The 72089-nt window shown below is 36.3% G+C and overlaps 3 protein-coding genes across 6 annotated transcripts; 2 read left to right on the forward strand and 1 right to left on the reverse strand.

Moving 5' to 3' along the window:
• The first annotated feature begins 1161 nt into the window (after positions 1-1161).
• On the forward strand, positions 1162-28197 carry LOC127797963 (uncharacterized). Of its 2 annotated transcripts, XM_052331209.1 has the most exons (5): positions 1162-1551; positions 2138-2241; positions 2638-2751; positions 24365-24448; positions 24607-24943. In XM_052331209.1, the coding sequence occupies exons 1-5, from the start codon at positions 1272-1274 to the stop codon at positions 24661-24663; spliced, it is 639 nt and encodes a 212-aa protein (XP_052187169.1). In that variant the 5' UTR covers positions 1162-1271; the 3' UTR covers positions 24664-24943. The 2 variants fall into 2 exon arrangements, with proteins under 2 accessions (XP_052187169.1, XP_052187168.1); XM_052331208.1 differs by lacking the exons at positions 1162-1551; positions 2138-2241; positions 2638-2751; positions 24607-24943 and adding exons at positions 26533-26620; positions 26727-26822; positions 26999-28197 and having other exon boundaries at positions 24402-24448.
• A 721-nt stretch (positions 28198-28918) lies between these two features.
• LOC127796342 (non-specific lipid transfer protein GPI-anchored 1-like) lies at positions 28919-30728 on the forward strand. 3 transcript variants are annotated; one of them, XM_052328430.1, is made up of 3 exons: positions 28919-29682; positions 29832-30116; positions 30376-30728. In XM_052328430.1, exons 1-2 carry the CDS (start codon positions 29331-29333, stop codon positions 30071-30073), a joined length of 594 nt encoding a protein of 197 aa, XP_052184390.1. In that variant the 5' UTR covers positions 28919-29330; the 3' UTR covers positions 30074-30116; positions 30376-30728. The 3 variants fall into 3 exon arrangements, with proteins under 3 accessions (XP_052184390.1, XP_052184391.1, XP_052184389.1); XM_052328431.1 differs by having other exon boundaries at positions 30461-30728; XM_052328429.1 differs by lacking the exon at positions 30376-30728 and having other exon boundaries at positions 28921-29682; positions 29832-30288.
• A 32361-nt stretch (positions 30729-63089) lies between these two features.
• Positions 63090-65720, reverse strand: LOC127796200 (uncharacterized). The gene is made up of 4 exons (XM_052328222.1): positions 65154-65720; positions 64838-64955; positions 64568-64720; positions 63090-63680 (listed from the first exon to the last, which is right to left on the reverse strand). Exons 1-4 carry the CDS (start codon positions 65159-65161, stop codon positions 63528-63530), a joined length of 432 nt encoding a protein of 143 aa, XP_052184182.1. The 5' UTR covers positions 65162-65720; the 3' UTR covers positions 63090-63527.
• Positions 65721-72089: the final 6369 nt, after the last annotated feature.

Here is a 72089-nt window from a genome sequence, read left to right on the forward strand (position 1 = left end):
ATGTTGGACCCATGCAAGGCTAAATCTTAAACATGTTATGTATTTTTATATGGTGATACTACTATATCATGATGATCTATAAAACAAACAATTACAACAACATATTCTAATCCTTTGGAGACACTTGCAATTCATGAAGCTAGTGAGAATTAGTTTGGTTAAGGTCCATGATACAACATATATACTCAAGAAAAGTATGGCCTAGACACAATAAAAGAATTATCGAATGTGCTTTACGAAGATAATGTTGCATGCATTACACAAATAAGGGAGGCCCCATAAAAGGTGATAGAACTAACTACATTTCTCTGAGAATTCTTTTAGACACGATTTGTAGAAAAATGGTGACATTAATATTTAACTAATATAATTTAATGATAATTTAGCAGACTTATTTACAAAGACATTGTCAATTGCAACATTTATGAAGTTAATACACAAGATCGAGATGCGTTAGGTCAAGGGTACTTTATACATAATCATTAAAGACATTATTAAATCTTTTTGAGAAGGAGTTATCAATGACATGAGAATAGTGTACTCTTTTTTCTTTATTAAGATTTTTTTTCCTACTTAACTTTTATTTTGATACGTATTTTAATGATATCTATATATCATGGAGTAATTATCTAAGGAAAAATGTTGTGAATAATTATCTTCTCACTTAATTTGAATATGACCTTAAGACCATTATTGATCTTGATCATCCATTGAGAATGTGAATAATATAAATAGTCATTCTTTTACTCATTTTGTATTATTTTAGAGATTAAAAAAAATTATTTATAAAGAATTTCTCTTTCAACATTCATTACCTTGCTTTACTTTTTTTGAGTTTTATAACATAACCAACTTATTTATAAAGTCATCATCATTTAACTATAAAAGCTAGCCATTCCTAGTAGTATTTTATGATTATAATAAATTTATAAATTAGACAAGGAGTAAAATGTAAAAATTAAAAGTTTAATAAATTTTTGTCATTTATCATTTTTCAAATTATAACTGAAACCAACCACTTATTTATTTAATATAATATATTATGATTTGATGGTTTGAATCATTTTGGTGTAAACAATTTGAGTAATTTGATTTGGTCTTAATTCAAAAGAGAAAAGAAGAAAAACATTGCTTTGGTCTTCAATCTTTCCTTCATCCCTTCCGCTTCCACAGGTGAACAAAATGACTGTTATAGGCTCCTGTCTCTGTATCCATATATTCAGAGCAGAGCAGCATTGCGATTCGTTTGACAAATCAAAATAGTATCAGAAATGGCGTGCAGGTCCTCTGTATTCAGAACCGTCTTCTTAACCGAACTATGTCGACCTTTGCCTCGCAATCCTCCCCCCTTCGCCGCCGCCGTTTCATTCATCTCCCGCCACAAATCCTCAATCTGTGGCTGCAAAATCGTCGCGGCTCGAGATTTCCATCATGCGCGACGAACAACCCGTCTGCCGCTCAATTGCTCTCACAACCAATCCCCACAATCATCTCCTCCAGAAGACCAGGACCAAGGCCCCCCTCAAGAAGCTGTTCTCAAGGCCATTTCGGGTCTGCTCTTTTTGTTTTGTTTTGTTTTTGTTTTTTTTGGTAAATCATTAAATTTCTGATATGGGTTTATGCAAAGATGTTGCTACTTGTATTATGAATTTTTCATCTCATCTGCCCAATTTCTGTCTAGTATTTATTTGCGTATCTGTTTGTTTGCTGAAAGAAGTTTATGTTGTTTATGCATGGAGTACATAAAAAGCTAATTGGACCAAAAAGTTGCATCTTGGTGTTAAATGATAGGCTACTTGATTCACTTCTTAACCATCCGTGTTTTCATATGATATTACGAATTTGGTAGCTCTGGAAGCGGAACAATGTTTAAGTAACAATGGCTTTAGAGACTTGCTTGTGCACAGGGCTTTTTCTGTTTTTTGTGATGAGGGCACATGGAATTTAAGACTGTTTATGTTTATATGCGCATAATTCTTTAGAACTGTTTATTTGTATATTGTTGTCTGAAGAGGAGTGGAGAATAATTTATTCGTACCATTTTGGTGTCGTGATTTAATTTTAATGATTATGCTCTGTAATTTTTATTGCTGAGTACTCGTTTATCAATTTAGACTTATTATTGATGCGCATTCAGAGGTGTCGAAGACGGAGGGACGGGTTGGACAAACCACAAATGTGGTTATTGGAGGTACTGTCACAGATGATTCTACGAATGAGTGGCTTGTTTTGGATCAGAAGGTGCGGTTTAGTTGCATTACTCATTTCCACTGCCTTATCTGTAATTGCTTAAGTGCCCTTTTTAGCTTTTGAATTGCACTTTCTCCTTTATAGATTCCAACACGATATACTCAATTGCATTGAGGAGTTCATAAATATAAACATCATAGATAGACAAAGAACAGGCAGAAAGTACAACGTTTGGCATCCACTCTAGAAATGATAATTGAACGATTTGTATTCTGCTTCACAATCAAATTTAGGTTCAGATTTTGGATTAAAGGTGGTATCTGTTAAAATTTGGAGCACAGTGTGAAATCAGTTCATAGTTTGTTTGCTGAAATCTGCTCATACCTTGAGCATGGTGTCAAATTTCTATAATGCTTTGAAGGTAACGCCATATTTTTGCCTTTACAGGTGAACTCTTACCCAACAATTAGAGGATTTACAGCAATTGGAACGGGGGGTGATGATTTTGTTCAATCTATGGTTGTTGCTGTTGAATCTGTACTTCAGCAACCGATTCCAGAGGTAATATCTGTTCTTGTTTGCTCAAATCAGTCCATTGATTTAGGAATGGTCTATACAAAATGATTGCCAATAATGACTGCAGACATTATATGGTTCTCAAATTTGTAAATTTACTCCCATGGATGTTCAATTGGGTTGGCGCTTCTTTATTTGCAGTGGCTGAAACCCTCAAAAAAGGGCAAGCTGGATGGATTAGACTGATATTTTGATATTTTATATCTTATAGGTTACTTTGTTATCTCCCATTTCAAATAATAGGGATTACAAAACAGAAGTTTAAAAAGGGACAGGTGAATAATAATCAAACTAGATTTTTTCACCTCTCTATCTCAGAATCTCCTGAGAGGAATTGTTCAAAATATTATCATCTGCATGGTTCTGTATGTCAAAGATAGAGCAAAGGGTCACATAACTGCCCGAGATTTATGAGGTTGGATAAGGCATGCTAAGGTTACGTCTTAAGGTGGATTAGATAGGACAGCACATTCCCTGCAAATGAAATTGAAGATCTTCACAAGTTTACTTGTTTGAACAATTAACTCAATTGGTGCCTGATATACCTACCAGTGATGATATTAAACTTTTGTAGATGCAAAACCAGTGGGGTACAGTACAACATTGAAGGTTAGTGAAAACTACCAACTACAACAACAATGACAATCACTAGCCTTAATCCCATGTGGTGGGTAGACTACATGAATTATAGACCTCCAATTGTCTCTTTTCATGGCCATCTTCTTTGTAAGGTTTATTACTGAAAATTGAAGCAAGAACTTAAAATGAGAGTTTTCTTCAAGTTATTGACTTTGTATTATCAACTATCCTTCTTAAGAATATGTGGACTATTTGCAGATAAGGCAAACTACATGTTTTCCTGTTCGAGTTTCCAGACTTTGTAAGCATCATTTTAGTGGCTATGAGCATGTAGATAAATGTTGACAAGCAGGCTTAATGGTTGCTCACACTACATTTTTAGCCTATTAATGTTATGTGCTACCATATGGTCTTGTTTTGAGACTTAAAAGGCATGTGGAATTAGAATAAAAAAATGCTGCTTTAGAATATCATAACTCAGAAAACGTAAGAACAAAAATCTTAATAAAGATATATAAGGGGTGTTGTGTGGGATTTACCCTAAAAAATAAATAGATGTAATTAAAGTGCTATGGAAAAATATGGCAATATCTTTCATTGAACTAGTAGACACACATATATATACATAGGATGCTTACCTAATTATGAAAACAAATCTCCTAATTGAGTAATTTTCTATTTACAATAACATAGATATAATCATATCCTAATTACAACTTCAAATCTACAGAATATTGATTAGTCACTTATAATCAAATCCTTGATTTGTCTGCCTTGATTCATGACACTCCCTCTCAAGTTGGTGAATAGATATTGTCCATTCCCATCTTAATTATAAGTTTGTGAAAGATCGGACTTTTGAGTCCCTTGGTCAAAACATCAGTTAGCTGTGATTCATTTTGTATATAAGGTATGCATATAAGACCACTGTCTAATTTCTCTTTAATAAAATGTTGATCAACCTTAATGTGTTTTGTTCGGTTATGCTGCATAGGATTGTGTGCAATATTTATAGTCGACTTATTGTCACAATAAAGTTTCATAGGGCCATCCCACTTGAAATTTAGATTTTCCAAAATAATCTTCAACCATAACAGTTCACATATACCTTGTGTCATTGCCCGGAATTCTGATTCTGCACTCGACCTTGCCACGGCATGTTGTTTTTTGCTCCGCCAACTAACCAAGTTCCCCCCAAGAAAGTACAATATCCCATGGTAGACCTTCTATCAACTACCCAGCTTGCATAATTAGCATCAGTGTAGGCCTCTAGGGTGAATTTGCCCCCCTTTTTTGTATAAAATTCCCTTTCCTAGAGTACCCTTGAGGTATTGCGAAATTCTGTAGATTGCATGCTGGTAAAGTTCCTTGGGTTTGTGCATATGAATTAACTTATCATGCTAATGGCATAAGCTATATCTAGTCGTGTGTGAGATAGGTAAATTAGCCTACCGACCAACATTTGATATGCCTCTTTGTCTGTCTTTACCTCCCAGCTTCACCAAGTTTGTGATTTGGGTTAATTGGGATGTTGGATGGTTTGCAAGCCATTTTCCATATATCTCGCAAAAGATCAAGAACATACTTGTGTTGGGATATAAATATCCCCTGTCTGGATTGTGCCACTTCAATACCTAGGAAATATTTCAAATTCCCTAACTCCTTGATCTCAAACTCCTTAGCTAAATATCTGCCCAAGTTTTGCCTTTTTTTTTAATCATTTCTTGTCACTATAATGCCATCAACATAAATAATAAGAGCTGTGATAGAACTTGAACCTGAGTGTTTTATAAATAGGGTGTGGTCCCCTTGGTTTAGTTTGTAATCCATGGCTTGCATTACTTTGGAAAATCTCTCGAACCAAGCTCTAGGTGACTATTTTAGGCCATATAGTGTCATGACCCAAGGGTTTCAACAAAGAACTAGGGCCAATTTAGGAAGAATTCGGGCAAAATTTGAGAAAGAGAGGGGGAAAACAGAAAGAGGCGGAAGAAACAGGGAGATCGAGAGAGAATAAAGGGAGAATCAGAAAGGGGAAAGATAGGAAGAGAAGCTGAGGGGGAGAAGAGACAGGTCCAAGAGGGAGAGAGAGTTTGGGAGAGAGGAGAACAAATGTTTCAATTGATAATTTTCTGGAAATCCCTATTGCAACAACCTAGTAACTTTATATAGCTACTACAACAGCTTAACAGAAAATATAAGATAACTACCCTAATATCACGACCCTTGGCTATGGGATGGCTAATTGTGTAAATTGGGGGGTTGTTGTTGTTGTTGTAGATTGGTTAGAACGGTTAGGGTTGCCTCATTTGTTGTAAGACAGTTAGAAGCAATGGCTGTTAGGAGGTTGTCGGGGTTGTTACAGGGTTGTTGGGGTCAGTTATTGCAACTGAAGGGTGGTTGATGGTCCCTATAAAAGGATGGATGTAAGAGAAAGGAGGCATGCAACTGAAGATTCAATTTTTCTTCCTTTCGGATTCTCTCATTTCTCTGTCAACTCTCTCTCAATTCTCCCTCTTACTTCTAATTTCATAGAATTAACCCTTGTCAGATCCTTGGATCTAACAAAGTGGTATCAGAGCTGGTAGTCTTGGCAGTTGGACAGAAACAGGTTAAGTAGGTGAGCACGATGAAAGCAGACCTCGGGGTTCGCGATGGGTGCGATTGATTTCTTGCACCCTTGGGTGTTAATTGCATTTGACTAGTGCGATTGATTTCCAACGCTCCTTGGGTGTCAATTACATTTAACATCCAAGCAAATTTCGACGATCTTGGGTTGGAAATTGAAGGCAAAGTTGGCAAGTTCAACGATGGTGGATACGAAGGTGGGAGGTGGGTCTGTTGATTCGATTAAATTGAACGAACAAGAGCGACCAGTGCGGGAGTCCGACGATGGCGGATACGAAGGTGGCAGGTGGGTTCGTCAATTTGATTGAATAGAGTGAACAGGAGAGTAGCCTTGTCAATCGAAGATAGCAGACGGTGGAGACATGACAGAAGAAACAAGAATGAAACAATTGGAAGCCCGGTTGGATGCGATGGAGAAGGGCCTTCGCCAAACTCAGGAGCAACTAGAGGGTCGGTTTGAGATGATGGAACTCGGGGTTCGCCAGGCGTAGGAGAAGGTGAGCCGTGGTAGGGCTGAGAACGTTGCAACCAAAGATATGATGATGTCGGTGGAGAAGAATGTGAAGGCTGAGATTACTGGCATTCATGGGGATGTTTCTAGTCTTCAAGAGGAGTTTTTCAGGTTTAGGTAGTAGTTGAGGACTGTTATGAGTTTTTCAAGGTTTGCCAATGCAAGTTTGCCAGCGGATTTTACCCCAAGAATGGTCACAACGTCGATCTTGGAAGGAGCAGGGATTCATAGTCGTACTCCAAATTCTCTGGAAACAGAGGATCAACCAGACTTCGTTGTAGGGGCTTCCAATCGTGGGGGGTATACGAGCTAGATCCATACCCTGATGCCGAGGCTGGAAATACCAGCCTTTAATGGGGGCAAGCTGCGTTGGTGGATTCGACGCAGTGCAAGGTTCTTTCACTATTTCCGAGTGGTTGAAAGTCAGAAGGTAAATTTGGTAGCGGCTTAACTTAATGATGTGGCGGATGCGTGGTTTTAGGGGTGGAGCAGCCGACGTTCAGAATTGAGTTGGCAAGAATTTGCGAGAGAATTTTGTGCTCGCTTCGGTGAAAAAGCAATGACAAATGTGGTAGAAGAGTTTAACAAATTGAAATAGGAAGGTACAGTGGATGATTATTTAATTAGGTTTGAAGAACTAAAATCATTGTTAACCTTTTCTTACCCAACCCTGGATGAACCCTACTTTGTGTCAAGTTTTATCAACAGTTTGAAAGATGAGCTAATGCTGACGGTGAAGATGATGCAACCTGTTACTGTCAAGCATGATGCAGAAAAAGCCAGGCTCCAAGAACTTGCATTGGGAATGATTGTCAAGAAGTACACGTTCTCCATGAGAGTCTAACCTTTGTTCAGTCAACAAACAGAAGGAAACCAAAGGAACTTCCAAGACTATCCTAACTATGATACAGCTAAATCTTCTGCCATGGAACAACGAAGGAAGTTAGGGTTATGCTTTAAATGTGGAGACAAATTCAATCATGATCACCAATGTCGGAGGCTACTACTGCACATGGAAGGATTAGAAGAAGCAAAGGAAGAAGGTGAAAAAAAGGTTGTTCTCCAAGAAGAAACAGAGATTTTGGAGGCTCAGCTACACTCAATTTAGGTTGTCGAGTTAAAAGACGGAACTAAGAAGGAGGAAGAACATTCAACGGCTGCAAACACTACTACTCTTTGTTTGCCCCATGAAGAAGCATAGAGGGGAAAGAAAGAAAGGGGGATAAATAAGGCAGTAAAGGTTGGTATCGATTGACTCGCCGATCTGTAGCTAGCTTCGATACTTCTTGGGGACAAGAAGTGGTTCAAGAAGGGGGGATTTGTCACCTATGTTGCACGGAAACGGAAACGGGAAACGTTTCTGATAGGAAACGGAAACGTGGAAACGAACATTTTTCTAAAAAAATAGGCATAAATAGGGTCCGAAACGGGAATAGGAAATGTTTCGGAAACGGGGAAACAACTCCTATGAGGTGTTTCCGTGCAACATAGTTTGTCACGGCCCTAGACTATGGGATGGCTAAATGTGTAAATTGGGGGGTTCTTGTTGTTGTAGATTAGTTAGAACAGTTAGGGTTGCCTCGTTTGTTGTAAAAAAGTTAGAAGCAATGGCGGCTGTTGGGGTCAGTTACTGCAACTGAAGGGGAGTTGATGACCCCTATAAAAGGGTGGATGTAAGAGAAAGGCATGCAATTGAAGATTCAATTTTTCTTCCTTCCCAATTCTCTGATTTCTCTCTCGACTCTCTCTCAATTCTTCCTCTTAGTTCTAATTTCACAGAATTAACCCTTGTCAGATCCAAGGATCTGACACCTAACAACTCAACATATTACAAGATAACTACCCTAACAACACAACAGAATTAACTACTATTACTGAGGGATAATTTGCTATACTCAACCCTATCTTAAGCTCTTATGCATCCTACGGTCTTGACATTTCGCCCGGCTTTGGAATATTTATTGTCCTCAAGAAATGCAAGACTTGACAAGACAACTCTTATGAAGATGGAGTAATAGTGCGGAAAACAGCTTCAGGACACTACAGTCTTCCAATCTTAGCTCTTTTCCTTCTCTTCCACAGCTTGATTGGAGCAAGCTCGAAAAACTTCTGTAAGCCCAATAAATTGTCAATAGCTCTCTTGTACTCATCGGTTGGAACAAAACTAGAAGCAACCACTCTCTGGTTGTCGTAGTTAGTACCTGAAACCGACCAACTGCTGTTCACTCAAAATTTCCACATCATCGTCCCTTCAATGTTGGTTGTTTCATGAACTTCTTTTTCAAAGGAATCAAATTGTTTCTTTGTACCTGCTGTCCAAACAATATGATCATTATAGTTTGACTCTGGATAATGCTTTTCACCGCCAATATCATTTCTGATATTGCAATCACCCTTCTTGTCAATACTGCCAAAATCAAAACACTTATTCTGCTCAAAATCTAAAGTAGTGAATCATTTTCCCCCTAATCTTGACTTCTCCTTAGGCTGCTTCATTTTAAGGAACTCTTGAGGCTGTAATGCTTCATTAGCAACATCCTTCTTATTACCATTTTCTTCCTTAGACATTCCAAAGTCCTTTTTCATTAGTATAGTTTCACATCTTTGAGTTGAACTTTGAGATTTGACAATGGAGTTCTGACCCATGGACTGTTCTTGGAATTTTGATTCCATGAACGAGTAAGTTATGAAGCTCCAACAGAAACAAGATCTGATCCATTTCTTTGGGGAGAGTAAGGATTTCCATTCCTTATACTAATTGGATCTACATTTTCTCTAGAAAGCAAGCAAGCTGGTGGTCTAACCTGATTCCACCCCATGAACAATAGCATGAATCTCTGCAATCTCTCGTATTTGGCTTGTCATCTCCTTGCTCATGTGAGAGAAAGCACAATCCAGCTTCCGATCTATCACCTCCTCAATAACTCCAATTTGCATCTGCACATTCGACATGGCTGCAATCACCTGTTGAAGTTGCACCTCCATCTGCTTCATTTGTGATCCATCCACCATCATTTCTTGTGTTCGATTAATCGTCGAAGGCCAAGGCCTGAAGCTAGAGATGTCAAAAGGGCCAGGCCGCCTGTGGGCGGCCCGGCCCGGCCCGGCCCGTGGCCCAATGGGCCCGGCCCGTTGGGACCTTATGTTATTCCCAATGTTCCTTATTTATTTGTTTAACTATGTTATTTTTTATTGATTATTGATATTGGATGCTAAAAAATTTACATTTCACAATATATATAAATAATAACCATCATACTTAAAATTTTTAAGCTAAATTTTTTATATATTTAAATTATAAATAAACATTCTCCTTTTTATATGTGCATTATTTTTCATATCAATTCACAAGAAAATTTGCAAGGCATATAAAATTTTGAAATATAAAATGATGAAATAATATTTAAAACATAAGATAGAAAATTGTTTAAAAAGAAAAAAATTAATTTTTATATATGCATTATTTTGATATTTATATATGTATTATTTTTCAAAAAAAATTATTTAAAAAAAAGGAGTCAGGCTCGATGGCCCTAGCTTACTAGGGCTTGTGGGCCAGGCCCACCAAGCCCGACCCACTAGGCCCTGTGGGCTAAGGCCCACGAGCCTGTTAGGCCCATGGGCTGGCCTGGCCCTACAAGGGGGTTGTGGGCCGGGCCAGGCCCTACCCATAGAAAAAAGAGCCGGGCTGGGCTCGACCCTTTTAGCAAATGGGCCGGGCTGGCCTATTTAAAAAGCCCATGGGCCGACACGGGTTGGACCGGGCTGGCCCTTTTGACATCTCTATCTGAAGCTCCAATTCGTTTCAATTCCAAACCGAGTATTGTTGTGCTCTGCTTCTTGGTACCTGATCTATCTCCAACAACTAAACCAAGAGTTCTATACAATTTAGCGAACTTATCAGCCTTCAAGAATCACCTTGATTGCCTGGCCTTGCTTCACTATCTAATTCATCGGAATTCCACTTGCTCTGATTTTCTTTTCAATTCTAGACATTGAATAATTGGATTGGCAATGGACCTCAATTGACTAGCACGATGATGGAAATTAACAATTGATGGTCAACCTCCTCGTTCGATCAACGCTAATCTGACTCACCTTCCTTGATCGTCTGTAAGAATGTTTGGAATTGTCATCGAAGCCAACTGCAATTTCTGATCCGAGAGTTGCTGCTCCCTTTTAGTTATGATCAGTCTTGATTCCTCCCAACCCGAATCGGAAAGGATCACCTATCAATAGCCAAGAGTCAACTGTGGACTTTGCCTTCAAGACTCGAACCGAGAATTACTTGCTTGCTCGAATTTGTCGGAATCACTGAAATTCACAGCTCAACCATTTTCTAGTGAGAGTTGTCAAAATGTTGCTCAACCAAGCTTGCTATCGAGAGTGCTAGAGAACTTACAGGAATCATAGTCAAGGATGTGGCTTTGTTCACCTTCAAATCAAATCAAAATCACAACCAAGGATTAACCACTCTAATACCAAATTGTCATGACCCTAGGGTTTCAACAAAGAATTAGGGCCAATTTAGGAAGAATTAGGGCAGGATTTGAGAAAATGAGGAGAAAACAGAAAGAGGCAAAAGAAACAGGAAGATCGAGAGAGAATAGAGGGAGAATTAGAAAGGGGAAAGATAGGAAGGGAAGTTGAGGGGGAGAAGAGATGGGTCCGAGAGGCAGATAGAGTTTGGGAGAGAGAACAGATGTTTCAATTGATATTTTCTGGATATCCCCACTATAACGGCCTAGTAGCTTTATCTAGCTACTACAATAGCTTAACAGAAAATACAAGATAACTACCCTAATAACACAACGAAATTAACTACTACTTCTAAGGGTTAATCTGCTATACTCAACCCTATCGTAAGCTCTTATACATCTTAAGGTCTTGACATATAGTGCCTTTTGAGTTTGCAAACTTTAGTCTCAGTTCTGTTTCTGTTGAATTTTGGGTCTATGTCCGTGTAAATTTCCTCCTCAAGGTCTTCGAGTAATAAAGCATTATTCACATCAAACTGTAGTAAAGGCTAGTCAAAGTTAGCTGCTAGGGACAAGAGAATTCTTACTGTTTTCATCTTGGCTACCAAGACAAACGTTTCTTCGTGGTCTATTCCATATGTTTGGGTGTATCCTTTAATTACCAACCTAGCTTTGTATCTTTCAAGTGTCCCATCTACTCTATACTTGATTGTGAAGACCCATTTGCACCCAACTGGTTTCTTTCCTTGTAGTAAATCCACAATCTCCCACGTATTATTCTTCTCCAGGGCTTACATTTCAACATTAATAGCATTCCTCCAATTTTCACAGTTTAAGGCCTCTGATAATGTGGTAGGAAAGGATGTTGTATGTATGTTGGTAAGGAAGCTTCTATGAGATGGAGAACATCTTTTAAATGAAATAAAGTGAGAGAGTGGATATAAGAGATATTTTGTGCACTCTCTGCTTCCTTTTCTTAGTGCTATAGGCAGGTCAATATCAGTCATGAAATCAACATTAGAAGGTGAGCCAAGAGATATTACCTCAGTTCTAGAAGTTGGATTTGATGATAGGTGCAACCTTGGTTTAGGTTCTAGATTAGTCCTCCTTAAGTAAATATGGGAAAACTGTTTGTCAGTAGTGGCCTTTCCCCCTTCAGTTTGGACACCCGATTGTAGGGATGATTCAGATTCATGGGTTTGTGGAGTAGATTCAAGTGCAAGTTCAGGCAGTGGGTTAAAGTAGGTTAAAATGCAAGTTTGGTAGGTTCATATGCAGGTGTGAGCGGGAGGGTTAGGAGCTGATGGTAAGTTAGGAAGAACCTACTTATCCTTATCTTACATACTTGAGATCTCCCTTTGAAGGTAAGGGTGAGTAAAATAAGGTTCATTCTCAACAAAGGTAACATCCACAGAAATCAAAAAAATTTTAGTCGAGGGATGATAGCATGTGTACCCTTTTTGTGTGGAAGAATAGGCCACAAAGACACACTTAAGAGCTCTAGGATCTAATTTCCCTCGATTAGGGTTGTGAACATGAACAAATGAAACATACTTGGATACCTTAGGGCTAAGATAATTTGTGGTAGGAAGATCAAGATAGAACCATGATAAAATTGCCATGGGAGTCTGAAAATGTAATACTGTAAAGGGTAACCGGTTGATGACATAAGTGGCTGTGAGGACCGTTTCCCCCCAAAATTGTTTAGGTACATTTTTGTGAAATAACAATACCCTAGTAGTATAAAGAAGATGGCTATTCTTTCGTTCTACAACCCCATTTTGTTGGGGGGTGGAAACACATGAGGAGTCATGGATAACTCCCCGTTGAAGGAAATTTGTGGAAAGGTTTTGGTTGAAATAATCCCTTGCATTACTTGACCTAAATCGTTTGATTTGTGTGCCAATTTGATTTTGAATCATAGAAAGAAATTGAGAAGAATGTCACTCACGTCAGATTTAGATTTAAGAAGAGGTAACCCTTGTGTAATCATCAATAAATGAAACAAAGCAACATGCCTCAAAAACATTTGGAATGGTTGATGGACCCTATATATCACTATGAATTAATTCAAAAGGAAGATGGAATCTATTATTTCTAGTAGGAAAAACAACACATCTATGTTTGGCTAATTTACAGACTTCATAATGAAATTGCCTAATATCTAGGTCTTTAAACAAAAAAAGGAAATAGAAGTTTAAGAGTGGAAAAAATTGGATGTCCCAGCTTATAATGATGCAGCTAAATGGTGTCCTTGGAGGTTATATGTGGTTCATAAAGGCTTGTTAAGGGCTAGTTCCACTTGTCAACCAGTAATTTTTCAGATTTCTCAAGATAGTATAAGCCATCCCATTCCTTAGCACGTCCAATCATTAGTCCCGAATCCTGGTCCGGAAACAAATAGCAAGAAGGGAGAAAAATCACTTTACAATTGACATCATAGGATAGTTTAGATACGGAGAGTAGGTTGGTGGACAGTTTAGACGCATAAAGGACATTTTTGAGTGTAAGGGTAAGACTGATTTTAATCTCTCATATTCTAGCTACTGTGATCAAAGAATCATCAACCGTAGCAATTTTTCGATTGTTGGAACAGGGTGAGTATGAGTGAAAAAAATTGGGAGGAATGGGTCATATCATCAATAGTTGCAGAGTCAATAATCCATAAGTCTTTAAAGGATGTATCCAAAGCATTGAACGCATGAGAAATTGAGGGTTTACCTGACTGTAGCAATGATTAGTTACCTGAAGATGATGGTTTGTCAAGAGTACTTAGGAAGTACCGCAACTTTGCAATCTCTTTCTTGTTGAATTCCTTTGGTTTATGGGGTTGTTCTTCCCCTTGTGGTGTTGCCAGATTGGCTTACCCCTAGTTTCGATGTTGTTGTCCATCTCTATTTCCCCATTCCTTACTTGGTGGCTTTCCATTCAACTTCCAACACATCTCCCTAGTATGCCCTGGCTTCTTGCAAAAAGTATACCACATATTCTCTCGGTTGTTATTGCCTATGGATTTGGGAACTGTCTTTGCATTCTCTCCAATTAGTTGGTCCTTCTTAAATCCGCGTCTTCCTCCATTTGCCACCATTGCTGAGGCCTCAATTGTTTTAGGGTCCAACATGACACCATGCCTACTTTCTCCTGTTAGAATAATTGAAATCACTTCATTAAGTGAAGGGAAGTCATCTTTGCTTAGGTTTTGAATCGTCACCTAATCATACTCCATGTTGAGACCTGCAAGGAAGTCTTAGGTGCTATCTTTTTCTATGAAAGCTTTCAAGGTGGGAGCATCATCACTGTTCTTCATCTCAATGACCCAATAGTGATCAATCTCTTGCCAGAGTCCCTTTAGGAAATTGGCATACTCGGTGACAGTCTTGTTCCCTTGTTTTGTTGAAGCTATCTGGTCTTCAATTCCTAGATTTTGGTTGCATCTTTAACCTTCAAGTTGGTATGTTGGATAGACTCCCAAACCTCCTTGGCAGTTGATAAGAACATGCAGGTGTCATTGATTTTGGGTGCCATGGAACTCCAAAGCCATGCAATTATCATGGAATCTTTTTCTTCCCATGCTGCATAGGCTGAATCATCATTCTTTGGTCTGGTCCCTATGATATGACTAATCTTCCCTTTCCCTTTCAAAATGGTTCGAATCAATTGGGACCATTTCTGATAATTCTTCGCATCCAACCTGTAGGCAGCATTGATTTGTTGCAATTCTCCCGACGACTAAAGCAACGACGGTCTTGGTGTTTTTCTTGTGTCATGGGAACTTACTTTGCTAGTGGTAGCTGACATCTCTAGTTAATGGAAAAGGCTGAGAGAAGAGTGATAAATAGGTTCCTATTACAGTAATGAAGACTGCTAGTAATGGTTGTGGTAGCAAGGCTAGGCAACAATGAAAGCTGCTGGTGGTAGGTTGTCGGTAGCAGCAAGAGGGCAGTCGGCGATGAAGGCTCAAAAAGAGTCCTAGGTCTTTTTAAGCTCTGATACCATGTGGAAAAATATGGCAATATCTTTCGTTGAACTAGTAGACACACACACACACACATATATATATATATATAGGATGCTACCTAATTATGGAAACAAATCTCCTAATTGAGTAATCTTCTATTTATAGCAACATAGATATAATCATATCCTAATTATAGCTTCAAATCTACAGAATATTGACTAATCACATATAATCAAATCCTTGATTTGTTTGCCTTGATTCACGATAGTGCAACCATATGGATGGTGTGACAAAGGTGGGTTTTGTAGTCTGTAACATTCTGCATCGAGTGATAAGAAGGACCAGATCAACTTACCCTGATGGGCCTACGCGAACTTCCCAGGGGTTACCTATCCTTGAGCTACCCTAGCTTAAGCACGCTTAATCCAAGAGTTCTTTATTCACATTCAGCCCAAAAAGTATCTAGCTGGTGTTGTTTTCTTCTTTACTATCATCGATATATATACTAGCTTCTCTAGAGTCCTTTCTTGGACCTGACCTTGGGCTTTCGGGGTATTACATTCTCCCCCCCTTGAGCACATGACATTCTCGTCATGTGACCTTACAACTGGTCCTACATCTTCTCCCCTTTGGGGGCTGCCATCCTAGAAACTTGCTAGGAGTCGCTCCTTATTTAGCCCCTCGTGCCCCGGCGCCACTCCCACCCTCATCGGACCGCTTTCTCCAAGGGTTGGCTTTGATACCACCTGTAACATTCCGTATCAAGCGATAGGAAGGGCCAGATCAACTTACTTTGATGGACCTATGCGAACTTCTCAGGGGTCACCCATCCTTGAGCTACCCTAATTCAAGCATGCTTAACTCAGGAGTTCTTTATCCACATTCAGCCCAAAAGGTATCCAACTGGTCTTGTTTCCTTCTTTACTATCCTTGATATATATACTAGCTTCTCTAAAGTCTCTTCTTGGACTTGACATTGGGCTCTCGGGATATTACAGATCATGTACTGTTGAGAGTGATGCCTGTAAAGGGGGTGCGTAGATTTGGCATTTCGGGGAAACTCAGTCCCCGGTACATTGGCCGATTTGAGATATTAGAACGGGTAGGGTCCTTGGCCTATCGCCTAGCCTTACCTCCCCAATTAACCGATGTTCATGATGTTTTTCATGTGTCGATGCTAAGGAAATATGTGTCGTACCCTTAGCATATTATTGATTATCAAATTATTGAGGTTGGGGAGGATGTATCCTATGAGGAATTACCCATTTGTGTTGTGGAACGAAAAGAGAAAGTGCTGAGAAATAGAACGATCCCTCTGGTGAAAGTTTAATGGCAACGTCATTCGTCGGATGAGGCTACATGGGAACGAGAGAAAGAAATGAGGCACTTGTACCGCCAGCTATTGGATTAGCCAGGTATGAATTTGGAGGACCAAATTCTTTTAAAGGGGGGAGAAATTGTAACGACCAGATAATGGGTGTAGATTATTTTGCCATTTTGGTATTATTAATTCTATGTGCGCTTATTTTGGGCATGAATTGATTTAGATGATTAAAGCGATGCATGTGTTGTGCAAGTTTAAAATTAAATGAAAGTTGGGTGTATTGAATATTCTATGTCAAAATTAGTGAGCTTGAGATTAGAAGAGAATGGGATTACAGATTGGGATCCTTGTGTGTGTAAATATATGTGTGTCTTGCATTTAATTAAATAAATAAAAAATGGAAGAAAGGATGTATGGGGAATTTACTTATTTGTGTGAGGGCAAAATGTGAAGGAAGAGAAGTATATAAGGGTGCCTTAGTGTGAGTTCTCTTCATTTTCTTCTTCTCCCGTTCTTCTCTTCTCCTTGTTATTTTCAATCCCTAGTTTCTTCTTCTTCAAATTGGTGCTTCACTAGGGGTTTCAGTGGTTGATTTTAGAGGGCTTTCGGTTGGAATTGGAGGCTTGGTTCGTGGCTTCCTTCCTTCTCTTAAATCATCCATTAATCAAGGCAAGTTCCTTCTTCTTTTCCTTCTTTGTTTGTGCAAGATCCACTTTCTTCTTTCCTTATTTCTTTGTAAATCTATCTCCTCTTCCTTGGAGATTAAACCAGAATCTTTTGGTGGCCTTGGATCATGTATTTTCCAAGTCTTGTGTTCTTGTAATTTTAATTTTCTGATCTCTTAACTTTTGGTCAGATCTGCGCATGCTATACTCTTAAGGGTATAACTTTCTGTGGTTATATCCGATTCGAGATCCATTTGTTTCTGTGTAAACTAAACTCGATAAGCTTCGTTTTGATATATATATTGAATCATTTGGCTTAGCATTGAACCTGAAGTGGCCTTGTTAAACTCTGCCAAAATAATTCCGTATATCACTGTAGCATGCAGTCTACCATGTTTCAGTTTTCGGGATATAACTTTCTGTGGTTATATTCGATTTGCAATCCGTTTGTTGCTATAGAAACTAGACATCATAGGCTTCGATTTGGTATATGAATTGACTTAATTGGATATGATTTCAGCCACTTATGGCCTCATTAATTTCGGTCTAAAATCTGGAATTTTCTGTTATGAGGGAGATGATAATTTTTGCCTATGTGGTCATGTTTAATCTTGTTGGTTTCCAAAAGCCTCAATAGGGTTTTGATTCATCCTATATTTCCTAAGGAATGATGCATTTCTTAATTAGGGTGTAGTTTATGCAAGATATTGGTGTTGTCTTGCTTATAACTTAGATTGTCTTAATGTGGAAATACCGAAGTGTTGTATGATATATATACATATATATTGGCATACCTATTATTTTGCACTACGACTTTACTGTGTGGGGAAAAGGATATCCAAAAGCAAGTTCGGAAGGCATTTGCTTGTCCGTGGGAGCCTTGGCTCACAATGCTCGTCTGGTTTAAAGCCAGAGTGAGGTCGGACAATGGTTCACATTATACTTGTTTATATATGGATAATATGGTTGTGACACAAAAAATTCATAATTATTTAATGTTGCATAGAATGATACGAAGTATTATGAGATGGTGAATGATGAACAGGAAATTATGTGTTCATCTCAGGGAATTTATTTCCTTCCATATTTGATGCTCATATTTCTATTTTATATTTGATCAGCTATTCTTTTTGTATATATTTGTTGGGCCTTGTGGCTCACTTTGTTTACTCCGCATCATTCCAGATAAATGTAAAGCTAAAGAGGGAGTCGGGCCTAGTGGTGTATGAGTTCATGGGATAGGTTGTCTATAGAGTCGTTTTAGCCAAAAGATCTCTGGGAGTTGGTTTCGAGGGCTTGCGGAATGAAGTTGTTTTGTTGTTACATATTTATGTTGTCGTTTTTATTTTGTTATATGGGCAGTTAAGCCCTAACTAGATTTATGTAGTGAGTATTGTGGTATGTATGTACCATGTGACCTTGGTTAAAATAAATGAGATGTGCATGGTTGTTTATGTTTTAGTTGTTCTATATCATTCATTTCATGACCTTCTCACGGATCTCCTATGCTAGCGGGTGCTCTGGGTGGTGGGCTGTGACAGTTTTGGTATTAGAGCATAGGTTGGGATGAAGGGAGACTTTGTACACATAAGATAGTTTTGGTATCAGAGCATAGGCCGGCTTCTTATTGTTTCAAGGAAGGATTTGTGTACCAGCAGATGAGGGCATAAGGTAGGAGATTTTGTCAGAGGCTTACAAAGCACGATACACTATTCATTCGGGCATAATAGAGATGTATCAAGATCTTCGCCATCAATTTTGGTGGGAAGGTATGAAGAGAGATGTGGCAAAATATGTTTCTCGATGTATAGTGTTCCAACAAGTAAAAACAGAACATCAAAAACCAGCTAGTCTGTTACAACCATTGCCAATCCTAGAATGGAAGTGGGATCACATCTCTATGGATTTTGTGACGAGTTTGCCTAAAATGGTGAGGGGGCATGATGCTATATGGTGATTGTAGATAGGTTGACGAAATCAGCCCATTTCTTACCTATTAAGAATTCTCCTCCTTTGAACTGATTATCGAAGCTGTATATTGAAGAAATTATGTAGTTGCACGGTGTTCTGACTAGTATTGTATCAGATTGAGACCCTAGGTTTACGTCACATTTTTGGGGAGCTTTACAAGATGCCCTAGGATCTAAATTGAAGTTCAGTACTGATACCAAAACTGTCCCAACCTATGCCCTGATATCAAAACTGTCACGGCCCACCACCCGGAGCACCCACTAGCATAGGAGATCCGTGAGGAGGTCATGAAATGAATGATATAGAACAACTAAAACATAAACAACCATGCACGTTTTATTTATTTTAACCAGGCTTACATGGTACATACATACCACAATACTCACTACATAAATCTGGTTAGGGCTTAACTACCCATACAGCGAAATAAAAACGACAACATAAATATGTAACAACAAAACAACTCCACTCCGCAAGCCCTCAAAACCAACTCCCAGAGATCTTCTGACTGGAACGACTCCATACACAACCTATCCCATGAACTCATACACCACTAGGCCTGGCTCCCTCTTTAGCTTTACCTTTATCTGGAATGATGGGGAGTAAACAAAGTGAGCCACAAGGCCCAACAAATATATACAAAAGGAATAGCTGATCAAATATAAAATAGAAATATGAGTATCAAATATGGAAGGAAATAATTCCCTGAGATGAACACGTAATTTCCTGTTCATCATTCACCATCTTATAATACTTAGTATCATTCTATGCAATATTAAACAATTATGATTTTTTTGTGTCATAACCATATTATCCATATATAAACAAGTATGATGTGAACTATTGTCCACCTTCACTCTAGTTTTAAACCAGACGAGTATTGTGAGCCAAGGCTCCCATGAACAGGCAAATGCCTTCCGAGCTTGCTTTTGGATATCCTTTTCCCCACACAGTAAAGTCGTAGTGCAAAATAATAGGTACGCCAATATATATGTGTATATGTCATGCAACACTTCGGTATTTCCACACTAAGACAATCCAAGTTATAAGCAAGACAACACTAATATCTTGCATAAACTACACCCTAATCAAGAAATGCATCTTTCCTTAGGAAATTTAGGATGAATCAAAACCTTATTGAGGCTTTTGGATAAAATACATCAAGTATTTAAGGACACCAGCAAGATTAAACATGACAACATAAGCAAGAATTATCATCTCCATCATAACAGAAAATTCCAGATTTTAGACCAAAATTAATGAGGCTATAACTGGTTGAAATCATATCCAATTAAGTATAATATACTGAATCAAAGCCTATGATGTCTAGTTTCTATAACAATAAACAGATTGCAAATCGGATATAACTATAGAAAGTTACACCCTAAAAATTGAAACATGGTAGACCGCATGCTACAGTGACTTACGTAATTATTTTGGCAGAGTTTAACAAGGCCACTTCAGGTTCAATTCGAAGCCAAATGATTCAATATATATATCAAAACGAAGCTTATCGAGTCTAGTTTACATAGAAACAAACGGATCTCAAATCGGATATAACCACAGAAAGATATACTCTTAAGAGTATAGCATGTGCAGATATGGCCGAAAATTAAAATTACATGAACACAAGACTTAGAAAATACATGATCCAAGGCCACCAAAAGATTCTGGTTTACATCTCCAAGGAATAGGAGATAGATTTACAAAGAAAGTGGATCTTGCACAAACAAAGAAGGAGAAGAAGAAGGAACTTGCCTTGATTGATGAATGATTTGAGAGAAGGAAGGAAGCCACGAACCAAGCCTGCAATTCCAACCGAAAGCCCTCTAAAATCAGCCATCAAAACCCCTCGTGAAGCACCAATTTGAAGAAGAAGAAACTAGGGATTGAAGAGAACAAGGAGAAGAGAAGAATGGAAGAAAATGAAGAAAACTCACACTAAGGCACCCTTATATACTTCTCTTCCTTCACATTTTGCCCTCACACAAATAAGTAAATTCCCCATACATCCTTTCTTCCATTTTTAATTTATTTAATTAAATGCAAGATACACATATATTTACACACACAAGGATCCCAATCTGTAATCCCATTCTCTTCTAATCTCAAGCTCACAAATTTTGGCTTAGAATATTCAATACACCCAACTTTCATTTAATTTTTAACTTGCACAACACATGCATCTCTTTAATCATCTAAATCAATTCATGCCCAAAATATAGCGCACATAGAAATAAGGTCACATGACAGCCACCAAATAGGAGAAGATTTAAGACTAGTTGTAAGGTCACATGACGAGGACGTCATGTGCTCAAAGTGGGAAGAATGTAATACCCCGAGAGCCCAAAGTCAAGTCCAAGAAGGGACTCTAGAGAAGCTAGTATATATATCGAGGATAGTAAGGAAGGAAACAACACCAGTTGGATACATTTTGAGCTGAATGTGGATAAAGAACTCCAGGGTTAAGCGTGCTTGAGTTAGGGTAGCTCAAGGATGGGTAACCCCTAGAAAGTTCGCGTAAATCCATCAGGGTAAGTTGATTCGATCCTTTCTATCGCTCGATGTGGGATATTACATAGTCAGTCTGCATTTAGATATCAAGGCATAAGATCTTCTTGTTACTATTCAGAAAATGATATAACTGATAAGATATGTGTATTCTTAAGATGGGCTTGATGTTAAATAAACTGGGTATCTTGGACTTGGGTTAGGAGTCAATCCAGTTTTTTAACACACAAGATGTAATGTATCCTTATTTGTATGTGAAGTGTGGAACTTAATGGTTAGAAGATTACACCTGTATTATACTGAGAAGTAGTCATGCATTATTAAATTGTGTAGAAAAGAGAGCTCCTTTTCCCCATGAATTAGACAGATAGATCAACCCCCCAACTACCTCCACCTCTATAAGAAAATAAAAGGTTAGAAAAATCACTTAAAGAGGCATTTTATTTCTTTTTCTAGGTCAGATAATTGAAGAAAATAACTCATGGCCTAGCAAAAAATAAATTAACTCATGATGTTTCATCCACTACATATGTTAAATGGTAATTAATGATATGAATTGCTTCCATCCCCCCCACCTCTTCTTCTCCAAAAGGCTACACAACTTGAGAGTATACTATAGGCTTAGATGTATCATAAACTACCTAAGGCTCTTTTTCAATTACGTTAGATTTGTCATGGAAACAACAAATTCTACACCACCATCATCAATCACCGCCAAAAGCCTTGATTCCACTAGGTGGTCAGCTACACTAATTATAGCTCTCCATTCATCCATGTCCATGGCCACTTCTCAAAAGCTAAAAGATTTTTTCAAATCCATGATATAATGTCAGGCAATAAAGGTAAATCCTCAGTTGAGGGAAACAGGCAAACAAATATTTCTTGACAAGATTCTCCTCGGCAGAAAAACTCTGGCAGAAACTAAAAAGATAAAGTCCCCCACTACTCACAATGCAGAATGACCAAAATCCAAAATTAAGCACATAGCTGATTACATGTACTTTATGTGAAAGAAGGATTATACTATATTCTTCCAGACAGAGAAAAGAAAAATTGCAAAATGGTTTAAGCTGTTGCTTTCTATTTGATAAGAATGTAATTTTGAAGGTTACATGGTTTTGAGTTATTTTTTATTTTTTGCTATTGCTTTTGAGTTAATTTTGAATGTTTAAAATTGTGAAGTGCTTAGTTTTATCTCGCTTTGTGTGTGTGTGTGTGTGTGTGTGTGGTGGGGGGAATCTTTGGACTCCTTACAACCCACAAGGCAACAAACTTAATTACTTGGTGTCACCTTACTTCACTAAAAAGTTTAATTGAAGGCTTAACTTTAGATCCTTAACATCCATTGAGATCATTGACTGCCTCCTAGAAAAAGGGGAAGAAAATCCCATGTGCCACGACCCAACCTTGGGGGTCATGACTGCCCAAGTCCCTAGTCAGACTACGGATTCACTAGACTGCTGTAAGCCTCAAAGTCTGGTACAATTATAACATGGACCTCACAGAAACACGAATATACACCATAGTTAATTGAATGTCAAGTGATTCGGTACTGATGCTATGTAATAAAGTGTACAAAAAAAAATATCCACAGACTGTCCTAGCTGTATTTCACAGAGCAATTTATGCACAAAAGGCAAAAGGGATACCATGATTGAAGAAGGGTATCCTACCAATAATGATAAGGCTCCCAAGCTGAAGTAATGGAATCCCCAAGAAATCAACCAAAATCTAAAATGTCAATACATTACGAAGTCATACTGACTTCTGTGAGCACATAATCTGCACTATGATGTTTGGGGACCAAGCGAATGTGAAAATTATGAAAAGAGAATTATTTTTAGAAACATTCACTTAAGGTATATCTTTTCTTTTAAGGTCTTTTTCTTTACAAATATTCATGCAATTTAAAATAGATTTTTTTGAGTATTGGAAAATATGTTAATTTTAAGTGGTTGAAAGTAATGCGGTTTTTCTTTAATTACAGTAAGCCTAGTAGTACAGTAAAATGAATCTGACAGGCATAGGCTTGACAGTCAGTAATATCCCTGCTGACTAGTACACAAGTGCATGAGTCAACACAAAACGATGTATGTTAGCCAGCATATGAGGTTAGCAACTCCCTGCTAATTGGGGTTGGACATGGTGCACTGCAGCTGACATTTATTGCTGTTAGTTATAGTGTGTTCTAACTAGTGTTTTACTAAGAAATGTAGTAGTGCATACATTAGAATAACCAACTTTAACACTCTGCTCTCCTGGTGCGCTTCTATTTACCAAGAAAAAAAAAAAACTGGGAATTTTTTTTCTCAAAATATTTAATTGATTTCCCTTCTACCTTTTGTTCACTTAACTTTTTAATTTAATTTCCAATAGTGTTGGCTTGACCCTAATTAATCTTTTGATGGTGTGTAACTTCCTTTCTCATTATTTGGAAGTCTTTCACTTCTTTAGTGAAGGTATCTCTTACGAAGCCTTTTCTCCCAGTTTTGGTCTCTCCCTTGTCATGGCCACAGCCACCCTCCCCTCTTGGTTATCACGAGTTGCGGCCCTCTCCTTTGGCATTCTGCAGTCACCACCTCAGCTCAAACTGTGTGTATCAACCTCAGTTTAATTGGAGATTTGTTATCTTAGGTCATTCAGTTACTCCAAGTGTCAAGTCCTCTCCACTTATAGGTTTTTGGCAAAACTTTGGTCTGTGTGTGTGTGTCTGTGTTTTGTGCTTTTTCCTTTTGTTGTGGCCCGGGGTGTGTGTGTGTGTGGTGGTGGTGTTTGCGGGGGGCGGGGTCAGGGTCGGGGTTGGTGCTGGTTGCTGAGCTAGTAGTTTCCTCCTTTGGCATAATGTATATGCTTTTAGTTAACTTCCAAATTTGAAAGGTGGTATAATGAACATATATTATGTTGAAACTTGCAGTTCATACTTTGAATCTAATTCAGAATCCAATTCTATCTGCTTATCTTGTTCAATGACAGGGCCAAGTGAAGCATAAATTATCCTCAAGGGGCAAATATGTGTCAGTAAACATTGGGCCTGTTCGAGTAGTTTCTAGTGAACAGGTCTCCCTCTCTCTCTCTCTCTCTCTCTCTCTCTCATATATGCGTGGCACTGTGTGTACAAACACGATCCGCGGTTCAAATGCATATTGTTGAAAATGACTGATATATATATATATATATAGTCGGTCTGTAGACTTATTATCATATTGTGTTTTCAGGTTCAAGCAGTATACAATGCCATGAGGAGAGATGATAGGATGAAATATTTTCTGTAGTGCTTCTCTCTTTTCTATTCTGTATAGAGTGATGATCATCTAGTGCTCCTTCTATGCCTCAATTCGCTAATCCATCGTGCTTCCATTAACTAGCAAACACATTGTAGGCTCAGAGATTACAGCTTCAAATCCATCCATTTATAATTTATTGGACATGTACTTGAGATATCAGTAAGCTATTAGAAATTATATGTCAGAGAGAAATATTTACTATTGTTGCGTAGGAAAAAATGTTATTGAATTGTGATAGGCATAAATATCAGCATCGATATCTTGAATATTTTTTCTACTGTGGAAAACAGGTTTGGCATATTTATTATTTTAAAATGGGTGTGTGAGTGAGTGATGCCATTGGAACAAAACTCCAAAGACATGCTGAGGCGTCCAAGTGGTGGTGGTGGTTGTTGGCAATTGGCACCCTCAAATCAATCTAACTTACTCCCAGCACTATTATCCGATCATTTTGATTCTCTTCCTACAGTTCCCACTTTGTCCAGTCAAACGGTCATCGTTGACTGATAATATGCTAATGTTTAAGATTACAATTAATTATTATCTGGTGCTAGGCTCCGTGGGTCCCTCCAAAAGGGTTATTATATTCTGCGTGGCAAGATTATACTGAAATTAATACTAAATTATCATGTTTAGTAGTTCAGTCAGGAGTTTTTTTGGTCTCTTGTGTCTTGGCGTCCGAATTTTAATTCTATTTTGTTTGCAAGATATCTAGAATCATGATGATGTGCATTTTGAAGAAATTAGAGCTACATATTCATTTTTTTTACAGTAATTATTATTTAAACAGAATATACCTTTGCGAGGAAGAATCATCCTCATGGTCATGATCAGAAGAGGCTGTTACGATGGTCACCCCATCTTCCTCTTTTATTTAGTGAAAAAAAATAATGAGTTGAAACTAGAGTTCATTGCCATTGTTAAAGGGCCTTTTCATTCACTTGGGCCCTCCATTTTAGCCCAAACTCACTGAAAATGGTAACTTGGAGGTAAGTTTGTATGAAAAGGACTATCTTCCTCAAAATATGGAAAGTTTATGTGAATTGAGTATTAAGACTACTGGTAAGTTGTGACAGAGCAGCTGCCCTACTGCCTAGGCCATTGGGCTTTTGGTCCAATCCGTGTAATTTGATCAGATTATCTATTATTAATGCCTTTCCAATGTAATAACAAGGTACAAGATGTGATTTGTAAGTAAATGCTATTATGGTTTTTTTAATGTCAAATTGCGTTTCGGATTTTAGTAACAAGTCAGTGTCTACCTTGACCCAAAGACTAGTCCCTGTCAGTGCCCAAAAAGTCTCCCTTTTCTTCCAATCCTGAGATCATCATCCTGGCCCCACCTCTCCCGCCAACGTCCTAAAATGCCCAAACGGTCACCATCTCTAGGAAATTTTAAATTTGTTGGGTGACTTAGCATACACAATGTTTTATGTGTTGTTGCCACCCAATGTTTCCCTTTACCTTTCATTTTCATTTCCTCTATGGGCAATCGAGATTAATGGAAGCAGGTGTCTGTAGGTCAAATTATATATGCAAAAGTCAATATTCGAAATACAAACTCCAAATTATTAATTCATAACTGTTGAGCCCTTGCCCTCAAGAGTGAGTTAGCTAATTAATTAAACTAAAAGTAACATTGTTGGTCATGTTGCATCAATCAATAAACGTAATGAGATTAATTATTTGAACCACGACTCATGGTTTCCTAGTTTAAGCCATTACTGTCGCCAAAGTGTGGGGCATTAATGTCTATAATATATTACCACCACCATGACCCGTTTCTATGTAGAAAAAGTGTTTTTTAAGTTTACGCTCAATTAATAAATCGAATCTCTTTTCATTTCAAATACCCAGAAGGCATAAGCCAGGTTTCTTGACAAGGGTAAGCGGCACAATGGGAAGAAACCTTGAAGAACAGCTTCCCCTGAGTGAAGAAACCAAGGTTCTTTCTTTTTCTTTTCTTTCCGTTGTTGTTAATCTTCCATCTTTCCCTGTTCTTTGATCTTCAATAGTTTAATTAATTAGTGTGTAAACTATGCTGTCTTCAGGATGCTGAAGGTGGTGACATGGGAGAACTGCAACTAACAACTTCTACACCCAAATCGCCAATCCCAAGTAGCAGGCCAAGCAGCATGGTTGTCAAGGCAAGCTCCTTAATGTTCTTCAACTTTTGCCAATCCATAATTCGAAAACACTTATTTTACCATTTGAACTGTATCTTAGTCAGTAGCTAAGATGTATCTTTGAGGTCTTAATTTAATTTAATTTCACGTCTTGTGATTCTCAATTGCTCCTCCTAAATCTTGAATGGTATGAACAGAAGGCAAACACGGTGATTCCGGCACATTTGGTGGCCGAAGCCATATCAACCCTCCATGGCCTGGACCTCAGATGGTCGGGCCCCATCACGCCAAGCGAAATGCAATACGTTCAGCAGTACGTCTTCGCCAAGTACCCTGAATACTGCAATGGCCTCGTCGAAGATGCCCATAGGATCGATCTCTACACCCTCTGCGTCAATGAAGAATCCTCGGAAACCATGCCCAAAAACTCGCCAAAGAAGTCGACTTCTCCCTCATTCGGATCCATTCTTCCGGATCTCGACAGAACCCGGCTGGAGCCGTCGAAGCTCTTCGATATTTTAACCAGGAAATCTTCGTTTCAGGGCAATTTCATTTCGATCCCAGAGATCCAAGCCAGAAACCGAGCTCTGCAGCACTGTGGGTTAACCGAAGACGAATACCTCGTGATTTTCATTCCTACGGTGAAGGAAGCCATGATCATGGTCGGAGAATCGTACCCCTTTTTCAGGGGAAACTACTATCTCACAATCCTCAAGGAGGAGCACGATTACATAAGGGAGTTTGTGGGCTACAAAGATTCAAAAGTGGTTCCCGCGCCGGAGACGTGGCTGGACCTGAGGATAAAGGGGTCGCAGCTCAGCCAGTATTTCAGGAGGAAATGTAAGCACAGCCCGAAGGGCCTTTTCTCCTACCCTGCTTCAGTGAACGACACTCGGAACTCTATGCATTGGGTCTCGGAGGCTCATAGGAATTCGTGGCATGTTCTGTTGGACGCGACTGGGTTGGATCCCGGCCAGGACCACCCGCTCAATTTGGCGCTTCACCGGCCGGATTTTGTGGTGTGTACGGTTGAGAATACGCATTCTCAGCCGTCCAAGAAGATCTTCAGCCTGTTGGTCAGGAGAAGATCGTTTGAAACCGTCGCAAATTCGCCATAGATTCAGCCATCTTGTATTGTAAACTAGTAATTAAAGTTAAGCTGGTTAATAAGCTTTTCTTGTACAATTTTTCCTTGGACTTGCAGGGGAACAGCAACAGCAGAGCATATAACTACTACTACAAGTACAATACAATGGAGTCGCCTGTTCTATCCCAAGTTCTATTATTAACCCTATGCTGGCAGAGTTATTGTATAAATGATAAATTATACCAGAAATATAAAAGACAAGCTTAATCCTTTTATATAATAATAATAATAATAATGTCGAATTCAAACTTGATCTGATTTTACTCTTTTTAATGGTGTCTGTACCCTGTAATTGGGGTTGGTGGATTAGACAGTGATGCACCCAATTGTTTTAGACACAGTTTTAAGCGCCCACCAGCCACCAATTGTTGTATCTGCCTGCCCCCTAATACCACCTTGCCAGGCCTGTATATTTGTATTAACAGTACAGTTAAACATTTTTAAATAGATTATATCAATTATCTACACTTGTGGGGGCCTTAAAGTGACTCTGAATTTACGCTAGTTATTTATAAATGTATAAATAATCCTATCTATTTATAAAAATTATATTTAACAATCTTGTTGGTAGATATCACATTTTCCTAACTAGAATACTTAAAAAAAAAAAAAAAAAGTGAATATATGGGACAGGGCGATGGGCCATAAATAACATGAACTGGGCTAGTGGGCTGGGCTCCCTTTGTCATTGATCATCATGGAAATAACAGTGGCACATGGTGCCTCGCGGCTGATTTTACAGTAGTTGGTTGTCATTTAAGGGATGCCGGTGGCTGTCCCCTTCTCCCTGGCAAGTATAATCAGTGACTGTCAGGGAACTAAATGAGCTCCACCAGAACCCAACCACCCACCCTCCATTAAAACCTCTCAACCCCCCATCTCTCACTACCCATTTGCATTTAATGTCTATTAAGTTGGAGGCAAAATGTTAATTGGTTCACTTTTCATCGCTCCATCTTTTAGCAGTAAATGGAAATGGAACGCAGTTCGTCTCTTTAGCCCTTCCCTACCCGTCCAAACCAAATAATAACCTTTAAAATAATTTGACCCAAATGGAACGGAAGTTATCCAATAGACTACGATACGATTATTTTTGATAAAACAAAGAAGGTGTGATGTGATGTGAGTAATGAAGGGTGTTGAGAATTCCAACGTTAATTAATTATAAGCTTTTCAAGGGTTGTTTAATTGCCTAAAGATTTAATGCTGGATGCATATCACATTGGCATTGTCACTCTGTTAAATGTTCGTCTTTCTCCGAATTCTGTCTCTCTGATTGCTGCCATCGTTTTCTCTGCAAGCTTTATTTGTCTTCTTCAACTTCATTCTGCGCTCACGAGAGCATCCAAGGAATTAACGAGACGAGATCGTCTCCAGAGAACATGGCAAAAAAAACGATGGCGAGCCAAGCCACTGTTTGGGCCGTGATCTTGCTGATGATGTGGGCGGCGGTGCTGGTTGGCGGGGCAACGCTCGCCGACAAGTGCAGCAAGGACTTCGAGAAGGTGACGGCTTGCCTGAACTACGCGACGGGGAAGGCGGCGACTCCGTCGAAGGATTGCTGCAGCGCCGCGACGGAGATCAAGGACAGCGACCCCGTCTGCTTGTGCTATATCATAGTGCAGGTCCACAACGGCAGCGCCCAGGTCAAGAGCTTGGGCATTCAAGAGTCTCGCTTGCTTCAGCTCCCCTCTGCTTGTAACCTGGCCAACGCCAGTATTACTGAATGCCCAAGTATGCCATTATTAATCTTAAGCTAAGCTTGCATTTTTTAATTCTTGATTATTTGTACATAGTTTGAATTAAGTTCCCGACGGAGGGTGGAGCTAGCTGATCATATATAACTAACGTTCGTTCTTTCGTCTCTTAATTTGAATGACCAGAGCTTCTAAACATCCCTGCAAGCTCTCCTGAATATGCCATCTTCACAAATGCTTCCATATCATCCCCGACCTCTCCGAGTACATCGTCGCCGGGGATGGTATTGCCGAGTACGGATTCTAAATCCGGCAAGTCTAAGGAAGGGCCTCCTCAGCTCGCAGCAGCACTCGTCACCATTGTTGCCACGGCCGTCTTGTTCTCTGCGTTCCCAATTGAAGATGCCGCGTCTGTATTCTACACATGAGGGTTCAACGAACAGAAACTAAGACGATCTGGAAGGGGTTAAGGTTAAGCTAGCTTTAGCTTCTTTTGTTTCTTAATTTCATATTGCTTGCTGTTTTCTTGACTAGGATCCATGATATGGCTTTATCTATTTTTCAGTACTGTGTCTCTGTGTTGGATTAATTTGACGATGTCTCTGAGTGATCCGTTTAATTCAACAGTGACATATCTTTCCCATACTTCGGCCCAGATGATACTTGAGAATGCATAATACCCCATTATTCTATTTCACATCATGTTATTGTCTTGCTCTTGCAATTGCAGGCTTCCATGATTTGATGGTGGTTTTTATTGATTTAAGTATCTTATTCCCAAATGAGGAAAATTGCTATGGTTCGTTGTATTGTAGAACAAACGCGAGGCTGGCTGGCTGGCTGGCTGGCTGGATGGATGGATCAAGCTTTGTGTTTGAGTTCTGTGTTGATGCCTGGATTAGAATTAGGGCTCTAGCCTCTAGTCAGTGCCTGCCATGGCCCATGGGCCCATTAACTAAACATTGAATAGTTTTAAGATCTATAATAATTTATTTAGCATTACTTTAAAACGTCTCTGCAGATGATGCAATGCAACCTGGGCTTTAAAAAATTCTATGAAATAAATGCTTGTTTCAGTCTTCAGCCTTGGATTAAGTAAAAAATATTGTATTGAACTTGGTAGGGCTTGAAGATGTTCATAGTTTTTGGGCAAAAAAAAATATTGAATATTGATCGAGTGTTAATGACTTGTGCATATGATTGTATTTGTATATGTATCTCTAGTGGAAATAACACGTATATACCCAGCCACATGCCCTTAGTAAGAATATTAATTGTTGAGGGCCATTTAATTAAATATGTTGTTGATGTGGGTAACGTTATTCACACAAATTTACCTTAAAAAAAGTTTTAATAAGAAAAAAAACAGAAGGCTTAATTAGGAGTCAAAACCCGTTTGTTAAGATGAGTTGTGCATATAATAATATAATGCCAATTGAAGTTGTAAAACTGATTTGGACTACCACAGAGAGAGACTCGTAGCTTTGGCCAGATGAATTCTTTGTTGGAAAGATGGATTTTTAAGGTAGAAGATGATACCCATGAATTTAATTCAATATGAATGCCAGCATATGTTAAGATGAGTAAAATAATCTTGTATTAAGATAATGTTAGAATGTTTTTTGGACAAACATATGAAATCATCAAGATAAAGTTGAGAAGTATTCTAAAAATTTTATCAAATTGTTTGTTAAATTTTTTGAAATACACTGAAGAATATATGCGTCATTTTTTCTTATTTGTAAAGCTCAATATATGTTTATTTTGAGGGATAAAGAAATAAGTATATTTAAAAAATATCAGATAAGAAGTCACATGACTTTTTTTTCAATGGTTACCAGATAAATTTAACAAACATATTAAAAATGATAAAATTCTAGAATACTTTCTATATCTTATCTTTTCTGATCTATATCTTAAATAACAAACACTATCTAAATGACTTTCTTTTTTATAATTATTTATTTAATTACTGTTGAGTGTACTTGTTACAAGTATTTCTCGCATTACTTCTTATGAGCTGGGCTCAACCTAGTAGGCGGCCCAATCACCTAAAACCCAATAGGCTCCAAGCTAAGTTCGTTGAGGCAAGCTCACACATCGCTGGAGCTTGAGCTCGGATCGCGGGACCAAACGGGCTTTAAACAAGCCCCCAACGATACTCCTAGCGAGCCCCCAACGATACTCCTAGCGAGCCCCCAACGATACTCCTAGCGAGCTCCCAGCGATACTGCAAACTCCCAGCAATGCTTCCAACTCACTGGCCTAATTGATCAGCTCGTGTAATAAAAAGGCCGCAAAGTAACCAGAGAGTAGTTATGGGCTAGGGGTTATTCTGACTAGGCCATCCAGGCCCAACTTGGCCCTATCTTCTCGGCTTATTTTCTTGGCCTATGGCGGTCCCATCCTGGCCCTGTACCTGTCTACAATATCATTATTGCAGTCACTTCTGGATTTTCGTACGCTTACCTCAGATCTCATCTTCATTAATGGCAATTCTCATCCCTATTAATATCCCCATTAATGAGGGTCCCGTCGACGTCATGTCGCCATTTGGACACCTCCACCAGTGCTTGATATTTAGTCCTATCACCTGCGGGCATACAACGCACCCAGGAGGACATTCCCTTTTCCTATATATCTGTTATCCCTCCACAGGGCCAATGGTATGTTTTCTTGCTAGCCTACTACCACACAGCTACTCTTGACTCTCATACTTACTTGAGCATCGGAGTGCTTGCAGGTACCGGCAGCCAAAACACTTATCACAACCACGCCAAATTTCCCTACTGTGCTTATTTTCCTTCCCAGTTATGTTCATTTCATCAGTGCGGACCAACGAATCACGGTCGACCAATTTTCAATTTCCAACGTCGACATTTTGACATTTCTGAACACAAGAGATACGAGTTTAGAAAATATTCCACTGAATGAACACTTGTGTTACAAAGTAAAATGAAAATTAAGAAGAACAAAGAAAGAGTATAGCTAGGAGGAGCAGCGGCGGCGGCGAGCTGGACCTCAGAAGTTGGGAAGGGCTGAGCCTCGGCAACTTCAGCGAGCTAGACCTTCACAACCTTGTTTGGCTAGGTCTCGATTAACAGCTAGCGAGGCGACCTTGGATAGATTTGGCGAGGTGGAAGCCTCGGCGACCTCAGCAGCTTCAGCTGCGTACTGCTTCACCTCTTCGACGGCTTGTTCATCGAAAAAGTAGAAATCCATCTCAAGATGGTTCAGCCACAAGGTGTACAGGAACCCCGAGTAGGTGTTAGACCTGGCTTCTTTGCATGCTTGGTCTATCCAAACTTCCACACCCGCCTTAATTTCATCGATGGTCGCATTCGCCATCTACTCACACTGGTCAGCTCGGTCTTCGGCCTGCTTCCGCTCATCCTTGGTCTTCTACAGCTCCGCCTCAGCCGACTTTAACTTGTCCTGGGCCCTCCGCAGCTCTTCCCTACCTTCATTTAGCTCACTGGTAAGCTTGGAGTTAGAAAGCTCCCACATATCCTTCGCCCGGCGGAGCTCCTCGTTGAGGTCTTTGTTTTTCTGATGCACCTCTTTCAGCTTCAAGTTGAGGCCATCGATGGTCTTGCGGGCCTCCAGCAATTTGGTGGTGCGTGACTGCATCTCTTTCTCAAGCTTGTCTACCTCGCCCTTGAAAGAGGTGGATGCTTCCTGAAGCTGCCCCTAGAAGTCCTGCTCTAGCTTCTTAGCCTTTAAAGCAGCAAGAGATGTCTACAAGACATGAAGGGTTAGCTCAACAAGAAATAACGAAGCTGAAGAATAAAGATAAAACTTATCAGAAAGTTGTGCCGAGCTATGTAGTTGTATAGAGCGGTCCCTTTCACCTCGTCCCGATCCAAGGTCTTGGAAGAGATGCCTATAACTTCGGGCATTTCATCCATAAGGGCGTGAAAGTAGACCGATCCAACCATCGGCTCATGGATGGACTCTTGGGTTACCCTTTCCTCAGGGACTCTGGCTATTTTTCCTCTATCACTCTCCTACTGCTGGTTCGGTCCTCTTTTTGACCAGGCAACAGGAACGTTGGAAGTCTCCCTTGCAACCTCTTTCCTGTGAGCTCCACTTGAACCCTGGTCACAGGGAACAAGAACTCTTTGCTTTGTCGCTGTTAGGATTGCTGCTCTTATCGTGGCTAATACTGCTACTACTTTTGTGGGGGCTTTTGTTGTTGTTGTTGTTGTTGTTGTGAATGTTGTTGTTGTTGAGGTCGTGACCGCGGTTGGGGTCGCTCCGACCTCCCACCTCGCCAGCTTGATCTCGGAGGTGCGAACGAAGCAACACTCGATCTCCCCCACTACTGATCTCAGCAAGATCGAAAGCAGAAGGAACGAGTTTTGAGCTTTGAACCACGATGTGCTCTTCCACTACGATCTCAGCCTCAAGAGGAGGGGCGAGCTGGAAGCCCCTAAGCAGCTCATTCGTAAGCTTGAAATCCTCCAAGCCCACTCTCGCAGCAACAAGGTTGTCAAGGACTTTGATCTCCTTAGCTAACAAGCTTAGCCTCCCACTTTCAAAATCTGCACAGCAAATTAAGTAAAGATATCAAGACACACATACAAGGCAAAAAGAACCAATGCGAACTGATATTCCCTTACCCGGAGTCAATGCGAAGCTGAATCTTTTGAGTGTCAAAAGGAAAGGGCAAGAAACAAAGAACCAACTAGACTTGTAATGGTCCACGTTGGATTTCCCCTTTGCCCTGCCCTGGGGAAGGATTTCTTTGTATTGAGAAGGACAAGTTGTCAAGTAGTATAGCCCGTCCTTGGCACTTTTAAAGAAAAAAAAGAATTTGATAAGTTTTGGAGATGGGGGAGAAAGTTCATTCTTAAGGAAAAAGGATAGCTAAAGAAGTAAGTTGGGTGTACGAATTCGGGGTCAACTGGAATGGCGCAAGCTTGAGCTCATTCAGAAAGGTGAGAAGATAGGGTGCAATGGGAAGCCTAAACCCAGACTCGAAGTGCTGGGGACTCATGGCAATGAAGCCAGTTTGGGGATAAGCTGCATGGCAGCTCAGAGTGGGGATATACACTCGACACTCCTTCAGGAAACGAAATTTTCGGGTGTAGGTCGCCACCTCGTGAATTTAGACTTGGAGGGGTACTGCTTAAAAACCTCACACCCCATGCTTCCTTCAGCAACTTGCTCTTGGACAGTCAAGTCAGCTTTGGAAGACATCATATCTACGGTCTTTCTAGCTCGCGAGCTCGTTCCCTTAAAGTTATGCATCTTTATCACGAGACAGTCTTCAGAGTTTGAGGTATTGTCCCTTCCTATGATGTGGTTGTAGCGCTTTTGACCTGAGTTCTTTGGAATAGAATCAAACATCTACAAAGAGAAAGAAAGAACAGTTGGGTCGCAAGTCGCGAACCAAACCCCAAAGAACTGGAAAAGCCCTAAAAACACTCCCTATTTGATAGGCCATGTGCTTTGCAATAGGGTGTCACCTAATATGGAGGGGCTACAGCTACAAGCCCGGAAGGGACAATACCTCAAACTCCTAGCGAGCCCCCAACGATACTCCTAGCGAGCTCCTAGCGATACTGCGAACTCCTAGCGACGCTTCCAACTCGCTGGCCTAATTGATCAGCTCGCATAACAAGAAGGCCGCAAAGTAACCAAAGAGTAGTTATAGGCTAGGGGTTATCTGACTAGGCTATCCAGGCCCGACTTGGCCCTATCCTCTCAGCCCATTTTCTTGGCCCATGGCGGTCCCATCCTGGCCATGTACCTGCCTACAATATCATCATTGTAGCCATTTCTGGATTTTCGTGCGCCTACCTCAAATCACATCCTCATTAATGGCAATTCTCATCCCCATTAATATTGTAACGCCCCACTTTTCAATTACATAATGAAGCAATATGATTTTCATTCTATGCTAATAACCACCTCGGGCGTTATTAGAAACCCTTAATCAACAGAAGTGTTGGATCGAACCTGTAAGCTTAATTAAAGCTTAATAAAGGGGTTTACACTAGATTTTCCTTTACAAGCATAACAAATGCGTACGACTTTCAATACTCCAAAAAAAACACAACACATTACTATAGGTATAACAACTGTAGGACACTTAGTCACACACACCTCTTACAACTTTGAGTATCCTAGCCATTATTTACAATACATCATTTGAACTACAAGGGTACATAATGAAATACAACCCAGAGCTAGTTGCAAAACCCTAAGCTAGCCAAGCACCACCTCTGTACCCTTGCTCGAACTGGAACCTGGATCACCTGGCATGTTTAATATACCTGGGACGTTGAATATCCCTTGGGTATGAAACACCCGAGTTAGATTGTTACATCTCAGTGAGTGACACAAGAAAGGAAACTATGCATGCAAGAGCAATATGCAGTTATGCCAGGAAATATGTAGAAATAAGTATAAATCTCCCAAGATCATATCAATATAAAACCTCCTCGAGTCACCATCATCCCTGCCAGCACTCGTGTCGAACATCTCAGCCTCACTTCTAGGCTAAGCCCCACCTCTGGGCACGTGATCGTGGTCCAACCCCTCACGCCTCACCTCTAGACACGGCCCCACCTCTGGGCACGGGATTGCCTCCTCGATCATTGTGATGTTCCACCACAAGCTGCTAATCATCATGTTCAAATTCTAGACTCATCAACTAGCCACAAATACAAACACCGAGAATGGGCAAGATATGCTCAAAGCAATAAAACATGAGATGTAAGACACCAACCATGACATGTTGTATGACAAAGCAAAAGGAATATGATATGCAAGCCACAAGCCACACACGAAAGCTATCATGGTTAATCCCAATGTAACAAAGTAGAAAGGATATGCTCGAAACAAATGGAACATAAGACGTAAGCAACGAACCATCCACAAATGAAACCAAGAGTGATCATGGGAACGCAAAAAGCATGCACAAGAACCATTCACCTTGACTAATTACCTTGGAAGCACGACTTACAATAAGCGAGAATGGGTTTTCTCGCAGTTTTCTTGCTACTTGGCACGAACTTCGAGAAAGACCCGAAAACTCCGTCAAGACTCATTCTCCCTCGTTTCTCCCCTGATTTTCTCTCTTCTTTTTGGCAGTGTTTCCTCTCTCAAACTCCTTTCCTTTTCTTCTTTGCTTGGTGCCCAAAATGAATAACCCCAAAGCCCTTATTTATAGGAAACTCTAGCGAATCAAATCCCGCCACGTGTCGCGTTATCATGAGACTTCAAATCCTATATCCTAAGTGGCCAATGAATGCTGGCCACCTGTCCTTATGGATAAGGTTTGGAGACTTTTGCAAACTTGGAGATTAAGTAAGTTTTTCCTTGGCCAATCACGCGATGCCATCTCAGGGGGTCATTATGAACTATCATGTGACCTTATTTTATCTTCCAAATGGCCAATGGTTGATTGCCATGTGTCATTGAGGATAAGGTTTGGAGACTTTGGAGGCTAAGCAAAAGATTTGGAGAAGACTTAGACTTTAAGCAAAGACTTAGGGAAGACTTAGAGCAAAGACTTGGACTTGGACTTCAAAACAATCCAAAGCTCCATTTGATTTGAAGTTTGAAATCCAAAGATATTTTGAAGAGATATTTTAAGGTTTCAACAAACGACGTTTTGGCCCAAACTTTTCATGTAACTGCACTTAGACCCTTGCAACTTGGTCCCTAGGCTATTTTTAATTGCACTTTTTAGTCCCCCAAAAATGGATAAATTGCGCTAATACCCCTAGATTTTTAGGCAAATTATATTTTTATCCAAACTTCAGTATTTACGATTTTGTCACTAGCTTAGAAACTGAACTTTTGGCTCAAGGTTTCTATAATCCCTTGAAAGAACCTATTTCCTCAAGTACTAAAATCTAATAATCTCAGGTATTACATCATATTTGAGTTTGAAAATCTGGGATGTTACAAATATTCCCATTAATGAGGGTCCCGTCGGCGTCATGTCGCCATCTGGGCATCTCTGCCGATGCCAGATATTCAGTCCCATCACCTGCAGGCATACGACGTACCCAGGAGGACATTTCGTTTTCTTATATATCTGTCAGCCCTCTTCAGGGCCAACGGTATGTTTTCTTGCTAGCCTACTGCTACATAGCTGTTCCTGACTCTCACACTTATTTGAGCATCGGAGTGCTTGCAGGTATCGGCGATCGGAACACTCATCACAGCCACGTCTAATTTTCTTACTGTGCCTATTTTCCTTCTCGATTGTGTTCATTTCATCAGTGCAGACCAACGAATCACGGTAGACCAATTTCCAAAGTCGATAGTACTCAAATCCTAATTTTAATGTGGATTAGGTAAGCCCAGGATTAACGTGAGTGAGTGACTGGTGTTTGAATAATTAACAAGAAAAGTACTTCTCCATTAATGGACAGACGTCTACATATAATTATGTTAATAAAGCATTTCCCAAATTTTTAATTTTAGTTTTAGATCAGTTAAATTTAAAAATAGTTAAATAAACCACTATATTTTAAGTGGTTTAGAGTTAATTATTATTTTTTTAAAAGGCACCAACTGTAATTATATAAAATTATTTAAATATAAATTTAGGGTTTGATTTAAGGGTTTATAACTGGATAGAATTATTTTGATTAGAGATAGAATTAATAATAATAATTTATATTAAAACACCATTGGATAATGTTAAAAAATATCTATTAAAATGGGTAACATGACCCAATATCTTAAAATACAGAGATATATTTTGTATTTCTTAAAGTATATATAATAGCTAATTTTGAATTTTATATATATTCATTTTGTTGAATTTATGAAATTGTTTACTAGCATAGCCCAAATGCTTAATTGGATTTATTGTGTTTATTATACAAAAGATTTTAAGAGAAGTTATACGATATTTCAAATTATCTTATTTAGCCAATCTATTTTTAGCTCATAGTTTGAAAACTCAACAAAAAAAAAAAAAAAAAAAAAAAAAAAACAGATACTTTAATTAATCTCTTCTTATTAATTAAAATTGACATTTATATAAGAAAAAATAACTAACATTGATAAACTCTACTCAAATTCAAACTATAAAATTTAAAAAACTAGCTGAACCACTTCCTTGTTTCTCTAGACTTCTCTACAAAATAATATTTGATTTTGAAATGCTTAGTCCTTCTATAGGGTTGTTAGATATTGCAATGGCAGCTTGGTTGTCAACAAAAACTTTAGGTTGCGTTTTTTTTTATTTTTAAGTTATTTTTAGTTTTTAATTTTATAAAATAATGAAAACACGTTCACTTAATTATTTTTAAAAATGTATTTTTGAAAATAAAAAAAAATTATAAAAAAAACTCAAAACAACAAAAAATTGTTTTGAGTGTTTTCATTCAAAACAAACTCTAAACTCAAAACACATTTATTTATTTATTTATATTTTATTATTGTAATGGGAAAAATATTACAAAATTCATTAACTTTAAAATATATATATTTTTAATAATATATTAACATTAAATATTTCTAATTTACTAAATAATCAAATTTATTGAATAAAATATCATTAAAAAATAATTTTTAAAATTTCAAAGAGAATGAGTTTTCTAATTTTCTGTTTTGAGAAACAGTTTTTTAAAATGACAAAGAGAACGCATTTTTAATTTTTTAAAAATAAACTATCAAAACAGAAAATTGAAAATAAATTCAAAACTCAAAATTAAAAATTAAAAAGTAAAGAGAACGCAGACTTAATAGCTTCATTTTGAACTTGGTTTAAATCTACTAACACCTTCCTGAGCCATGAGGCTTGATTCACTGCAAAAGCAGCTACAGAAGACTCAACTTCTATTGTTAATTGAGCTACAACACCTTATTTTTTTGAACTCCATGAAAAACATCCTAAACCATAGCGAACAAGTAACCTGAAGTGTTATCATCACTTGATTCTAACCTAATCACTATCTACAAAACCAATTAATTTGAACTAATCTACTTTCTAGAAGAGAACTTCAAAGCCAAGTTTGCCTCTAACATATCTAAGCACTCTTTTAGCAGCTTTAGAGTGTTCTTCACTTGCACAATGCATGGGCCTAGACAGTAAACTCAAAGAAAATATAATGTATGGTCTTGTTGCTATTAAATACATTAGACAACCAATTAAACTTCTATAAATCCCTTTATCAATCTTTTCAGTGCCATTGACACTACAAGAAATATTAGTTTTTGCTACGAAAATTTTCGTAGCCAAAAGTTCAAGGAACATCACTAAAAGATTTTAGCTACGTTTCTAAAACGTCACCAAAAACGTGGCAAAAGCCCTGTTGCAAAAAGTCATTAGCGATGTTTTTCGTAAAACGTCGCCTTACATAATCTTTTCGCTACGATTTTGGAAACGTAGCTATAACTTTTAGTTACGATTTATTGAAACATAGCTATAACTTTTAGCTACGATTTTGAAAACATAGCTATAACTTTTAGCTACGATTTTGAAAACGTAGCTATAACTTTTAGTTACGATTTATTGAAACATAGCTATAACTTTTAGTTACGATTTTGAAAACATAGCTATAACTTTTAGTTACGATTTTTTGAAACATAGGTAGAACTTTTAGCTACAATTTTTCGGAACATAGCAAAAAGTTTAGCTACATTTTTAGAATCGTCACGAACTTTTAGCTACGTTTTTGAAATGTCAGAAAAAATGTAGCAAAAACCCAGTCACATTACATTAATATTTAGCTACGTTTTTTTTTTCGTTGTCCATAACTAGAGAAAATTGCAGCCAAAATTGGCTAAAACTTTTAGTTACGTTTTCAAAATCGTCATGAAAAATATGTTTAGCTACGTTTTAGTAAAAAACATAGCAAATGTCGCTAACAATTTTTTTTTGCTACGTTTCCCTTTTTTGTGGCATGAAAGACCTTTTAGTTATGTTACTAATCGAATGAAAGACCTATTTTGCAACGATTCTATATTTTCGTCATTATATTTAACCTGTATTAATATAAACATGAATTTCATTGAAATTTAAACAAAAAGGCACAAAATAAGAAAAATATAAACACATTAATATTTACAAATGTTCAAGTCATTAAAACACACCAATGACCATTTCAACGTCTCAATGTTCAAGTCGTCAACAGAGATAACAACGTCAACACAGATGCATAACATCATTTGCCAAAAGTATACCCACTTGATGCACGAATTCCATTCAACTCTTGTGAAATACTTGCATCTTCATCAACCCTATGCAAAAAAAGAAAAAAAATATTGTTCGAAATAAGTGACTTTGAATTTCTAAATGGGCAAACACAACACAAACTTTAAAAATCTTACCCTTCATCCTCAACGAAATCATCATACTTGTCTCCAAGCAGTTTTCTGAACAATAAATCATGTTTTGCCAATTATGCATGTGTTTTTTCACTTTTGGCAATTTCAACTTCTAATGCAGTCTTTAAATTGTTATTCTTCTCTTGCAATCTTCTAATAACTATTTGATTTGTGGATGTAGATGCACTTGGCTTGGGACCATAGCCTAGTCTATTAACATAACCTGACCGAGTGCCAAGGACTTGATCGCATATCTCATCCGCAATAAGCTTTTTACCTTATTCTTTTGATTTCTCCATTATCGCTTGCATATTATTCTTGTAAAATTGTAAGCACAAATAATAAATGAATTTAATTAGCACAAATCTCAAAATATAAGAAAATAAGTAAGACTTCTCAACTTACATAATTTTCTTCTGCTTCTTGAGAAGACCATCCCTTACCCACCTTAAAATGAGTGATTTTATATAGCATGATCCTATCACATTGTTCTCCATTTAATTCCTTTTAACCCTGTTGATTAAAAAAAAAATTGAAGTTACAATGAAAAGGTAATATGGTCAAAATTAATAAAATTGAGATAACACTAATAAATCTTACATATTCATTTCGAACGACAACAAATGATTTTGAACCTTGGAAATGTGGTGTTTTCATATGTGATCTACTTTGTTTTTCCTTTTCACACTGTTCATAAATTAAGAAAGAAAGAAAGAAAAAGGGTAGTTGAATACTTGTCATCAAATAACACTTGTTTATTTATATAACTTTAAGCATTTAATCTCAAAATATTCAAACCTGCACGTATGGTTTAAACCAATAATCACACAAACTTTTTCAATTATCATCAGTCAATATTGATGGCTTATGTTTTCTTGCTTCCTCATCAAAAGGAAAATAGTTGTAGTACTTGTGCAACTTATAACGTTGATCTCTTGTCCTCATTTTCAATAATGAAGTAACATGTTTTGTAATTTGTGGATCAACTTTGAGATCCACAACATTGAGTTTCATTTATAACAAAGAAAATATGTTGACTTATGCACAACTAATTGAAAAGAAAAAGAAAATAATTCTTAAGAATAATAAAACTTATATCAAGTTTATCAAATGCAGGATCGAATTCATTATCTTTGTTGAATTACTTTACATGGATAGGACATGGCAAATCATTTCGAACAATAATTCCTAATTCACTTGATAACTTTGTAGATTACACTTTGTTTAATGGAAGACCTTGATCCAGATCAATATATATATATATATATAACTTTCGATTCATTGCTGCATTCATTCTTTGTAAATCATGACCTCGTGTCTTACATCTACTTCATTTGTTAGTAACATTAGATGCTTGATTTAAAAAAAAAAAAAAAAAGACATATATTAGATGAAAGATAAAAATTAATAATACTTCTTTATAGGTTAAAAAAAAACTATTGATTAGGAAAAACTTAAATAAAAGGCAAAAATTACTAACCTTCATTGCTTGTTTCAATAGATTGTTCTTGCTACAACTGTGTTGATGTCCCCACATGTTTAGTTGGTTCAGTATTTTCAAGTTGCAAATTGTTTGGTTGTGTAATCCCGGCTTGAGCCTTACTCCTATCGGTTCGTCCTGGAGCCATTGAATTTCATGTACCTATTACAATAAATCAAGAATAGATTAGTACATGGATATATTGTAAAATAACTTATATGTGATTGCAAATGAAGTGTATTACAATTAGAAATTATCTCATTAAAAAAATTTCATTGACAAAAAATATAAGTACAAAAGACTATTAAAAACCTTTAAATTATGTAGTCCTTTAAACATTTAATCATTATCAAGGCAATATAGTTGTCTGATTAGTGGTTAATTTTGTAAAAATTTTGTTATAATTATACCCTTCTTTTGATCTTAAAACTGGTTTAAATTAGATATTAATATATATTTTATGGTTATATGCAAGTTTAAAATGAAAAATGAATGAAATGAAATTTTAAAGTCAAATTTAATAATAATAATAATAATAATAATAATAATATATAAAATACATATACATCATTATATGCTTGCATGTAATATATATATATATAATATAATCTAATATATATATATGTGCCATGTGTAATACATATATATAATATATAATTTATTAATAACATTAAATTATTTTTTTTGTAGGTATGAAGAATTCAAGCCCATGAAAAAATTCAAGCCCATGAAGAATCCAAGCTCATGAAGAATTCAAGCCCATGAAAAAATTAAAGTCCATGAAGAATCAAGCCCATGAAGAATTAAGGTCCAACTTGAGCAACCCATGAAAGATATCATTTGGAGAAAGCCCAAGGATTATTTTTAATCCTAATGAAGATCAAAAATCAATTTATAGAAATCTATTTTTATTTTTTAATGTGAGTGCTTTATTAGGTATGTTTTTTAGCTAAAATTCATTTAACTATTAGGTGTGTATTATAGCTAAAATCCATTTAACTTTAAGTGTGTGAGTGCCCATTAGATATAATTATGTCTAGTTGAATAATTGAAATTGTGTAGTTTGTATTGCATCTTGTGGCCTATAAATAGCTCACTTGATTGCATTTGTAAGTGTGATTATTATTCTTGAATCAAAGTTTAGTTATTTCCTTAGAATTCTCTCTTTGAGAATTGCTTTTGTTCTTACTTCTTTCTTTATTGTTTTCTCTTGTGATCTTATTTCTTTCTTTCTTCTTTTAAATTCTTATGTCATTTATGGTTACTTTATTATTCACTGCCTAAATGGCCGGTTAGTTTATGCCTTTAAATTTCTGTAATTTTAATTCTTGTATTTTAATTATCCACCGCCTAAATGGCCGGTTAGTTTCTGCTATTTTAATTCTTGTCATTTAAATTATGTCGTTTAAATTCATATCAATTAACTTTCAAATGGAAATGAGTAGCTAAATCTAATCTTGGGTTAAGGCAAGAACAGTGTCCAACGCCAATGATTCCCAAAGAAAGCTGCGCTTTAAATGAGTAACATTAATTTAAATTTCAGTATGAGTGTGTCTTAATTATTGAGAAATCACTAGGTTTGGATTGGAGCGTAAGCCTAACTTAGAGCTTTCATGTCACGCATGAGAGTTACTAGAACTGGAAGTGCTATCGTACCCAAACTCGGATGATTAATTTAGTTGTCTTGTGTATTAATTGTAATTAGATTTATGGTAGTTGCTTAAATTAGAATCTCACATATCATGTATGGGGATTGCTTAAACTAGAACTATCATCATCTCTAATTGCATTTAATAACAAACCCTCATATCTAAAATTAAATTAATGTTACTAACCTTATCTGTTAAAATTTGGGAATGTTGGGTTGGCACTGAAATTGTCTTAACTCAAGTACTATCCAATTTTATATTCTCACTTTAAGTATTTATTTCAATTACTGTCTTAATTTATTTCCTAGTATCTGTTGTTTAAAAAATCATAAAAAACTTTGTTGCCAATTTGTCCAAATGCGTGTGTGCTTGTGTGTGACATTCTTTTTATTTTGCCATAAATAAATCTCTCAGTTAACGATCTAGACTCATTCAGAAAATATAAATTCAAATTTGGACTACAACTGCACTCGTACACTGACGAGTATAAACCTCTCACCTAAATAAAGAAAAAAATATAAATTTTTTATTGTGTTTTGTTTTGTGTTTTAATTGCAAGGTGGGAGTGCAGCCATTGTCCTCTTCATCACTACAATATTCAGCTAATGTTTTGTCTTCTTCAATAAGTTCATCTTCAAAATAGTCTTCCTCTCCTTTATCTTTCTCAATGTTGCATTGCACTTCATTTTCTTCCACTATGTCAAAAACAATATCATGTCTATGCAAGGATGATATATCTTCAATCTCCATGAAAACTTCATCTCCATTTGATTCATTCTCTTAATATACTACATTATTGACATTTGACCATTCATCAACATTTGTTATATCATCTTCATCATCTTGGATGTTAAATAGGTGCAGATACTGAAACTTTTGCACCACTTGCCAATTTTTTTCCAAAGTGGTTTCATTGAGATAAAATACTTGTTTCGCTTGATTTGGTATCACGAAAGGGTCATTTTCATACCAAGTGCCACTAACATTAATACTTGTGATATTTCCATCAGCCTTTATACTCGTCCATTTATAACCAAGATTAAACCATTTACACTTAAATAAAACACACTTCCTTTCCTTGATGTAATCTAACTCAATAATTTCAGAAACTACACCATAAAAGTCAATAAAGTCATCCTTATGGTTTCCTTCCACAACAACCCCACTATTTTAACTTCTAAGGCGACTGTCTCTGTCTTTTGTATGAAATCTAACTCCATTAACAATGTATCTTGTATACTTTTTTCTAGAAATGTGAGGCCCACATACTAAGGAATACAATGCCTTAGGGGATTTACGATTATACAATTGAACTATCTGCAACATAAAAAATGCAAAAAAAAAAAAAAAATCAACCATGAACTTCAGACATTCTTATAACATTGAGAATGTGAGTCACTTACTCGTCTTCTAAACCATAGAGGAAAAGTTTCCTTATGCTTTTGTTCCAAGTTTGTCACACCTTATCTTTCAAGTTCCTCTTTGTGCTCCCTAAATAAGAAAAACATGATTATTGTTGACTATTAGTTGGAGACTGAAGCAAACTAGAACATATGGATATACACTTACTCAACATATGGGTCTACTTCCTCGCAATTGTTCAAAATGTACCAATGACCCATCTCACGCTCCTCATGAGTTAACTCCACATATTTGCTTGCTCAAAGTGATCTAAATTTTTGTGAAAATATTGACAATTCACCATTTTGGTCAATATCAAAGTTACGCTTTTCTCTATTAAATTGTGTTTCGATTCCATGTAAATACATTGAACAAAATGTCAAACATTCACTTGACACATATGTTTCTGCAATCAAACCTTCAAGCAGAGCTTTATTGCTCACATAACGCTTTAAAGTACCCAAAAACCTACAGAAGAATATACGTAAATCAAAAGTTAAGTTTATATATTAGTTACCAGTAAATATTATATTAAAAAATATTACCTTTCAATTGGATACATCCATCAAAATTGAGTTGGACCACAAAGTTGAGCTTCATATGGCAAGTGAATTGATAAATGCACCATCACATCAAAAAAAGATGGAAGGAATATCATTTCAAACTTGCAAAGTATGAAAGCAATGTCCTTTTCCATTTGTTGCAATTCATCTAATTTCAATGTTTTGCAACATAACTGTTGAAAAAGATACCCCAATTCAACTAAGGCTATTGAGATGTCTTTGCGCAAATAGTCATGAATTCCAATTGAAAGCAATCATTGTAAAAGAATATGGCAGTCGTGACTCTTCAAACCTAATATTTTCCCATCACTTATATTCACACAACGAGCAATATTAGATGCATATCCATTAAGGAACTTAACTGATTTTAGGAACTCACAAAAATCTTGCTTCTCCTTCTTTAACATAGTGTAACATGCTGGAGGAACCAAATATGACCTATATCCCTTCCTTTTCAAATGTAACTCTTTTCTTATATTCATGTCTTCCAAGTCTAATCTTTCCTTAATTGTGTCTTTTGACTTTCCATCAATGCCTACTATTGTGTAACATCCATGAATATTGGGGTAAACAATAATTATTAAGTTTTGGTATTGGAAGTCCATATCGAGTATTTGAGAGTTTGGGAGGGTTAAAAAAAATATATAGTAAAAATAATAATAATAATAATAATAATAATAATAATAATAAAAGAGTAAATCAAATTAAATTAAATTAAATTAATTAATATATATGTGTGTGTGTGTGTGTGTGTGTGCGTGTGCATGGCCGCATCTTGGCTGTTCTTTTCTGTGGCTTAAAAGCCACTTAAATTTTGTATAAAATGAAATCTTGGGCAACAAGTTGGAAGCCATTAAAGGCTTCAATTGAAGGCATTCTGAAGATGAGGCACGAGCAAGAGAAATTAAGGAAGTAAAAGACACGGCCAGCTGTGAGAAATGGGGAAAAATCAGAGGAAAAATCAAGAAGTTTTAGGGTTTAATTAGAGTTTAAATGGTAAGGTAAGTGGAATAAATTATTAGGGGTCTTGTATGTCTAGATTATAATTTTTATACAGTTAAATCTAGGTATTTTGGAGCTGTAATCTTATTAATTTCTATAAAACGTTTTATTTTACAGCGGGAGAGCAAGGAAAGCCAGAATCAGCCAAATAAAGGCAAGCTCCTAACCCTCTCATATTTTATACCCTCCCTCATCGTGATTCGATTCCACGCATTAATAACAATAATCTGGTGGCAACTACCCTATGACTTATATTTTATTAATGAGGTTATTGTTAATGGAATGAGTTAAGCAGTGATATCTTGGTGTCTTTCATTTCGACTGTCACGGAGCTTTGCATCGCTCCGCTTTCTTTGGAAATGATGTCAAACCTATTGGGGCTAGGTTCTTAGAAAATGGTTATGGGATTATGTTAATAATTTATTATGAATGTGAAAACGAGTTCCTGTGTATGAGAAAAGATGGGAACGCAAATGACATAACGGTGTCTGTGTTGTCAGGAGCATAAAGAGTTATGATGAATGCTTATGAAATGCTAAGTGTAGTGCAGATAAGTTGATGTCATCTAAGAGTGTGTCTTAAGGGTATGTGTAATACCCCAAAATTTAATGTAAAGCTTGGATGTTGCAATAAAATGTTTCAAATGAAAGTTTGGAATTAAAGTGTGATCATGAATGGTTCTAGGACCCAAATGCAAATACCACAACTTGAAAAAGGGATAGCTTGTTTCCAACCAAAGGAATAACGAATCCTTATCCTAGAAGCCATGTGTCGGAGAGATATGATTGGTTGAGAATTTTCCTAAAGTCTTAAAGTCTTATGGTTGTAATGATTAATCTTATACCAAAGTCTTGGAATGGCTTAACTTGGAAGACTTGACTTGGAAGACTTAATTTGGAAGACTTGTGTTGGCTTGCAAAAGAAGAGGATAATGGAGCTTATCCTAAAGCCACGTGAATGAGTATTTAGAAGTTTAAGATTGGAAGAAAGCAGAAGCTTGAATAAGAAAGATAAAAATATTCAAAGGAAGTAATGATTGATTCTTACCCCAAAAGTCTTAAATGGCATGAGTTGGAAGGCTATGAGTGGCTTGGAAGATAAGAGATAAGGGTCTTTGAGTGTTCTTATCATGAAAGCCACGTGAAGGGGAGATTTGATTGGAAGAAGTTGAAGCTTGCTTGAGAAGATTGCAAAAATTTTAAAGTGTAATAATTACTTGTGTAGAAAATGAGTTACTTGGAAGCCAAGTGAAATCTTGAGGATTTGGGCATTTAAAGGCTATATAAAGGGAAGTAATTAAGGCCACGAGAAGCTAAGGAGAAAGGAAAGAAAGAAAGTGCAAGAAAAACGATAGAAAAAGCAAAGGAGAAGGAAAGAGAGACCTGGCCGGAAAACTGCCAAAATAGAAAGAAAACTGAAAAGGTAAGCTAATTCTCCTTTTGTAGGATCGTAGAGCATGAAAAGAGGAGTCCGTAGGTTCAAACGGAGAGCGAATCGGATAAAAAATGAGCAAGATATGGCCGTTTTAAGTTTGGGTTGCAAAATAGAGAAGGGGGTAGCGCGTGGCCACCTTCCGGGGGCCCGTGAAGGCGCATCCGGCCTCCATTTAGCCTGAAATTATCAGCATTGTTCTCCTATTTTAATTACCTACAACCCTGTATAAAAATATTCAAGGTTTGGTTCACCAAAATATGTGATTTTTGCATAAACAGCCCCTAGTGTAAGAAACCGGGCTGTAAATAATGCTATCGAAGGGAAAACGATCAAGGTGAGTGGTTCTCGTGCATGCTTCCTCTTGATCATTCTTGGTTTCATTTGTGAGTGGTTCTTGTGCATGCTTCCTCTTGATCATTCTTGGTTTCATTTGTGAGAGGTTCTTATGCATGCTCCTTGATTCTTATTGATCACTCTTGGTTTCCACTTGTGGATGGTTGTTGCTTACATCTCATGTTTCCCTATTTTCGAGCATTTCTTTCCTATTTTGCTTGATCACGTAATTTGTTGTTGTGGTTCGTCGATGGGATTAAACATGACTACTCTTACTTGTAGCTTGTGGATTGCATATTATATATTCCTTGGTTTGTGTACAGTGCCTACAGGTGAGGCCGTGCCTACTTGATATTCCTTAGTTGTACATATTCCTTCTGCTTTGTCTTCAACATGTTGTTTGGTGATGGTTGCTATTGGTGGATCGGGAACTTGTTAGCTACTTGTTGGGAACATCACGAGGATCGGGGTGGTAATCATGTGCCTAGAGGTGGGGCTGTGCCTAGAGGTGAGGCTGAGGGGTTGGACCACGATCCCGTGCCTATAGGTGGGGCTGAGATGTTTCACACAAGTGACGACGGGCATAGTGATGGCTCGTAATCCCGTGCCTAGAGGTGGGGTGAGGGATTGGACCACGACCACATGCCTAGAAGTGGGGCTTAGCCTGGAGGTGAGGCTGTGAGGTTTGACACAAGTGCTGGAAGGGATGATGGTGACTCGGGGAGGTTTTATTTTGATATGGTCTTGGAAGGTTTATACTTATTTCTACTTGTTTCCTGGCATAACTGCATATTGCTCTTGCATGCATAGTTTCTTTCCCTGTACCACTCACTTAGATATAATAATCTAATTCGGGTGTTTCTTACCCCTGGGGCATTCATCGTCCCAGCTTTGTCAGAAGTATCAAGTGTTTCAGGTTGCAATATCAAAGCGTGGGCAAAAGGTGGAGCTTCGCTAACTTTGGATTTTGATTTCATTATTACCCTTGTAACCAAGTGATGTATTGTAAATGGTAGCTAGGATACTCAAGGTTGTAAAGGGTGTGGGAGGGGTGTTCTATAATTGTATCCACTATGATGTGATGGGTTATTTTTCTGGAATGTTGGAAGTCATGAGCATTTATTATACTTGGAAATGAAATCTAGTGGAAACCCACTTTATTTAGCTTTGGTTAAGCTTGCAGGTTCGATCCAATGCTTCTGTTGGTAAGGGTTTCCATAACGCCCGTAGGTGATGTCTTAATTATATTTCAAGTGATTGCGTATTTAGAAAAGTGGGGCATTACAGTATGGGGTACAAAGCCACTGACTATCGACTGTGGGTCGTGGCAGTTGATGGCTAGATGTATGGGCGCCAGTCATCAGTTGTTACGATAAGCGCAAGACAGGCCAGAAGAGCTAGTACTGCCAGATTCTTGCCTTGATTGTGTGCATATCATGATGTGTGTGCTGCAGGGGGTTGGGTTACAATCATTTAGGGAACATGCCTTGTGTGTGGTGGGATGTGTAAGCATTGGCATGACTCGGTTGGCCTAAGAGCCAGTTTGGGTACTCTAGGTGAGCACATGCATTTAGAGCATTTCGGATGTGTGTATTCTTATGTGAGTGTAGCATGGCCTGATGCTCGATTTATGGGGGCATTGACATCACGTTTATGCTGTAGATGCCATTACATTTCTTATGTGTTGCATTGTATGGTAAGGATGAGTGGTTATGAGAGGTGGGGTAGGCCCACGGCGTAAGACTATGGAACGAGTCCACGGCAGTGACATGCTATGATGACAAGTTATGTATGATAGGAAATGCCAATTATCACTACAGGAAATATGACAATTGGCTACTTTTTTTTTTTTTTTGCTACATTTATGAAAACGTAGCTAATAGTCCACATTTTGCTACGTTTTTAAGTTAACATAGCTAAATCTTTCAAATATTGGATGCAAAACTTTATGTGATGAAAAGTTTTTATTAGTTACGTTTTAAAACGTCGTCGATACCTAAATAATAAGGCAACGTTTGGAAAATCGTAGGTAATTCTAGAGCGACCAACCAAAAACGTAGCTAATTATATCATTAGTATTAGCTATGATTCTTGAAATGTAGCCTATACTTTCATATGAATTATCTGCGGTTTGATTTTTCTTTTAGCTATATTTTAGAAAACATAGCTATAGTCACGTCGATTGATTTTCTCTTTTTTTTTTTTTTTGCTACGTTTTCAAAAACATAGCTAATAGTCAGTTTATTTATTTATTTATTTATTTGTAGAGGAAAGATGGGCAAAGGCATTGAAAATAGATGCAAACTTTGCTCCTTTTTTTAGCTATAGATTTGTAGAAAATTATTTAAATTATTTTAATGAAAAATAATACTTTTAAAAAATATTTAATAAGTTAATTTAAAAAATATATTTTTAATAGAAAATAATATTTTTGGTAATAGAAAATAATATTTAAAAAATATCAGTATTTTTACCTTGATTTGATGAATTATTACAAAAGGTTGAGATATTTTTAAGATTGATATGCAATCGAGGGTAAGACAAGAGAATGAGATATTAAAGTACCCAAAACATAACATTCATTCCATATATATTTAATACATTTACAAGAGATCAAACCATAAGGTAATACAATTACTCAAAAAAAAAAAAAATCAAACCATAGAATGTTGTCAATGCTCAATGCCGATGGTGATTGCCGAACACGACAGGTCCAAACTTATCGACATCATCTCGAAATGGCCAATAACTACCACTGGTTTCGACACGGTAAGGTAAAGAAGTAGCCTCTGAAAAACTAAGAAGCGAGACATTTTCTAGGATGATGGGAATTTTAAAACTTCATATTGGAATTGGATCATCCACGAGTAATGATCCATGCGAGATGAATTCAAAAATATCGGCAAAGTTCGGATCAGGTTCTGGAATAGGATCTGGGTTAGGTTGTGGGTGAGACCAATTTAGAATAGGTTGAGGATATGCAAAAGAGTTTGCAAATTCCTACAATAAGGCTAGATAAGCTTGTAGATCACCAATCTGTTGTTGGACGACAAGAATATGGGATACACAACCAAAAACAGGATCTTGAAGCCGAATTTGAGGTTCAATAGTGAGTGTAACAGCAGCCTCAAGCCGGTCATTTATCGGAAAATGGGTCAGGAGGATTGAGGCATTTCTGGCACCAAAAATGCTGTGGATAGCAGCAAAATGAGTAGATCATTCCTCATGACTGAAGTAAAGAGCGAAGATGCACAGTGAGGTACATTATCTTCTCAAAACTTTGCAAGCACCGCATGGAGACCGGTTCCTTGACATGATGGATCTGTAGAAAATAAGTTTTAGCTTGTGCTAATTTTATCTAGGTGATTTTTTTATTTTATTTTATTTTTATTTTTTATTTTTACTTTTTTTTAGGGGGGGGGGACATAGGAAATAACAAGAAATGTTCACACTAAGAGGTATGGGAAGGTTTTTCCATGATCTTGTGCTTTCCATGAAAGGGGGATCACCACACGAGCCACCCTTGGGGACACCTAGGTGATATTTTGTTAGTTGTTATACTAGCATTCATGCTAAATCCAACAACTTGATGGTCTCCTTAAAAGGGAAGTACTTTATGAATCACGAGATTTAGTGTTTTTCACAATAGGCATAAATGTGTCTTTCAAAATGTGAATGTAGGCTTTTAAACCAATTATTGGTGTTGCAACTTCTCACAATAATTAAAAATTACTTATAGAAAGCCATCTTCTTTTGTTTCAACAAGTTTGTTCCTCAATTTAAATACCAAAATCAATGTTTTCCACTTCATCTTTATCATGATCATGCATGTGTTATGATCTTTTCTTCTCATGTGATTGAGGTTTCCAGTGCCTAACCTTCTCACTTTTCAAAGTAATAATTATAATCTATGATCGCTCGTTAGATAAGCAAGCATTAATATGATAGAAAATGAGCTCCAACCTAGATAATTCCATCTCTTCCTAAATTGTAAGAAGAATTAAACACAAATATCAATCAAAGTAATAATTATTTTTGGCAATTCACATTGTTGTAAATATAGAAACATCTTAGATAAACTGAGAGTATTTACAAGACAGGAAAAAAAAAAATGATTTTGTATCTTTCTTAGCAATTTGGATTTTGACAAAAATACTTTTGAAAACATGAACACCTGTCAGAAGAATATGCTGATACAATTAAACTATTCTCTCAATAGTTTGTTAAAAAAGTATCAAAACTTAGTATATAAATTATACATGTTGGTTTATTGCAAATTGCTTTAAAACCATTTGGGCAAAAAGCAGATCAAATGATGCTATCTTTTTAACCTTGTGTAAAGCAAGGATGATAGATTTCAATGAATCCATTATAGGATTTGCTGAGACAAGTTTGAGTAATGGACTAATTTCTTTTAATTGTTCCTTAATTTCACAATAGTCTTAATACACAAGCATACGTCAGTGAGTATAGTTAATACCTACCATGAGATTCTAAGTGAAAAAGGTTCAAGTGAAAATAGCTTAGTAGGCTACCAAGCACCTAGCAATGCTCCTTTAAGACCTCCTATTTAGTGTTCCTTAGCTCAAATTGATCAAGCTTCTCCAATAGGCATGCCCAAGCCACCACTAAATGAACCATCATATTTTTAAAGTCGAGATGATAAATGTGTCATCATAATCTCAAAGTTCTAAATTTGATCTCCTATAATTTCCTATGGATAATTAGACTCCTTGGCAAACCCAATGACGAAGTGACTTAATAGGTGTAGGTATCTCTTCCATTATGTTCCCATAATTATAAATTTGATCACTTATGATTCCATATGCTTTCAAGGCTGTATGACAAAGTGACTTGATATATGCATATATCTTCTTTTTGCATGCCACATGACATTAGCTTTCTAATCAAGGTACAAAGATTGTCATTCAGATGTGAACCTTATAAGACGGGATACGCATCTATTGACAATCTGAGATAACATAACACACTAATATTATTTTGTATATAGCTATGATTTGAGTGAGTTTGATGTAGCTTTAGCCACATCTTTTAGTTTCAGCTCATATATTCTCATTGTGGACTGTCATATTTGAAGTCATGATGACCAAATCCTTCATCATGACTCTGGACAAAGAAGGTGACTGACATCATTATACTGTCATGGTAGATTTCAACAATAGCCTTAGAACTTAGACCACACTGGCTTAAGCAAACTAATTGTCACTCTAGACAAGTTAAGTTCCTTTTCAATTTAGGGGATTTGGGCGCTAATCTGGGCGGATCTAGAGACAAAGAGTTTGGGAGATTTTGGCCCTGATCTAGGCGGATCTAAAGATAGAGAGTTTAGGGGATTTAGGCGATAGGTTTTGGGGATTTGGGTGCTGATCTGGGCAGATCTAGAGACAGAGAGTTTGGAGGATATAGGTGATGGGTTTGGGGGATTTGGGCACTGATTTGGACTGATCTAGAGATAGAAAGTTTGAGGTCGTTGATCTAGGCGAATCTAGAGACAGAAAGTTTGGGGGATCTAGAAGATGGGTTTGGGATTTGGGCGCTGATTTGGGCGGATCTAGAGATAGAAAGTTTGGGGGATCTAGGCGATGGGTTTTGGGGATTTGGGCATTGATCTAGGCGGATCTAGAGACAGAGAGTTTGGGGGATCTAGGCGAAGCCCACACAAAATACATATATATACATATATAGTTTTTTGTTCATAAACTTACCAACAAAGGCGACGATGAGGCGAGGGAGGCGATTCAACAAATGTGGCGAGGAAGCGACGATCGAGCGTAGCAAGGATGCGACGGAGGATGTAACATAGATAGCAATGAGGCTGCAATCAAGCTAATCTAGGAGGCGGCATAAGAGATTCAATAGAGGGAAAGAGAAAGATGAAGGGAATATGGCGAGGGAAAGAGGCGAGGCATCTCCTGCCTCTTTAATTTTTTTTAATTAATTAATAATAATTTTTTAAATATTATTTTCTATTAAAAATATATTTTTTAAATTAACTTATTAAATATTTTTTAATAGTATTATTTTTCATTAAAATAATTTAAATAATTTTCTACAAATTTATATTGAAGGTGATCGATATTTGGTCTTATGGGCATAGAATTCGCATACGGTGTTCGTTTTTAGTCCATAATATATGTTTTTGGGGTAGCTCGACAAGCCAAATTGAACTAATGGTTTCGCCGCTATTATTATCGTGTTTTAGCCATTTGAAATTGTATTTTATGATTTTTTATGATTTCTTTATTTTACGTTTGGGTTATGCTTTTGTTTTGTGCCTATTCTGTAAGGCCCAGTCTGTTTAGAGTCTGTAACCCGTTAGCACATCGTATTTAAACACTTTTTCATTCATTGTTTACCCCTAACAATGGTGATTATGTTATCTCTTTGTTAGAAAGATGATAGCTGAATGTTGTTGATAGAAGATATGCTGAATTTGTCATCTTTTTCTTACGTCATTTATTTTTATAAATAGATACTATTTCCCTTCACTATAGTACTCTTGGTTCTCTTTATTAGAAATTTTTTACTTTCAATTACATACGATTTTCTAAATGTTACCTTATCATTTAGGTATTGTCAACATTTTAAAATGTAGCTAATAAAAACTTTTCATCACATAAAGTTGTCTCTAATATTTGAAAGATTTAGCTACGTTAACTTAAAAACGTAGCAAAATCTGAACTATTAGTTATGAAAGTATAGATTACGTTTCAAGAATTGCATCTAATAGTAATATTAATAATTTTTATCTATGTTTTAAAAAATGTAGCTAACATTTTAATTAAAAATTTTAATTTTAACTATCCCGCCCATTTTTTCTAAAAAAAGAAGAAGAAAAAATAATAGAACTATTCGCTGCATTCCGCAAAAAAAAATGTAGCTACATGTAGATTGTTAGCCACGTTCTAAAAAATACATAGCTAAAAAAAGGAGCAAAGTTTGCATCTATTTTCAATGCCCTTACCCATCTTTCCTCTAAAAAAAATAATAATAAACTGACTATTAACTACGTTTTTGAAAACGTTGCTAAAAAAAGAGAGAAAATCAATCGTCGTGACTATAGCTATGTTTTCTAAAATGTAGTTAAAAGAAAATTCAAACTGCAGATAATTCATATGAAAGTATAGGCTACGTTTCAAGAATCGTAACTAATACTAATGATAGAATTAGCTACGTTTTTGGTTGGTCGTTTTAGAATTACCTACGATTTTCCAAACGCTGCCTTATCATTTAGGTATCGACGACGTTTTAAAACATAGCTAATTAAAACTTTTCATCACATAAAGTTTTGCATCCAATATTTGAAAGATTTAGCTACGATAACTTAAAAATGTAGCAAAATGTGGACAATTAGCTACGTTTTCATAAACGTAGCCAAAAAAAACGTAGCCAAATGTCATATTTCTTATAGTATGGTGATATGTTATGTATGTTAGGAAAAGCCGACTAAGGTCAATAAAAGGCGAGTCTTATTGAATGATGATATGGTAGCCTATAATATGCTGCAACAGGTTTGTATGCGGAACTTGGGTGCCAATGTGTGGCTTATGTGGGCCCCAAAGACCCTTAATGTGCAGTTGATTTTATGTTATGTATTTAGAAGTAGGGCATGTATGGATCATGGCATGGTGTGGTTGCATTGGCATGAATTGCATGGGATGTTGGGGAAGAGTATCGAAAACCTAATACCTTACTTTCTAGAGCTTGCTGAGTCTTGTGATTCACGTTTGCTTTCCATCATTCCAGGTAAGAGAATCGTCTGAGATACTGGGTACAATCAACGGGGTTGGGTTCAGATTATCGAGCCATGATAGCAAGTGCAAAACTCTCCTAAAACTAGATCCTCGTTGTCATTATGCTTGTGTTAGAGTAATATTCTATAACTTTGAGGTGGATATATGTTATGTAAACCAGATGGGCTCACGGTATGAATATTTATGTAAGAATGTCTATGAAATGCTATGTGATTAAAAAGGTATGCTTTTAATAGGGCTGGTGTTTGAATTTTTAGTTTGTGTTTTTGTTCTATATCACTCAAGTAATGACCCTCTCACGGATCCTCTATGCTAGCGGGGGCTCCGAGAGGTTGGCCATTACATATTGTTCCCAAGATATTTTCACAAATGTTCTTTTCAACATGCATGATGTCAAGATTATGCCTCAATAACAAATCATTCCAATATGGCGATTCAAAAAATATACTTTTTTTAGTCCAATTCAACTCAGCAGAAGTTCGCTTCTTTTTTCTATTATTCATGTGTTTTCCAAGTACAATATCTTGTAGTTGATCTAATTGTTTCAATATGTCATGCCCTGACAATTGGGAATGAACTAATTTATGTTATGATTTTCTGTCAAACAATTTACTTTTCCTCCACCTATGACCACGTGGCAAGTAACGACGATGTCCCATATAGCATATTTTACTGCCTCGGATTAGTAGGTGATTGTACACCACAGGTTAACTTTGACGGTAAACATTTAAACAATCCACACATGGGCATCGAATATCACATTCTGAACTTGTATGATCTTTCACAAATTTCATAAACAACTCCACACCTTCTACATATTGAGTCGACCATTTTCTCATAGTCATCCAAGTCTTGTCCATGTGGCTACATTTACACCCACACATACAAATCTTTATTCAAGGTAAGATCAAATAAATTTATCAAAATAATAAACATAAACATGCATGCACTTCAGTTTAATAAAAACATGCCTAAATATCATAAAGTATCATAAAGTAAATACTATCGCAAAATTACCCCACATTACAAGTGCAGTGATAAAGTACTTAAAATTTACATAAAGTATCAAAATTTGAATCAGTGTGACTATTTAGAAGGCAAAAATATTGTTGGAAGATAGTAGTAAGATTAGAAGGTAAAGTCTCGCATGAATTGCATCAAATGTTCAGTTCCGAGTAGAGATGGTAAATGGGTAAGGCGAGCCGAGCTGGCCAGCCTCCCGCTTGGCTCAGCTACAAGGAAGTAAGTCTCTCCCACAATGCATGATCTTACAAATTTTTCATTCTGCATAAAATGTGTGCTTGCAGGATTGCAAGTCTCCATCCTCAACTTCTTAAGCACCTTCTTTGCATATTTCTACAGTGATTTTGTTGGATTTTCATGCCAGGAAAATAAGACATCTATCCCAGATTAGTCATCTCAAACACTTCTTTCATTTGTTCTCTGAATTGCTACACCAATTTTGTATTGCTTCCTGTCACAAGCAAATCATCAACATACAATGAAATAGCAATATGATCAACACTATTAGTTTTCACATATAAAGTCGATTCACTTGAACTTTTCAAGAAACCAAGTTTAAACAAACAATCATCAATCTTGCCATACCAAGCACTATGTGACTCTTCAAACATAGCAAAAACACCTCATTCTCACTTTCTTATACAACAAACCATTCAAGTTGTTCAATAAAAATGTCCTCTTTCAAATAGCCATTAAGGAATGTTGATTTGATATCAAGCTAAAATTTTTCACTCCTTTTGAGCTACAAGTGCCAAGAGCAATCTGATTGTATCCAATCTAACCGGTAGTGCAAAGGTCTCTAAGAAATCCACACCAAACTGTTGTGCATACCCTTTGACTACTAATTTGGCCTTGTGCTTGTTCATCAAACCATCGACATTAAGCTTGATTCTAAATACCCATTTAACTCCTATTTATTTCTTGTGCTTTGGTTTGTCTACCAATTCCCAGGTTTGATTTTTTTTTCAATCATTTTTAGCTCCTCCATTATTGCTACTACCCATTTTGGATCCTTGTCAACCTCTTCAACATTACAACTGTGATAAATATAAAAAATTGATCTAGTACCTCTCACAAGCACATCATCAACTGAATCATCTTGATCCTAAGATGTCTTAGGGACTGTTTCTCTAATCTCAACTTCAACTCTTAACTTGTCCCAATCCAAGGCTACAAGTTCATTAAAAACATCTCTACTAACAACAACTTTACAAGTTAGAGGTTGATAGACTCTACACCTTTTTTACCACTCACTACAACAAATTTTAGATTAAGAGGCATTTAAAAATGCCTTAATAGATAGTTTATTGGGACATTTTAACTATTGGGGCACTAATAATAATGCCCCGTATAATTGTTCCCCAAAAACGTATTGAGGCACTTACAAATGCCTCAAAAATAACTATAAATTTAAGTTTGTTGCGACACTTAAAAATGCCTCAAAAATCACTATAAATTTATTTTTTATATCCCTCACAAGGCCGCCTTCTCTTAACTCTAACTTACTTCTCCCTTAGCTTGAACCCTGAACCTTTCCTTCTTCTTGCACACGTGTGACCACCTAATCTACATATCATCTTATTAATATATGTGCCTATGTTTATTTTATAGTATATCTAATTTTCATGAGAATTATTTTATTGGGACACTTAAGATTTGTCTATTAGGGCACTTCATTAGATTGTCTTGTTAGAATTATTTTAATGGGGCATTTCAAAAATTCTGCCCTATTAGATTTATCTATTAAGACACTTATATTTGTCTATTAGGGCATTTCATTGTCATGTCTCATTAGAATTATTTTATTGGGGCACTTCTTTAAATTGTGCCTTAAAATGGTATTTTATAAGGCACTTAATTACTGTGCCTCATTAAAGTTATTGTATTGGGGCACTTTTTTAGATTGTGCCTTAAAATGGTATTTTAGAGGACACTTTCTAAAAAATGCCCTAAAAAAGATACCTCAACAAATCATTTTTGTTGTAGTGACTACTATAGCCAATCAAGATCCCAACTTCAACGTTTTGATCTAGTTTGTTTATTTTTGCATCAGGCACATAAGTGTAACAAATGCACCCAAACACCTTCAAGTTCTGGATTGTGGGCTTGAATCCATCCCAAACTTTAAAAGAAGCCTTTTCTTTAGGTTTTTTGGTTGGTAACCTGCTGGGAAAATAAACTGCATTGTTAACTGTCTCGCCCAAAACCTCTTTGGCAACTTCTTATCAAACAACAAGCATCTGGCGATCTCCATAACTGTCCTATTATTCCTTTCACTGACATCATTCTGTTGAGGTGTATAGGTAGCTGTCAATTGATGCTTAATCCCTACATCTTCAGAAAAGTTGATAAATTTGTTAGAAGTATATTCTATACCATTATCAGATCTAATCACCTTGATTTTGTGACTAGATTTATTCTCTATCTAATTATTGAATTTGCAAAATATACCAGCAACTTTAGTTTTTTGTTCCATAAAATAAACCCAGTTTATTCTGCTAAAATCGTAAATAAACATAATAAAATACCTGTTGCCACTTAATGACAAGGTCTTCATTGGTCCACACACATCTATATGAATGAGTTGAAGTTTCTTAGCAACCTTCCATACCTTGGACATTGGGAATGGAAGCCTTGACTACTTCCCAAGTAAACGAACTTCACAAACTCCACATGCTTTAATAGTAAGACAAATCCTGCACAACCTTGGGATTACTGCTTTTGTGCAGTTCTCTACTACTCGTACTCTCGATTTCGGCAGAAAAGGTAAATTACAAACGGGCCTTTGGCCCTTACCTAAACCGAATATCAAACTCATGATCTACTGATATTAACCCTAGCGTATCACTTGCCCGCCACTTGACCTATGCCCTGGGGGAAAATTTTACACAATTTTTCTCTTACTTAAAAGAGTTGAGCGCAAAATAATGAAAATGACCCAACATTTTGTGCCAAAGCTCAGACTGATCAACCAAGCTTGGAAATGGACAAGATTCAATTTTCATCCGATCTAAAGAGAAACTTTGTTCCTTCATCTTCACATAAAATAGCTGAATACCAATAGAATCATAAATTACATAAGAATTATCCTTAAACACCACAGAATGATTTTTTTCAAGCAATTGACCAACACTTAATAGGGTTTGATCAATTTCAGGTACAAATAAAACACCTGGAAAGAGTTTTATAGCTAACCCAATATCAATTGCCACGGTTCCTTTGCCTTTAACTTTAATGTAATCTCCATTTCCAATTCCGACATTAATGATTTTTTTTCCTATCAAGATTATTGAACATGGACTTATCAAAGGTCATGTGATGAGTGCATCTGCTATCAATTAACCAAGCTTCACTTATTCTGTTGATTGCAAAGCAAGTTGCCACAAACAACTGCTCCTCCCTATTGTTGATTAGCAACTTAGGCCTATTTGTCATCTTGTTGTTTGTTCTTGCAAACTTTCTCCATATGTCCCTTCTGTTTGCACTTCCAACATGTTACATTAGGTCTATTCCAGCAATATCTACCTGAATGTGTTGTTTTGTTGTAGTGTGAACAAGGAGGATATTCTCCTTTCTTTTCCTCATTTCTTCTATTCTCACCTCACTTCTTGTTCTTACTATTTCAATTTTGCTGTCTTACGTTATTTCCATACTGATTTTGATTCTTGTTTTTTGCTTGAAATACACCTTCAGTCACCTCCTCCTTTGAAAGTGTTCTCCTTTGCTCTTGAACTTGTAAAGCATTTAAAAGTTCGGCCAAAGAGATTCTGGTTAAATCCTTTGATTCTTTAAGGGATGGAATTTTTTATTCTGTTGGAATTTTAGAGACATTGGTAGCTATCAAGTTAACGAACAAAAGCTGAAAAAAAAAAATATGAATGTGAAAGGTTGTAATCTCATATAATTTATTCATATCATCATGCCTTTAAATAGGCAATACATGTCAATTGAATAACAAGAAAATAAGATTTATTGTTGGATTTAAATTTAAAAAACGAAATTATCTCAACCCACTAAATCAATAAACAGAATTTTGATCCAATCAATCCACTAAATCAGTAAACAGATTTTTGACCCAATCAACCCACTAAATCAGCAATTTTGAATCAATATTCAACATATTCAAACCTTTCTGGCAAAGTGTCCAAGATTTTCTCAACAATCCTACTGTCTAAAAGTTGCTCTCCATACAATCTAATCTTATTATAGATTGCCATTAGTCTGTCAGAATTCTCCTATAGTTTTTGACGACTCCATTTTTTGGGTCTCAAAACTCCCTCCTAAGGTTCAAGACTTGCATCTGCCTTATTCTATCATTGCCTTAAAATTCTTCTCTAAACAAATCCCAAGTTTGTTTTGTTGTATTAAAAGGCATGATCTTTGTGAAAATTGCTTCTTACTAGGGGTGTGCACGATGTGATTTGGCCAATCCGAATCATTTTCAGCAAGCCAAACCATTGATGCGGTTTTCCGATCAAACCAAACCGCGGTCTGGTTTGGGTGCGACCAAATCGCACCAAACTGCACCGCATTTGCAGTCTGATTTAGTGCGGTTTACCGCGGTTTGAAAATAACTATTAACAACATATAATATATTATAAAAATATTAGATAGAATAATTATATATTATTATAAATTATTATAATCTGTTGGTAATTATAATGTTATATATTATTATAAACTTGTTATATATTTTTATAAAAATATAGGGTGATTTTTATAATAATAAAGGTTGTAGGGGCTATTGGGGTGATTTTTATAATAGTATATTTTTTATATATTTTTTTTATATTTTCTTGGGCGGTTTGGTTTAAAACCGAACCGCCAACTATACAAACCGCAAACCGTGCAGTTTGTACAACCACCAAACCGTTTTGAACCGCAAAAAAAAAAAAAAAAAAAATCGACTGGTTCGATTTGATTTGCCGGGTTTCCGCGGTGCACCGATTTTTTTGAACACCCCTACCTCGTGGACAACCAAATGGATATAATTCTTAGCCTTTTGCTTCGTCATTCTCTCCTCTGTGATTCCTAATCTGTGCAAGAGTTGGATCTTCAGGTAACGGTGGTGGATCCCTTCACTGTGTCAACAACATCCAAAGATCATTAGCTTATAAAAGAGATTTTATTCTTATAGCCAAACTTGATAAATAACTCCTATTAATGCAGGAAGCAGTGTCTGGGATTTATTGTTTCCTGCCATTGACTTTCTTTGACAATGAAGGTTTATGTGTTTAAATTTGAAGTCAATGGTTTGATCTCACTAGATTCACTCACTCAAATCATAGGCCCTTAAGAAGAGTAAGACTTTGATACCAATTTGTAGGTTCTTAGTTTGAAAACTCGACTGAAAAACTTAAGTGAGACTGAATTAATCTCTTTTCTGAAACTGATTTATACAAGAAAAAAGAACTAACAACAATATACTCTACCCAAATTCAAAAAATAAAATTAAAAAAAAAAAACTAACTGAAATGATGACATATAATCTAATCTGATCATTAACAGACTTGATCAAATCCAACCAAAACATAGCGTGATAAAAAAATTTATCCATATTTTGATTTTTTATCCTTATCTACAGAAAAAGAAGCATTTTTCAACACTTGAGATTAATCCATAACCCTGCTGGAAATTGCAAAGAACCTCCTCAGACTCTGAATACTAAGAAAGAGCCCAAAACAGAGCAGATTTTGTTTCACTTTGCAATAGAAACATGTTCCAATTGCTCAAGTTCGTGAGTTTGAAGATTCTTTTGTTTAAACTGCAATGCCAATGCGGTGTCAACTTGTATCCATTTCTTGTCCATCAGGAATTTCTTCTTGTTTGTCCTCATCAACTTTGCAATAGAAACATGTTCCAATTGCTCAAGTTTGTGAGTTTGAAGATTCCTTTGTTTAAACTGCAATGCCAACGCGGTGTCAACTTGTCTCCATTTCTTGTCCATCAGGAATTTCTTCTTGTTTGTCCTCATCAAGTTCCGTTTTTGTTGGAGGCGGTGGAAACACCTCTGCCACCATCTCCACCAATTCTTCAACGCTGTCTCCCAGCCGTTTTTCGTTTTCCTCTACTATCTGTAAAATGTAAGGGAGAAACCAATCAGAAATGGATTTGCACAGCAAGCAACTTCCTCATCCCTCCAGCAGCACGGTTAAGTGAAAATGTCATTCTCGACAACTGACGTTGGTAACAAACAATCATGTTCTACAAAGGCCAGGAATTTGAGTGCAAGAAGTATAATGTGCAATGATAAAGCTAGGATGCAGATCAACAAACAAGGAACTCAAGTGTAAGCCAGTGCACTACTAGTGTAATCCAGCAATTCCTACTCCAAAAGGGAGTTGCCTCTATACAAGACTCCTTGCTTTACAGGAGGTGGCGACAGGGTTATCTTTGCACATATCCTAACACATGCTTTGCAAAATAAGCTGTTTCCACGACTTGACCCATGACCTTATCATAAAAGAACTTTACCATTGCTACCAAGACTCACCCCTCTACGACATAAACTTATACAGAATGACTCATTCAGTGGAAAGGAATATCATAACAAAGTTGGATGAGCAACATGAGTTCTTTAGAACTTGCAGAAAACAAACTTCAAAGATTATTTGTGATGTTCAATGACTTCATCGTATTCAGTGTATGACGAAAATATATCAACATCAGTACATCACCTACATTAAGGAGCAGTACATTTCCATACCTTTTTGTCTAATCACTAGCATATTCCGACTAAGTAATTGGCTAAGGGGGGGCAGTGACTGTTAAAGCAGCAGTAAACCAGGAGGCAGACTTGCTCCTTTTGGAAAATCAGCCTTATAATAGCATCTATAATTAGGGGATGGAAATAAAAAAATAAAATGAAAGAGATGAAAAGAGAAAAAGAAAGCACCAACAACGTGTTTAATCACCTTCAGTTATATTAAAAAATAATTGCATGGCATCCTATTAGATTTACCGGGTCAATCTCAACCACAGAAGATGGTCTAATATTGATAATGTTAAGAATCTCAGCTTTCGCTAGGTTGTACTTTTTACATTTTTCCACAAATTCCTTGATGCTCTCCCTCGTTTGGCAGCAAGCAGCACTCTGCTCCAAATATTCAAAAACCTAAAACACAAAAAATTATTAACAACCAATGAAGAATCCCAGCATTTAACACCCCCCCCCCCCCACCCCAAAAAAAAGAACACGAATAACAAATTTTCACAGCAAAATATATCTAACCTTGAATTCTGATGGTGCTACAGGAACAATAATTCTAGTGGGATCCTTTGCAGCACCTCTGGACCTTAGAAAATCAAGCACTTCGAAATTGGTAAGTGCCCCAGCATTGGCTCGTAGTCTGCAGATATGACATACATGAAACTAATTATCCGAAGAATTAAAGTTGGCCGTCTTGGGCCCTTGTCATAAGAAATCGAGCATCACAAGAAATAAGGGGAAAACGCAACAGGTTAAACTCATTCTACAAAAGTCTGTATAAATAAAACTAAAACAAATTGATACTATAGTTTGATCTAATAAAAAAGGAATTACTTACATCTTCATGACAGAAAACAAGGACCAGTAGAAGGTGCAAAACCAATATGTATCCGAAAATTTAGCAATGCATCAACGCATTAAATAATCTTAGTCAAACAATAGTAGAACAGTGTGCTAATTTCCAAATATCTTGACCAACAACGGACGACGGCGGCCAGCGACGAATTGGCTGAGGAATGAGAAAGCACAGAAGTAGAGAGAGAGGGGGAGGGGAGGGGGGAAGAGAGGACTGTGAGATAGAGGAAGCTGAAAAGGCAGTGGTTCGTGGCGGTGTTGTGAAAGACCGTCGGAGAAGGGGGCGGTGACTGTTTGAGTGGTTGCTTGGCAATGACACGAGACTGGAGTGACAGAAAGGCGGTGCCGGTGGTTCGGTGGCTGACGGTTAGAGAAAGGAGGCGAACGGAGGTGGCAATGGTGGCTGTGCCGCCGCGACGCAGAGGAGGGCAGATCGCACGGTTAAGGCGGAACTTCGATGTGTGTGTCGGACGGCGATGCCAGTCCGGATCAGAGAGGCGCCGCCAGGGGGAGGTGGGGTTTCTTCAAACCCTAGCTGACCCATCCTCTCCATTTTATGCCCACCAGGTTATGGACCTGGGTCTGGTCCTACCTGGAGCGGGTAGAGGCCCGCCCGGTTCACAAGCTGGGCTAGCAATTTGGGCAACCCAGCTTTGCTTCTGTTTTTATATATAATAATCCAAACTTTCTTAGAATTTAAATAAATTAAATAAATAAGTTTAATTCATTTATTTATTTATTTAATATTATTTACTCCATTAATTAATTGAATATATGCATATTGTTATATTATAATAATTAAAAATTATATCAAATAAATAATTTTTTATTTTATTTATTTATTTTTCTACATACCTCACCCCCGTGCTTACTTCCATATGGCTTATTTCACCCATATAACCCATACTAATTTACACACTAACCCAAATTTTATAATTTGTCCCCTTAATAATTGTATATATTTATTTATTTACTTCACTAATTTGTCCTCTTAATAATTGAATTTAAGAAAAATAAATTACCCAAATTTTTTAATTTTACATTATTTCACCCTTATAAAAATTGTTTACCACATAATATGACTTCCTTTCAATGATATTTAATATCTCCCCCCTTAGTCTTTATTACAAAAACGATTTAAATCACAAAATCTAGCTAAATGTCATTCATTGAAAAACTAAGACTGCGTTCTCTTTATTGTTTTTAAGTTATTTTTAATTTTTTTAAATAATAAAAACACGTTCTCTTTACTGTTTTTAAAAATACATTTTCGAAAATAAAAAAAATTATAAAAAAAATTCAAAAAAATAAAAATTATTTTGAGTGTTTTCATCCAAAACAAATTCTAAACTCAAAATACATTTATTTGTTTATTTATTTATTCATATTTTATTATTGTAATGGGAAAAAATATTACAAAATTCATTAACTTTAAAATGTATATATTTTTTAATAATATATTAACATTAAATATTTTTAATTTACTGAATAATCAAATTTATTTAATAAAATATTATTAAAAAATTATTCACAAAATTTCAAAAAAAATGCGTTTTCAATTTTGACAAACTAAAAATGAACTTTTAAAATAAAAAATTAAAAATAAATTTAAAACTCAAAATTTAAAATTAAAACGTAAAAAGAACGTAACTTAAATATTCTTTATATTCTAAAGATGGGACCTTGGTATACTCTAGGTTTGTAACACACGTGTGAGGAACAATAAAAGGTTCAAAGTATAGATATAAGTACAATATAAACTCTATTTGTAGAAGATAATAATACTAACAATAACTCTCAGCCCTATCATATATTATTATCCCAGAGATAAACCTATTGAAGGGTTGACTCATCTTTTATTTTTACATCTCATAATTTACCATATTGCCATAATCACAAGTATTTTCAATCATTCACTACTTTTCCCCTTGGCCAAAACAAACTTGCTTGGGTAATACGTACCTTGTTTATGTCATATTTAACAAAATTTGAGATAGATGAGACAGCTCAAGGACATAAATTTATATGGGTGGCAATCTACAACACCTATTCTTAGTCATGTTGAAAAGTTAAAAGATAAGATTGAGAGAAAAAGTTGAAAAATTTCTTGTGTATTGATTCACCACAATTGATTGTCCATATATACAAGTGAGAATAGACAAAATATCACAAATCTCACCTAACCTAATATTACACAAAAAATCTCATATCTCTACGAGTCTAAAACAAAAAAGAAAATATTACAATACGAGGAAAATACCAAAAAGAAAAAAAGAAGAAAAAAATCTCGATCTGCTAGAAATTGGCCTGGGTGATTGCCCAGTACAAACCCGAGTGATTGTCTAGGCATGCCAAGAAACATTCTAGCCATTTTAACTGAACCCCAGGCAATCTCTTGGGTTATATCATTGGGCATTTGCCTAATGTTATATTTGGCGAGAATTTTAATTCTCCCTCCTTAAGTTAGAGAGTGAGTCTCGTGGAGTCCTAACTTTATGTGCAATATTAGAAATTGGTTTTTTCCTAAAGCTTTGGTGAACACGTCTGCTAATTGGAAACAAGTAGGTACATAGGAAGGACTAATCAAGCTTGCCTGTAATTTTTCTTGGACAATGTGGCAATCTATATCGATGTGCTTTGTACGCTCATGAAATATCGAATTAGCTATGATGTAGAGTGTTGCCTAACTGTCACAAAACAAAGATGTGGAAGAAGACTGTGTAACTCTCAAGTCCTGTAAAATGTGTTATAATTGTATAGTAATGGCACCACAACCCAAAAGGGGTGTGAATTAGGTTTTTGAGAAATTTAAAACTTTTTAGGAGGTTTTGAAAAATAAATAATAAAACACAACAAAAATAAATGCAAGAAAAACACCAACAATATATAATGGATTATCTAAACTAAGTCTAATCCACTACCTTAACTACTCACTAAAGATTTTCAAATCAATCCACTAAACCTCCTACTAAACTCGATAGGCCCTCTAGCATAAACTGCTAGAAAATACAAATCTTTTACTTATACACAAGTAGACCCTCTAACTTAAACTACTAGGAATTACAATCTCCTACCAACACCCGGTAGGTCTTCTAGCTCACAAGATAAGAAATACAAGAAATATATAGAAAATATAGTCCAAAAGATGAATCTTTTAATTACAAGATCTCTCAATAATAAACACAAGGCTTGAACAAAATGATGCAAATGATAATCAAAACCTTTTGAAAAAAAAATGAAAGCACAGGTATAATAGAAAAGTAAAAATACAAATGCTAGTTAAAATAAATTTATTCTTACTTCTTGGTTGTCTTAAGAGTATCATTGAATGATATTTATAGGTATCCTAAGAGTTTCAAAAAAAACTAGTCGTTTTTATAGTCATTACTATTCATAACGGTCAAATTTATTGTTCATAATGGTCGGATTACTGTTCACCGTTGCTATAGTGACAAAAAAAAAAATCTTTTAAATAAAGTTTTACATATTTTAATCAAATAAAAACATAATATTCTAAATGTTATAAAAAAATTTATTACAAGATTTTTAACATTGGATTACATGATGAAATTAATTTTTATTTTGGTGCTTAATAGAACATATAAAAGTAATTTAGAACACCAAGTTAATAATCATTAACAAAATAATTTTATCATCAAAATATAATTATTTTTCATTATCAAAACTATATCAAATACAAAATATCAATCTCCCTCTCTTTGATGATAACAAAATCACTATGAAAAAACCAAAAATCTCTATCTTTTTGTCATAAATCAAAAAGAATTTTATCACTAGACAAGATGGGAATTGGGTAAAACAATAATTTTGGGAAAGATAAAAAATTAATACTCCCCATTTTTAACATATATCAAAAATATATTCTCCCCCTTAATCAATGCACTCATCAAAGATTTTAAAATCATTTAGATACTATAACTCCCCCTTAATTTGAGAAATTAATATGATTGAAATTTTGAATAAAAATTTTCATCAAAATCATAAAGGCAAAACTCATAAACATAGAGAGTTTAGGGATAGAAATGTACCACCAAGATTTTAATTGACAAAATCTTTCTTACTTTTGGATGACAATTCATCATTTGGGATTGAATCTCTTCTTCATCCCCCTTTTGTTCATGCTTGATTTATTCACAAATATTTCAATTTGAGTTCATTTGGATGTCATATTTGCAAAAATATATCGTCTACAAGCTTTTGGTGCCCAATCCACTTAGGGTTCACTATTGTTAACATAGATCTCCTCTTTAGGAACCCGAATTTGCTTAAACTTATGTAGATTATTTCTTACAAAATATTTCTTTATAGGATGCCTATATTGATCACAATAATGACAAATAATTTTAGAATGCGAGACAAAATTTTGTTTTCTTTTCACAAAACTACCTTGCTCTTTTGTTCTTTTATTAACATATTTTCTTTGAATCTCAAGAGCATTTTTCAATTCTTCTTTTTCTTTGTTGGCTTTTTCAAGAGATGATTTTAAACGTTGATTTTACTCTTGAAGTTTTTTACTTTGATCTTTCAAAATATTTTTCTCATTATTCCAATAATCTTTCCTTCTTTTAATGAACTCACTTCTTCAACTAAAGATTTTAATTTCTTCTTTAAAATATTGTTTTTTAAACTAACTTTTTCAAATTCACTCATAACATCATTAAAGGCATAGATTAGCCATTTCTTTCACTTGGGATTCATCACTTGAAGATGAATCATCTTCTTTCTTCTTGAACCGTTTCTCATATTTTTCATTCTTCTTAAGTAATGGATATTCGAGTTTGATATGTTCAAATTTTTTACATTCATAACATATGACATTACTTCTATATTTCTTCCCCTTAGACTTATCCCTCTTCTTTCTTAGGTTTTTTCTTTCACATTCTTTCAATATTTTTCTTTTAATGAATCTTTTAAGTTTCCTAGTGAGTATTTTAAAATCATTATTTTCTTCTTCTTCTCCCTCACTAGTACAATGTGAAACTTTAAAAAGAATATTCTTATCTCTTTTTTTTCTCATTATCTTCTATATTCATCATGATCTCATAAGTCATGAGAGATCTAATCAAATCGTCAATAGATAAGCTATCTAGATCTTTAGACTCTTGAATAGCTATTACTTTTGAATCCCATTCTTTGGGAAGACTCCTAAGAATTTTTTTAACTTTCTCCCCATTTGAAAAAGTTTTTTCTAGAGCCTCTAAACGAGTGACAATATAATTAAACCTAGTAAACATATCCTTAATTGGCTCCCAAGATTTTGTAGAAAAAAAGTTCATACTCGTGAATTAATAAATTTACCTTTGTTTCCTTGACTTGACCAGTACCTTTATGAGTGACTTCCAATTTATCCCAAATCTCTTTAGGCGTTGAGCATATGGATACTCGGTTGAACCCCTCGGGACATAAAGCACAGAATAAAATATTCATGGCTCTTGCATTTATCTCTATATTTTGCTTGTCCTCTTTCGTCCATACCTCCATTTTCTCCATGTCCAGAAGCTTAACTTCCTTCTTGATAGACTACAAAATGATTGTGTTCTACATAAGAAAACAAGACATACGATTCTTTCAATAACCATAGTTAGAACTATCAAGAAAGGTGGACGAGTTGTGTTTTAACTCTCAGATTGGGATGAACTGAAAATGTGTAACATTTATGGATCTTTATCCCTAGATTGTTAGACCTTTGAAAAATTTGGAAACTTAGCTCTGATATCAATTGTTATAATTGTATAACAATGGCACCACAACCCAAGAAGATGGTGAATTGGGTGTTTGAGAAATTTATTACTTTTTGGAAGGTTTTGAAAAATAAATAAGAAAACAATGAAGCATAACAAAAATAAATGCAAGAGAGACACAAGCGATATATAGTGGTTATGCTAAACCAAGTCTAATCCACTACCTAAGCTTATCACTAAAGATTTTCAAATCAATCCACTAAACCTCCTACCAAACCCGATAGACTCTTTAGCGTAAACCGTTAGGAAATACAAATCTTTTACTTATACACAAGTAGGCTCTCTAGTTTAAACTCTAGGAATTATAACCTCATACCAATACCCGGTAGGCCTTCTAACCACAAGATAAAAAATACAAGAAATGTATAGAAAAAACAGTCTAAGAGATGAATATCTTAGTTACAAAATCTCTCAATAATAAACACAAAACTTGACCAAAATGATACAAATGATAATCAAAGCCTTTTGAGAGAAAAATGAAAGCACAAGTATAATAGAGAAGTGAAAATACAAATGTTAGCTCAAATGAATTTATTCTTGCTTCTTGGTTGTCTTAAGAGCATCATTGAATGGTATTTATAGTCATCCCAAGAAGTTCAAAAGAAACTATCCATTTTTATAGTCGTTACTGTTCACAACGGTCGAATTTATTGTTCATAACGGTCGAATTTACTGTTCATAATGGTCGGATTACTGTTCACTGTTATTATAGTGAAAAAAAAATATTTTAAATAATTTTTTTGCATATTTTATTCAAATAAGACATAATATTCTGAATGTTATAAAAAATTTATTACAAGATTTTTGGTATTGGATTGCATAATGAAATTGCTTTTCATTTTGGTGCTTAATATAACATATAAAAGTAATTTGGAACACCAAATTAATAACCATTAACAAAATAATTTAATCATCAAAATATAATTGTTTTTCATCATCAAAACTATATCAAATGCAAAACATCAAAATGTACTGTAGCCAAGTTAACTCCAAGCAAGTATTTGTCATGGCTCGATATTCTGTCTCTACAAACGATCTTGAGACATTTGTTTGCTTCTTGGATTTCCATGAAATGAAAGAATCCCTAAGAAAGATGCAATAATCTATGACGAATCTTCTTGTGATGCTGCAACATGCTCAATTTGAATCACGAAATG

Source organism: Diospyros lotus, chromosome 3 (genome assembly GCF_014633365.1).
Source record: "Diospyros lotus cultivar Yz01 chromosome 3, ASM1463336v1, whole genome shotgun sequence".
Taxonomy (NCBI): Eukaryota; Viridiplantae; Streptophyta; class Magnoliopsida; order Ericales; family Ebenaceae; genus Diospyros; species Diospyros lotus.

Excerpts from the sequence above, each read along its gene's own strand:
- LOC127797963 (XM_052331208.1), top strand. The coding sequence starts at position 26,573 with ATGGGAAGAAACCTTGAAGAACAGCTTCCCCTGAGTGAAGAAACCAAG. Across the intron at positions 26,621-26,726 it reads CCCTGAGTGAAGAAACCAAG|GATGCTGAAGGTGGTGACAT; the intron begins GTTCTTTCTTTT and ends TGCTGTCTTCAG. Across the intron at positions 26,823-26,998 it reads CAAGCAGCATGGTTGTCAAG|AAGGCAAACACGGTGATTCC; the intron begins GCAAGCTCCTTA and ends TGGTATGAACAG.
- LOC127796342 (XM_052328430.1), top strand. The coding sequence starts at position 29,331 with ATGGCAAAAAAAACGATGGCGAGCCAAGCCACTGTTTGGGCCGTGATC. Across the intron at positions 29,683-29,831 it reads CAGTATTACTGAATGCCCAA|AGCTTCTAAACATCCCTGCA; the intron begins GTATGCCATTAT and ends TTGAATGACCAG.
- LOC127796200 (XM_052328222.1), bottom strand. Across the intron at positions 64,721-64,837 it reads TAGCACCATCAGAATTCAAG|GTTTTTGAATATTTGGAGCA; the intron begins GTTAGATATATT and ends TTTGTGTTTTAG. Across the intron at positions 63,681-64,567 it reads CTGTGGTTGAGATTGACCCG|ATAGTAGAGGAAAACGAAAA; the intron begins GTAAATCTAATA and ends TACATTTTACAG.